Source organism: Verticillium nonalfalfae (genome assembly GCF_003724135.2).
Source record: "Verticillium nonalfalfae strain VnAa140/NRRL 66861 chromosome Unknown scaffold_86, whole genome shotgun sequence".
NCBI lineage: Eukaryota > Fungi > Ascomycota > Sordariomycetes > Glomerellales > Plectosphaerellaceae > Verticillium > Verticillium nonalfalfae.
The window spans coordinates 71,164-132,112 of record NW_021167311.1 but is presented as its reverse complement, the minus strand read 5'-3'; the positions used below and the strand labels follow the sequence as shown (position 1 = coordinate 132,112).

Genomic DNA, 60,949 nt, shown 5'->3' with positions numbered 1-60,949 from the left:
TAGCCAGCCCCTTAGCTTGGCAGGCCCTTGGTGGCTCCGCAGGGGTCCTGACAATTAGTAGCTGTTATTCACGATATACGGAGGTAGCAGGCCTCCAGGTCAAGAACGTTCACAGATCATCGATGATGCCACGATTCGGCTGTTTGCTCATCAGCTTGCGCAACGGTGTCCATGCGCAGTACTACTGAACACATCCTGGCGTCATGAGCAAAAGATGAGACAGTCACCCACCGCAGGCCACCTGTCATGCATCATCTTCATTTGGATGTTGAACTCCCTTCCCCTCAACTCACAGGCCCATCACGCACCCAGCAATCCGTGCTTCGTGGCCGTGTGCAAACAGCACGGCGTGCTGCACCTGGTACGCCCAGGCCGGGACTACTTCGACCGGACCACGACCATTGGCCTGCATAATTTCATCAGTGAGAAGAACCGAGAGCCTCGTGGGATTAATTGGAGCGTCGGGGCAAATCAGGAACGAGTGTCATCCCGGCCCGGAAACGATTGGCTCGGTGGCCAGCCCGACTACAGTCCAGACCGACACCGCCGGACTAGCGAAACATTGCCGGGCCATCACCTCTGAGATGTCAGATGTAGACTCGGCTAGCCAAAAATCTTCACCTTGCGTATCTAGCAGCCGGGAACCAATGGCACCAGCGATATGACCAGACCGGAGCATTACCGTGGCCGAGCTGTTGGAGCCGTGGGCCAGCGCAGGCCCTGTGTCATCACTGGTAAATCACCATCAGCGGCATTCGCGCACGCAATCTGGCCTGTAGCTGGAGGATGTGGTCTCCCAGCTCGTTTAGGCTCTGAGGAGCTGCCATGACTCCAAGCTACCAGGAGTATTTCTACTGCCGCTCTCAAGCGAACGGGGAGACGAGATGAGGATATCAGAATTTCGGGCGCGAGCCTCTGAACCAGGGTAGTGTCGCCGCAGGTGAGGTAGAACACGTGACACAACACAGCCAAGTGCCTCAGCCTCGAGTAGTAATCGGAGAAGAACTTTTTGCCCTGGCACGAGTTGAAGATCGTGGGATATCCTGTTTCTGGATACAAGCAGAGAGTTGTGAGTGACGAGTGTATCTCATTGTAGGCTCATCAGTTGATTTCCCTTGCCTAGGCGCCTCACCTTCAAGTACCTCAGTCAATGTCGGCATCATGAAATCCGAATAACGGAGATGTTATAGTGGGTCACGAGCGGCGATGGACGGAGCTGCTCCGGCCTGGGTGGGTCCCACCGGCTCCCTGTATCTGTACCTCTCCTGTAGCTGTGGCGTCCTAGTGCTGGTGATGTCTGGGTACCGCGTACCTCATGGCAAGGTCAGGTACCGTCACCCACCTCAAGCACAGACGGTGCCCCACTGAACGACCCCGCGGCCACTGCCTAACGAGGCTGTCCACTGCAGCCCACTGCAGCCCACTAAAACGTCACGATCCAGGACCCTAGTGGGAGCTTCAGCGCCCCAACATTCTGGAGCCTCCTCTCTGCTCTGACTTTATCCGTTGGGCCTCTCATCGCCAACCCACGCACGCTGAGCACGCATCGCAACATCTCCATCTGAACGGATCTCGCAGTGACCGACATCTGCATACGCTCACCATGTCCTTCCTCGCCCATGTGCCCCTCCTCGGCCGTCTTGTCGCCGGCGCTGATGATGCCCCTCGGGCCATCGACCTGCCGCCCGTCGAGGTGCATAACGTTGAGACAGACGCCGAGAAGCGAGCGCGGTGCCTCAAGCACCTCATCAAGGCAAACCACGTCAACCACGCCATCGTCTACCACAACCTGCAGTTCGACAACAACGCCGCCCACATTCTCTGCTCGGCGTATCTCCTCGGCGCCTCGGAGAACCAGCTGCACAGCATGTACGAGACGGTCTCGAAAGAGCTCGAGCCCTGGCAGGACTCCCCGGCCGAGGTCATCGAGGAGGACTGGCAGGACTTTCTCGGCGACAAGCGGTACCAGCGCGCCTATGTCGACTTTTTCGAGGACGGCCTCGCCCTGCAGTTCAACTATGACTGGAAGACGGTCATGGCGCACTATCTGCTGAAGGGGGACCAGCCTCTTGTCCATGGGCTCATCGGCGGGCGTACGTCCACTTGATTTCGTTGCCTCTCTGCCTCCCTCCCTCTCTCTCCGTATCTAGTGTTTTTGATGTCGTTCTTCCTCCGTCTCCCCCTCCGTCCACTGACAACGACAGTCGGCCACCCCCTCATCCACCTGGGCTATGCCTACGAGATGAACGCCAAGGAGATCGCCATCGAGGCCCTCGCCCTCTCGTGCGTCCAGTACAACTACCTTCACAAGTACCTAGACGAAAAGAAGTACACGAGGCCGGCGCCCTTCTCGTCAACCTCGCCCGTCGACATCCTCCACAGGATGGCCAGCGACGCGCGCTTCGACGGCCTCTTCGCGGCGCCAGGCTTCAACAACATCGACCTCCTCTTCGGCAAGCACGAGGACCTCGTGCTCGAGTACTGGAACGCCTGGGCCGTTGCCGACGACGACAGCGAGGACCCCGTCCGGCAGTTCCAAAAGTCGCAGGAGGCGGCCGTCGCGCTGCTCGTGGCGACGGTGAAGCCGGGCACGCACGCCTACAACTTTTTCACTGTGCACCTGCTGACGACGAGCCACGCCGTGCGCATCCTGCTGCCGGTGCTGCCGGCCAGGTTCCACGTGGCGCTCGTGCGCGAATGGTGGCTGTTGACGGTGGCCGTGTACGCCGCCATGGGCCGGCCGCGCATCGACGAGGACTATGTGCAGCCCGTGCCGCAGGGCCGGGGGTGGGCGCATGTTGAGCACGAGGCGCTGCACTCGCGGCACGCGTCCGATGCGCACTATGTCAAAGGTATGCTCTGGTGCTCTGGGAATCTTGCGTGGAGGACACAGGTACTGACGCGAGACAGCGATCCGGGCCATGAAGGAGGCGGCGAGGACGTGGGGTGACGTGCATGAGAGGTATCTCGCGGCGGCTGTGACATTTGTCGATGGGTTTGAGGGGTGGGTGTTTGATTGATGGTGATGCCATGAAGGGGAATTGGGTGAGATGCGAGGGAGAGTGTAAGTAATGCTAGTCTGAAGAGCACAATGGTGTGAGGGGAAAGACGAGGTCACGATCGGTCAAGGGCTAAGGAGGCATTTGGAACGTACTTGTACATGATGAATTTCATTGATGTTTTTATGCCATGAGCATTGAGCTCGTCCGTGGTGATTCTGGCATGAGAAGCCCACCGTAGCGGAAGTACCAAGCTCACGGCACATCTCAGGTACCGATCTCGTGGGTGGCACCCCCAGAAATACAGCGCCCACACCCCTGGAGAGACAGCAACCCCCCGGAGAGACAGCAGCAGCTCGCCCCACCCATGACCAGTAGCACGGTGAGATCATCTTGAGCTGCTTCTGCCTGCCTTGCCTCTTGCCTGCCCGTGTCAGCCTTGCCATCCTCCAACCTACACCTCCGAATCGTATCTCCTGCCACCATCCTCGCACCGTCAAGCCTGCCGTATCATGCTCGACTCCATGTCTCAATCACAAACCTAACCAGTGCCGCTTGCTGCGAACGATCAACTCCCAGCGTCCGCAATGGCTCCGCCCGCAAAGCGCCGTAAGAAGAATGTCGAATCGGACGACGACTACGATCACAACCCCGACCACGACAACAACCACGACAACAAACAAGACCATGGCCGACCTCAGCACACCAACACATTGCTCAACTTCCTCAATTCATCACCCACGAAACCCCCCTCCGCTCGCCCGACACCTTCCCCAAGCCCTACGAAACCAAAGACAGGCACCTCCAGAAATGGCCTGAAGCACGACACGAGAAGCCCCAGCACTAGCCCCGTGAAGCCCAGATCACGGGCCCCCAAACGGACCTCGAAGACGGAAGAGAAGGGTAGGTCCGGCGACCTGCTGGCCCTCTTCTCGAGGCAGGCACAGAAGGCCCCGCCCCCGTCGAAACCCGCGGCGCCCCTCGTCCTCGACGATGACATTGTCAGCGATCCCATATCCGAAGATGACGTGGCGCCCAAAGCAGGTAGCGCGAGCTTCGTCGGCTTGAACGCGAGGAAACGCTCGCGAGACGGCACGTCCGGCGGCCCGTCGACGATGACGACATCAGCAACAACAACAACGACTGGTGGTCTGGCCTCGAGCAGCCAGAAATTCCTCCGACCGCCGAGGCCGAGCCGCCCCGCGGCTCTCGACGATGACCTGAGGCCGTGGTCCGAGCGATTCGCCCCCGTGTCTCTCGACGAGCTGGCCGTGCACAAGAAAAAGGTGGTCGATGTGCGGCGGTGGCTGGAGGATGTGCTGGCTGGGCGCTTGCGGCAGCGCGTGCTGCTGCTCAAGGGCGCTGCTGGTGCTGGCAAGACGACGACGATGCGCCTGCTGGCGCGGGAGCTGGGCTGCGAGCTCCTGGAGTGGAGGAATCCCACGGGGCCGACGAGCGGCGGCCTCGGCTTCCAGTCGGCGTCGGCCCAGTTTCAGGAGTTTCTCGGCCGCGGCGGCAAGTTTGGCCAGCTCGAGATGGATGGTGGTTCTGGGGGCTCAGAATCGTCAACACAGGCGCTGGACAAGGGCGCACGGCGTATCATCCTGGTCGAGGAGTTCCCCAACACGTTTGCGCGCTCCTCGACGGCGCTGACGTCGTTCAGAAATGCCCTGCTGGCGTACCTCGCGGCGAACACGCCGTCCCTGTCGGCCTTTGGACGACCGTCACAAAACGCCACCATCACACCCGTGGTCATGGTCATATCGGAGACCCTGTTGACGACGACGTCGGCGTCAGCAGACAGCTTCACAGCCCATCGCTTGCTCGGTCCGGAAATCCTCCGCCATCCAGGAGTCGGCGTGATTGAGTTCAACGCGATAGCGCCGTCCATTCTTGCCAAAGCTCTCGAGCTGGTCGTCATCAAGGAGGCTAGGAAATCGGGCCGGAAACGCACCCCGGGGCCTCTTGTCCTCAAGCGTCTCGGCGAGATTGGCGATATTCGCAGCGCCATCTCCTCCTTGGAGTTTCTCTGTCTCAAGGGCGACCAGGAAGCCGACTGGGGCGCCAAGGTTGCCTTTACGAAAGCCAAGAGAGGCTCGAAGGAATTGCTCGCCATGACCAAAGGCGAAGAGGAGAGCCTCGAGCTCATATCACAGCGAGAAGCCAGTCTCGGCATCTTCCACGCCGTGGGCAAGGTTGTCTACAACAAGAGGGACGAGCTGCCGCCCAAAAATGACACGGTTGAAATCCTACCGAGCTACCTGACACACCACGCCCGCCCCAAACGTTCGCAGGTCTCCGTCGACGCTCTCATTGACGAGACGGGCACCGACACGCACACCTTTGTGTCGGCGCTCCACGAAAATTACCTCTACTCGTGCGAAAGCCCGAGCCCTCTCGACCCCAACTCGTCTCTCGATTACGTCAACGGCTGCCTCGAGTATCTTTCTCTCAGCGATCTCCTCAGCCCCTCCTGGGACATTTTCTTCGGCGGTCGGGGCCCCTCAGGCGGCTACGGTGGCAAGGATTCGAGCAGCCATGTTCTGCGTCAAGACGAGATGACGTTCCAGGTCGCCGTGCGCGGCATGTTGTTCTCGCTGCCGTCGCCCGTCAAACGCAAGACTCCTCCCGGCGTCAGGGGCAGCGATGCTTTCAAGATGTTCTACCCGACGAGCATCAAGCTGTGGCGCACCAAAGAGGAGTTTGAGGGGCTCGTGGATGTGTGGTCGACAAAGCTGCTCAAGGGCGAGGAGAGCGTCGCGCGGAAGGACCTGACACAAGGCGCTGCAGCATTCCGAAAGCCCAAGGCCGCAGCGTCGGCGGCAGGCGCAGGGAGCTGGGTCGCGACACACCAGGCTAAGGGCGGTGGCGGATCGGCTTCGCACGCCACTTCCGGCGCCGCAGACGCACACGAGGCGCCGCCTCTGCTGTCGCTGGGGAGCGCCGCGCGCAGGGAGATGCTGCTCGAGCGCCTGCCCTACATGGCGCAGATCGCACGCGGTCGCAAGGGGGGCCTGCACTCGATCAAGCTGCGGGACATTGAAAAGGTCGTGTCGTTCCAGGGCATCGGCACGCAGCGGGCGGGCGAGGACGTTGAGTCCGGCGACGAGGCGGGCGAGGCGGACGGGGGTCCGATGAGCGGCGAGGCGTGGGCGACGGATAAGCCGTCCGAGGAGGCGTCGCCGCGGAAGAAGGCGGCGCGGATCCGCACCGTGAGCGAGGTGTCTGTTTCCGGCTTGGGCGTTTCGGGGCTGGTGTTGAGCGATGATGATATCGAGGATGATGACTAGGCTTGGCCGGCGGCCGGGGGATGCCTGGATGGCGTTATTTGTCTGTACGGCGTGTTGCGAGTCCATGGCCTCGTTCAATTGAGCGGCATGTTTCATGTCACAGAAGGCCTCTACCGCGCAGTGATGGATCAACTTTCAAAGTAGTCGAATGACTTGTTCGACGGTCAGATTACGCAGGCCACATCAACGATCACACCAAACGTGGCAACCGAAGACCGCCGAAAGCACTAGGTAAGGTAGATCAGTAAGACAACACTATCGAAACCTGCGCCGCTGTCATCTCCTCTTCCCCCTCCTCCCCACTAGCACAGCTTCCGCCGGCCGAAGAACCGCGACGTGTCGCCCACGGGCAGCTCAAAGGGGAACACGTCCCGACAGAGCTCGTAGCCAACCATGTAGAAGCCCGACGCGGCGGCCACGGCGCCGAACGCACCGGCCGCGCGCGTCAGGGCGGCGCTGGCGGCCGTGTTGCCGTCGGCCATGGCGAAGTGGGCGGCGCAGTTGAACAGGTAGGAGAACTCGAGGCCCGCGAAGATGATGATGTTGGGGACGTTTCTGGCGGGTGTCCGCGTCAGCTGTTTTTCTTTCTTTTTTTCTGGAAGAGGGAGGCTTTGGCGGACGTACATGGCCAGAGAGGCGAGCAGGAAGAAGGAGTTGAGTATGCACCAAACTGGGCCCGTTAGCTTCCGCTTCCGCTGTGATGCCGCTGTGTGATGATCGTGGCCGTGTCCTTACCGAGCAGGTACAAGCCGAAGGCGTTGTAGTATTCCGCCGTGTACCCGCCATAGGCATCGATGACGCCCATGCCAGGCATGAGGAGCACTCCATAGCCCGCGTAGTAGAGCCCTGTCGCCATGGTCTGATCAGCAGCTGACAGACGAACCTGATACTGGGGGGGGGGGGGGCTCCTCACCAAACGACGACAGTGTCGTGTACCCGAACGTGTTGCCCCGGACCATCTCCCACTGCGCCGACACGAGCAGGCCGATGCCGGCGATGAAGCAGAGGTTCCCGATGAAGACGGTCGCGTTGGACACGTCGCGGCAGCCGAGCATCGACAGCGAGAGCGCCATCAGCGTCGTGGCGAAGCCGGCCGAGCCGAGGGGGCCCTGCGCCTGATGGTCAGCATCGGTTCTCCCGCGGGCGGTGCCCGTCGGCTTCGTCTCGACGCCTGCTGGCCTCTTACCGGGTTGGCGTGGTGGGCCTTGCAGACATAGGGGCTCGTCTCGGCCGCTTTGCCCTGCGAGAGCTGGCTCTCCGAGTCGGCGAGCGTGCGGGAGGACGCCATGTCGAGGGGCTTCTCTGCCGTCAGCATTGTTGTGCGTCTTGCGCGTCTCTGAGCCGTCCCGGTTCGACCGCTGACAGAAGAGTCCGAACACCAAATCGCATCATGGTGTCGCGCTCTATATAGCCATCATCATCGCCTAGGGGACAGCGAGTGCTCCCGGTCCGGGCCTCTGGCTGCCCGGATCGCTCGACACTAAGACGTAATCAAAATCTTCCAGAACGGGGACGTCGTCTCCAGACAGGTACGCGGACGGGGCAGAGAGATTCTCCGTCGTGCTGGCTGCCGAGGCCCCGCGCCTCCCGATGCCCCGTTCCGAGCGTCTGGCTAGAGGTGCCGGACCTGACGTTAGCGCTCGACGCGGGTCTTGGTCCTGGGCCCGCGGCGAGGGCTGGAACGCCTGGCAGGTCTGCCGGGACGAGCTTTCGCGCGTTCGGGTGGACCGCCGGGCGGGTCTGTCGTTTTCGTCTGTAGGCAGAATTCACGCAAGCGCGTGGCGGGTTCGTCGAGGAGGCTCTCCGTCTCGGGAGCCTCGGCGAGTCAATGTCTGGAGCAATCGCGGGGGTAGGTTTTCCGGGCATTCACGAGGTCGTCATGGGGGGATCTTTGGCCTCGAGCAGAACCGGACATTCAAGATCATCAAGATGGAGTCGCAAGGTCGTTTTTCGTGTCAACTGTCAGCTGCTCCCGTTCGCGTTGCCGGAGATCTCATAAAGTTTATCGTGCGTCAGATCACGATGAGATCGCCACCCATTCTCGACAGGTGACAGGTGCCGTGCGTATGCAGAGGCGAAACTCCGAACGTCGGCGGGTAGACGGCTGCTTGGCTTCGCAGCTCGGAGTTGGCCCGCATTTCTAACATCGACCTTCGTACTAGGACTAACTAAGCGTGAGCGCTGCTAGGGTCAATCGATACCAGAGTTGAATGTCTTGCCTTGCTTAGTAGTTGTATTAGGCTTAGGAATACCCAAAGATTTTGACCCATTAGGTACCCAGAGGCTTAGCGTTAAAACCTAAACCTACCTAAAGCCTATTACTCTACTACCTAAATAGGTTTTAGGCTTATATAGGCTACCTAAAAGAAAACCTAAACCTATATAGGTAGTAGGGCTTAGGTAATTTTAGGTTATATAATATAGTAATATAAATATAATAATATAGGCTATTATAGAGGCTAGGTAGCGCTATCTAATAAACCTATATTCCTTCCTAGAAGGTAATTTAATAATAGAAAGAAGGAATATAAATTATAAATTATTTAAATATCTAAACTATTACCTAGATTCGAATTTAAGAATAAATAAGCCTAATAATTATAATTAAACTAAACCTTAATAATCTAACTATAACTATAGTAGTAGTAGTAATAATAGTAATAATAATAGTAATAATAATAATAATAATAATAATAATAATTACTTTAAATATATTATATAAGTTTTATAAAGTAATTCTAGTATAATAATTAATATAATAATCGTTTATCTAGCTAAATTAGCTATTAGAAAGGCCCCTATTAGTAGAGCCCGTAGGGCTATTATTACTAGTAAGACTATACCTAGTTAAAATATAAGCTGTCTATATATAGCTACTCTAAAGAAAGTAAAGGTAGGGGATAAACTAAGAGGCGTAATAGTTAATATACGCTATATCCCTATTATAAAAAGAGCTACCTATATCGCTACTTAGCCGGGCTAAGTATATCGCCGAGATCGTTATAAGTTATTTATTCTTATATAATAGCTTTATAATAACCCTTTCTAGATAGATAGTAGCGTAAGATTACCTATTATTAGAAGTACCCCGGCTTAGTTATTCCTAAGGCTCCTTTCTATCGCTTAGTTCGCGAGATCGCCTAGTCTAGGCCTAGTTCGGGCAGTATACGTTTTAGAGAGGAGGCCCTCTATACAATCTAGGATACTTCTAAGTAGTAGATCGTAATAATAATATAGGGTACGTTATCTAGCCCTATTAATAACTATAATAATATTAACTATTATAGCCTACGTTAAAGGCGCTACTTATACTAATCGTTAGACTATTATAGTTAAAGACTAATACTACGTTAAGCGTATTACTAAGATTATAGCCCTTAATATAAAGCTCTAGATAGATATAGTCTACTAGTAAGTAGGTTTTTAAGGAATAGGGTAAATTAAGCTATAGCTATAGGGCTAAAGTATATAGCTATTATAGGATTATTATATCTATAAGCCGAATATAGAAATTACCTCCTAAATAAGAGTAATATCTTATTTTATTAATATAGTATACTTAGTATATATTACCCCTAGATATATAGCTATAAATACTATTATTATCTAAGCTTCTATAGCTTCTTATAGTATAAGAATAGTTATCGATTATACTCGATAGTTATTCTTATTTATAAGATCCTATATAATCTTATAAATAAGCTATATAAATATATTTTTAGGAATTAAAAGTTTAGTTAACTATTATAGCCTCTTAATAATTATATCGACTAAATTATTAATTATATTATAGAAATATATTAACGTACTTCCTAGGCGAGTAGACTACTTAGGCGAGTAGACTACCCTATTATACTTATCGATATATAACCCCTACGAAATTAACTATAACGCTAAAAATTAATTTATCTCTACTCGAAATCGTTTACTCCGATATAATCTATATATACTTAATACGATCGGATATTATATCCGGGCTAGCTATAATTACTATACCTTAGTATAGTCGCGGAGGACTATATCTAGTAACTACTACTCGTATAGTTTTCTTACTTTACGATTATATCTAGATCTTTCTATTTAATTAAAACCTAAGCTTAACTTATAGTAAGAGGTCCTTTATACTATATATAGGTTTTTTTAACTTTACGATATTTATTAATAACTATAAACTCCTATTAACTAATCTTAAACTCTTCGTTAATAAGAGTATACTTATATATTATAATCTATATTACTTTACTTTATTACTTAATAGCTTTAATAATTAACGTTAAAGAGTTTCCTTAATATCTCTTAATCCGATTAATAATATAATTAATATATAAACTAGCTTTAATAGGGTTATTAAGTATCTTTAATACTTAAGGTTCGGGTAACTTAATACTACTCTTAGGAGGTATTAGAATCTTCTATATTATTATTAACTTCGAAATAATATAATCTAGGTTATAAGGAATAAGCTTAATACCCCGAAAGCCCGCTTATATATTTTTTTCCGTAAAAGTCTCTTTAAATATAATAGAAAATATAATAAAGAAGTCCTTTTTAGTAATATATTATATACCTATTTATAATATTATCTCGATTTACTTATTATAAGAAGCCTTTAATAATCCGAAATAAGTAACGTCGAGAAGCTAGAGTAAATATAATAAATAAATAAATATATAAAGAGGTATAATATTATTATTCTTATAATATTAAAAGAATTTATTAAAATAATAATTTTCGTACTTATTAAGGATAAAGATACGAAATATATTAACTATTTATAGTTTTATATAAAGATCGAAATACTTAATTTATTCTTAGCCTCTTTCGTTTATTATCTACCCGTTTTCGGTTATTATAATAATCGTCTATAATAATAATAGGCTATCTCGATATTAGCTTTCGAGTTAAGTTTTATTTATAATAATAATAAATAGCGGGATTATATAGCTAAACGTATTAATACCTTAAATAACTATAACCTATTCCCTATTCTTAGGCTATACTATTAAGGTTTTAAAGACCTTTCTATACTCGTAATAACCTTTATAATACGAAGAACGCCTATTATAAACCTAATCTCGTCGAAATTATAGATATCGGACTCTATTACGCTATATTTCGTAACTATATTTATTACGAGCCGAAATTAATCCTGAATTTTCGTTAGATCTTTATATTTAGCTCTCTTATAATCGTAGACGCGATAGTATTTCGATTTAAGTTCTAAATATCGCTTAATAAACGATATAATCTAATTCTTTCTAATACGTCTATTAGCGTATACGTAGAGTAATCGATCGGCTATATCTACTATATAGGCTAGCTAGGGCGGGAATCCTTATAACTCGAGCTTCTTTATATATTAAAGAATCTTAGATTCTTCTAAATCGTTTAATCGTCGAGAGTTAGGTATTATATCGCATTAAGCGTAAGTCCTATTAAGTCGTCGATTAAGTATTATTCGTAGAACGTCGAAGGTCTTTATAATTAACTTAATACTTTAATTTAAGGCTTATTTAAAAGCCTAGATCGTATTATAAATATACTCTTTAATAGAAAGCGATTCTATACTAGTAGGTAGAGTTATCGTATCTTAAATATATCGATACGTCGAGTCGCTATAGGGTAGTCTACTCGCCCGGGTAGTCTACTCGCCTAGGAAGTACGTTAAGCTAATTAAGACTTACTTCTATTTCTCTACCTTAATCTATATTTCTTAGGTAAAGTTAGCTAACTTTTTAGTTATTTTAAAGTAATCCGACGATACTATAGAAGCTTCCTATGCTAATCTTCGGCCTAAGGCTAAGGTAGTAGCCTAAATCCTATCCGGATAATCGATTAGGGGTGCCTTTACTAAGGAATAGATTACCCTAGCCTAGGGAGAGGGGGTAGCTCTACTTCGTCTCTCTAATTAATAGCCTAGTTTAAATAAATTAAAGTACTATTAAGGATTAGTAATAGGATAGATAGAGTAGGAGTCTCTAGTACCTCGGTTTCCGGATTAGTAAGAGACCTTATTAGCGAGGTAATCAGAGTAGAAAGGCGTAGTATAGCGAAAGAATAGGTAATAGTGAAAAAGGAGAATTTAAGGTATTAAATTAAGGAGAGGCCCTAAGATAAAGGGGTATTTTATTATATAATAGATTATAATCTCCTAAATCTATATTTATTTCTATATTTATCTAATAAAATTTAGTAATTTTTATCTAAAAATATTTATTAAGTTCTAAAATAGGCTCTAATATATATAGAAGTTAAGTCTTTAATATCCTTCTAGATCTACTATTAAGTCCGATATACTAAGCTTACTCTAATATATTAATTATTATATATAAATTAGTATATTTATTAAGCTATTATTAGATCGATATATATATTTACTTTAGTAAAAAATAAGAGGTATAGTATAATTAGTTCGAATCGTTATTATAGTTTTAATATAGGGTTCGATAGGGTAATAGACCTTCGGACTTTTATAAGCTATTTATTAATACTTATACCTATTAAGCTATAATATAGATATATTTTTATATTAATATAATAATATTAAAAGGGGAGCTATAAGTTATCTACCGAATTTACTTAACTATTATAAAGTACTTAAACCTTTTAAAAGGATCTACTATAAGGACCTCGGCTCTCTAACGCTACTTTAGTTTAAAAGCTTACTAAAATAAACTTAATCGGAGTAATAATAATAATATAACCCCGAATATCGTAAGAATAGTATATATCTAGAACTAAGTATAATAATTATATAATAACTACTATTAGAATATAATACTATCCGCTTAGCGTTTATATATTAAGCTTATACTTATTAATTACGTTACCTCTATAGTTCTTCTATTTAATATAGTCTCTAATCTAGATTTTTATAACCTCCTAGAAGTATATAGGCTTTAAAACGTAAGCTATTAGCTATTAAGCCCGAAAACGCTCTATCTATAGTTTAAGGATCGATTACGAGAAATTACTAAATATAGCGTAAGCTATATCCTAGTAGGTCGATATATTTCTATCGCTATTAATTCTTAGTCTATACTATAGCTTAGCTATTCCTTATTAGGGATTATTATATACTAAGTCGATAATACCTTTTAAAGGCGCTATCTTATTCTCGATATTATCGATATAGATAGCTAATACTCTAGAGACGCTATAAATAGCTTTATTATAGATACCTTAATCGATAATAGTATAATAATATAGATCTATAGTATTATAAGTAATAATAGATCGTTTATATTAAGAGAAAAGGTTAAAATATTATTTAGTAAAAGACTCTATAAATTAAATATAGTACTTCTATTAGCTTTTATTTAATATAAAGTCCGGACTATTCGATATATTTTATATATTATTTAGCTCTACTTATAGGATCTTCTATTTAAGACGGGGATTAAAGAACTTATTATTAGCTATAAGGGAGTAGATAAAGAGACTTAAATACCTTTATCGCTAATTATACGAGACGTTATCTAAACTATATATAATAACCGATATAATAGCTATTTATATTAACCTATATAGATTCGCTTATTATTAACTTATATTAATTATAGTATAAAGAGATCCTTATTCTTTTTACGTATTTAAAAGGAGCTTAGCTATCCTAAGCCTCTTAATTTAATCTAAGACGTTAAAACCCGCTAGAGCTCTATATATTATATACTCGGGCGAGCTTAGAAATTTAAAGAGGTAGTTAATTAATATATTACCCGAGATTATAAACTCGATCCTTTTTTATAGTTAAATATAGAATTATAATACTAGATTAGCTTTATAATTAATATTATAAAGCCTTTTATATACTTAACTTATAAGCTTAGCTTATAAGAAATTAAGGTATCTTAGAATCTTACTAAACCTTACCTAATTCTTAGACGTTATCTTTCTAGGGTCGAGAGGCTCTTAAACTAAGGTAAGCCCTAGGTAAAGCCCCTCTATAAAGGAGTCTAGGCTATAAAAGAGAAACTAAATAAGTATATCTTATTAGTATAGATTAATAGGAATATTAACTTATTTACTATAGCTACTCTATTATCCCCTCTATTACCGTCTTATAATAATTAGCGATTCTAGTAATAGAATAAGTTTTTTAGCGTAAATTCTAACTACTTTAATAGAGATTTCTAACTTTAAGCTATTAAGTATCTAAGAGATCTCTATTATCTATATTATTTAGAGCTTAAGGCCGATTTTAATAGGCGCTTCGAGTATAAGTAGATTATAAATACGTCTTAGCTAAGTAGTATTATATATATCCTTAGTAATATAAGCCTAATAAAGGTATAGCTTTTATATATCCTATATTAAACTAAGCTAAAAAATATATTAGGAGTATTAAGTTATCGGATCTATAGAAGATCGTATAGAAAGAAGAATCTAAGAGTTCCTTAGTTTATATACGTTATTTATTTATCTTTTATTCTTATTAGTATATATACTTTATAATAGTCTATTAATTCTATTAGGATTACTATATAGCGAGTCTATATCTACCTTCTAGCATTATTAATAAGATTCTTATCTAGGCTTAGCGGCTCTAATAAAGGATATATTCTATATTATCCTAGTAACCGTTAACCTCGAACGTATATAGAGTTTTAGTTACTATATCTACTCTCTATAGAGGGCCCTCCTTTCTTCTAAGAGTATTAAGGCTTACTTTATACTTATAGCTTATCTAAAAGAGCCTATCTTAGTCTCCTCTCTAGATATACTCTAGGATAAAGATTCTATTTCTAACCTAGAGAATATTTTCTTATAACGTTAAATTAAATTAGCTAAAGTCTTCTATATAACCTATATAATAGATTTATTAAATAATATAGAGTTTCTATCTCTCGTATCTAATAAGTAATCTATTAACTAATAAACGCTAAGCCTTTAGGCTTCTTAGCTTTAATCTTCGTAATAGAGTATACTCCTTAAAATAATAGTCTCTATACTTTAGGTATAGAATAGCATATTTAGTACGTTTATAATACTACCCTATATTAGAGATTCTAGTTTTAGGCCTTTTAGTCTAGAACTTTTAGAATCGCTTTAGCGTTAATTAGTTTAAACTTAATATAGACGTTAAGTTACTTCGTTTAGCTTCTTATAAACTATTAACTAATTATCTTAAAAATATATAGAGAAGAATTTAAACCTAACTTTATTATCTATAATATAGTATCTTAGATTTATACTTTAGTTTACGGGGATATTATTAATTATATTAATAGTATAATAACCTCTTAGGCTATAAGTATTAAATCCGAAATTAATACTAACTATTTAGTTAGCGTATCTTAATATCTTAGTTACCTACTTAAGGATCTCCTCCTTTCTACTAAGTATAAGTAAAGTCCGGAAGATATTAATATTCTCCTATCTATCTATCTCGGAGAAATCTAGTAATTATTCCCGATTAACTAAGAGAAGAGTATCTATAAATCGTTAATAAAAATATAATAACTAGGATTATTATATACTAAGTTAGAGATTCTATATTAGTTTCTTTAAAGTATTAAAATAACGTATTAGAGTTCTTTCGCGGTTTTCCTATTATTTCTATATTTACGTAATAGGAATATAAACCTTACTATCCTAAGTAAGCTAGTAACCCTATAGACTATTCGCCTTATATTATAGAGCCTTAGCCTATATAGCGACTAAATCCTATAGTATATTATAAGGGATAACCTTTCGATTATAGATCTTAAGTATATACTTTAAGATAACTCTCTCGTTTTCGTCTAAGATTTTATTAAGAGAGATATAATCCTTCTTCTAAATATAACTATTACCTATAATAGTTCTAGCCTTTAATTAAAAATATTTAATTAATTTATTCTACGTCTATAATTAGATTATAAAGCTCGCTTTTATAAGGGTATTCTAAAATTATTAGCCTATATAATAACTTTATAATAGCTATAATTTACTCTAAGAATAGCTATATTAAAAGTAAAATCGTTTTTCTCTAAAGCCCGAGGTAAAACCTTTTTTAAAAGAGAAAGAAACTACTTAAATATACTATTATACTTAATCTTATAATTAGAGTAGAATTTCTAGAGCTAGGTAAGAGATTTAGTATCGCTTTTATATTAGAGGAAGAGAAAATTATTTAATAGATACTAAGATATAAGTAAGTCTAGGTCCTAGATCTTCTCCTTAGTATCTTAGATAATATTATTATTTAGGGCCTTAAGATATTCTTTATCGGTTATTACTTCGTCTTTAGGTAAATCCTTTTATTAACTTTCGCTTTTAATATTAAAGTGAATTTAAATAAATACTATTTTAGCGTCCTTAGAATTAATTAGTATATTAGCTATTATATAGCTAGGAAATTTACTAAGTAGTATTATATTTATCCTTAATTTATTAGAGCCGCTTCTCTTAATCGGCTTTATTTAGAGTAAGAAAAGAAAGAGATTTCTTTTCGTTTCGAATTACGTAACTCTTCCTAGCGCTCTAGCGATTCTTAATATTATAAATCTCTTTCTCTTTAACGCCTATACTATCGACTCGGGCGTATACTTTCTTCGTATTAGGATTAATAGAATATTCTATATTCGCTTTCCGTTCTAATTTCCTAAATTAGTATATTATTTATTATAGCTATATTAAGTACTTACTATTAGTAAAGCGTAGTATATCGAGTTAAGGGTAAGGGCTATTACTATTACTATTATTATTATTATTATTATAAAAGTTAAAGGAGGGATCTACGTTAACTAGAATAGATATTCTAATATTAGAGCTCCTACCTACTTAAATTATAACGGAAGGTATATAGACCGCTAACTAGTCTAAGCTTTAGATATTTAAGTTCTCTAGGTTACTTAGAGAAAGCCTATAAGTTTAATTAAGTTAACCTAAAAGCCTATATAATTTAGGTAGGTTTTTAGGTTAACCTAATTCAACCTATAAGCTTTCTCTAGGTAACCTAGAGAACCTAAATATCCACTCCCCTATAATACCCAAAACAGTCTATTTGGGTATTCCTAAGCCTAAGTTGTATAGTAGGGAACCGTGGCTAGACTGAGACAGCGTACGTCAGCGGGCGCTTTGAAGGCCATGAGTACGGGGAAGGTCGTTGGAATGATGAGGGTTTAGGTGCTTCTATGCTATTTGTCTCCATAGACGGTCGTCCCGATTATGAGGGAAACCTACAACTCTGCTCAATACTGCGCTCGTATACGAACATATCGGGCTGCCCTCATCCAGTTGGCAAGTCACACAAGAAAGCAAAACTCGTATCGACAACTGACCTCCCGGCAACGAAGCCCTGGTTGGCCTGCCGCATGACCAGTCACATTCCGTGGTGGCACGAGTCATTGGCGATTCTTCTATTGAGCCCATCATCTCCAACCAAACACTCAGGTCAAGAACGGCTTTGATTATGAAGCTTGAGTCATGGAGTTTTCCCAAGGCTTCTTAGATCTAGTGTCCTCACATAGCGCATTTTCCATAAATCTCTATTCAAACCCATGCAATCCCCGCTCCATCCCACCCTGTCCATCCTAACGCGACATCTCCCTCTCATAGGAGATCTCATATCGCGTCGTCTTCCGAATGGCCCCGGCATCGCCTTCGGCGTCGCCCTCGTCCTCGGACCCCTGCCGCTTGACCGACGTCAGGATGTACTCCTCGCTCATCTCGTCGCTGTGGTGGACGATGCTGCGGTTGGCGCCGCCCGTCTTGGCCGGCCCGCCGTAGGGCTGCCAGGCGCTGTGGCTGTGCTGGCTGCTGCTCATGTTGTTGTTGGTGTTGTTGCTGCGGGCCGCGTTGTTGCTGTTGTTGCTGCCGCCGTACTTGTAGCTCGAGCGCTGTCGCGAGCTGCTGCCAAAGGTCGAAGGGAAGAGAAAGGCCAGCGGCAGGCGGCACATGGGCAGGCAGGCGCAGATGATGGCCACGTTCTGCTCAATCATTGTCCAGAGCGTCGAGGCAATGTCGTCTGCGCGTCGCGGTGCGGGTCAGCGATGGTGGACGTGTGTCACCCGGCCGGGGCGGGAGCGGGAGGCTGCTTGGTGTGGGCGACTTACAGGTAATGTCGGGGGTCTTTGTGGAGAACTTGAGCGTCGTCGAACGCATGATGGATGTGACGGTGACGCTGAGAGCATCTTGTCAGCAGAGAGAGAGAGAGAGAGAGAGAGAGAGAGAGAGACAGAAGGAAGACGATGCACGTACAATCCACCGAGCGCAAAGACCAGCATCAGCGCCCTCTTCTGGTTGACGGGAAGCTTGCTCGCCCAGATGGGCTGCATGGGCAGCAGCAGGATCAAGATGTCGGTGGCGATGGAAAAGCCGGCGTTGGCGTACCAGTTCTTGGTCAGGTCGATGCACGTCGGCTTCGACGACTTGTCCCAGGCGCCGCTGATGGGGCTGCACTGGAAGATGGACGAGGCCGTCGTGGCGACCATGTAGGCGAGGATGATGCTGACGAGGACGTAGCAGCAGATGCGGAACCAGCGCTGGACGAAGATGCGCAGGTAGAGGGCGAGGATCGACGCCTTGGTCAAGTTGATGGTGAGCTTGTAGAAGATTTGCGCCACGTAGAAGAGCTGTTGTTTCCGCCCATGTTAACCACGCCCGTTTCGCTAGCATGTCTGCGACCCGGGGTCGACATACCTTGAGCGCCATTAACCGGTCTTTGGTTTCCAGCTCATAGACGTGTTGGCCAAAACCGTAGGATACCGAAAACATCATGAGGATCTGGACAACCAGCACACACACCTGAGCACGCGTGTTCCGTCAGTGACGAGGCGTCGCAAAACTAGAGCAGCAAGGCGGTGGAACTCACAAAAGACACCATGATTGTCCAGTCATCGGCGCCGATGGTGGATCGCGTCGCTATGCGGCTCCATAGTCGAATGATGATGAAGATGGGGGTCAGAGCGAAGAAGACAATGCAGGGAACGACGACCTGATTGGCATTGGTCTCCCCGGAGCCGTTGACGGTGGCCATGGCGGGAAGTCGGCCTGTGATGGCGGTCCGTTGGTGCAGCGAGGACGACTACCGGGCGCAGGTATGTGACAGAAGCGACATTTTCTTGTTGCTCAGAGGGGAGCGAGATGCCTCACAGCAGGGGAGATTGAGTATATGTATCCCATGGCGGCCGTGGCCTGGCACGACATGACGGGCGCCCGCTGGCGCACCCTCGAGAAAAAAAGTCATATAATTGTGCGCCACAAACCCTCCAGAAACAGTTCTCTTCCGTCCTTCACAAAGGCATTGAATGCAGACAATCGCTGACACCCCGCCCCTTGCGGTCTGCAATGCAAGGTACAGGAGGCATGGGGTTGTACCGTGGGAGGGAAAGCATGCGGGATGCACACCACCATCACATGTCTTGTTCGGATCGTAATGAACCTCGTTGTCACTGGAAACGACGGGATGCTCGGTGCTTGGCGGGAGAAAGGGGGGAAGGATGTGGTAAAAGCGACCGAGTTGCAGCCAACATTGCTGCATGTCCGTTGTATGTCTCGCAGGCTTTGCCTCTTCCTCTCTCGCAGTCCAAGACGTCGCAGGTCTGCGTCCAAGACTTTGCAGGCCCCAAGAAGTCAGGGATCGCCAGCATAACAATGCTTGCGTCTTTCCTTTCATGGCATCCGCCTGAATCCTTCGTTGCTGCAATGGAGCTGCCCCTCCAGAGACTAACACACACCACGTTAAACACACCAGCGCGGCCCCTCCCGCGCTGGTCTTCTCTGGCGTGTCCGGACCCGAACTTGGTCTTCCCGGCTACCCGCGGTCCCCTCCCCAAGCTCACCAACCCATACCCCATGTCGCTGAGGCCTGGCTCCTTTCGACTAGTCCTCAGAGACCCCTGCGCCCGGCTGCACCGGGAACAACGGCTGCGCTAGCGAGGTTGTCGCCAAGGCCTCTTCTGGTGCCGTTCTGTGCCTTGTTGCCAGAAAGGTTCCAACCAACTCGTACCTTAATTTGCTGTGCCACCGGTGGCTTGCAGAATGTTGGCTACAGGCTGATGTAGTCCACCACCAAAAGCGGACGGGCCCCTGTCGGTGGCGGCCTTGCGACCAACAGGCAGACCGTCGTGCCGAGCCCTCGTGTGTAAATCACTCGCATCCAGAAGCAGAAGGTCAAGCCCGTTCGCCATGCTGCAGAACAGGGGTCGTGTCGTGTGCTTGTGGGATCGAACCACACTTATCAATCCTCCTGGGGATGCTTCGAACCGTGATCTGCAGCCCCCCCCCTCCATCTCGACATCAATCACCTCGTCTTGTCACCCTTAACCCCCCCCCCCCCCCCTCCTTCTAGACGCCGTCCCGTCGTGCCATCGTCCTTGTTGTAGTCGCCACTGTCGCAGCCAAAGAGTGCGCCTCTGAAACCTCACGATGCGCTTCTCACTGCTCTCCGCCCTCACGACGGGCCTCATGGCCGCCGGCCTGAGCGACGCGCAGGCCAAAGGCACCATCTCCAAGGGCCCGTTCCCGCAGGACCTCAACGGCCTCAACTGGAAGTACCCCTTCCCCGTCGAGGTCTTCTCGTTTGTCAGCCAGGCCGAGAAGCTCGAGATGGCCTTCATGGACGTCAAGCCCAAGTGCAGGCCCAACGGCAAGACGGCCGTCCTCTTCCACGGCAAGAACTTTTGCGGCGCGACCTGGGAGGGCACGATCCGCGCGCTCGCCGGCAAGGGATACCGCGTCATCGCGCCCGACCAGATCGGCTTCTGCAAGAGCAGCAAGCCCGCCGGCTACCAGTTCAGCCCCAAGCAGCTCGTCTTCAACACGCGCGGCCTGCTCGACGCCGCCGGCGTCGGCAACGTTACCGTCATCGGCCACTCGTTCGGCGGCATGCTGACGACGACCTTTGGCCTGCAATACCCGGCCACCGTCGACGAGCTCGTCATCGTCAACGGCATCGGCCTCGAGGACTACGTCCAGAAGGGCGTCCCCTACATCCCCATCGACCAGTCGCTCACCTCCGAGGCCGCCTCGACCTACGAGTCCATCCGCGGCTACGAGCAGCGCGTCTACTACCTCGGCGAGTGGAAGGAGGCCTACGACGTCTGGGTCCGCATGCTCGTCAACGTCTACAACGGCTCCCTGGGCGACGCCTTTGTGCGCTGCCAGGCCAAGATTGTCGACCTCGTCCTGACCCAGCCCGTGGCCCACTACTTAAAGGACATCAAGGCCCGCACCCTGCTTCTCATCGGCGAGAAGGACACCACCGCCATCGGTGGCCAGTGGTCGCCACCCGATGTCGCCGCCAAGCTCGGCCGCTTCGACCTCCTCGGCCCCCAGATCGCCGCCGAGCTCCCCAACGGCCACCTCATCACGTTCCCCGACGAGGGCCACTCGCCCCAGATTTCGGCGCCCGAGGAGTTCCACAAGGCTCTGCTGGGTTGGCTGTCAGGCTAAATGGGCTTGTTGGCATGAGGGGCGCCAGAGTCGGCGAGGGTGGCCTGTACATACGCACCATACGTACCTTATTCTGTCCATATGTCGCCCGCTCACACGTGGCGGGATATTTAATCCTTGTAACCATTTGCCGCTGATGTCCAACTGCTCCTTTGTGCGGATCAAAGTCTTATAAACCTGAGACCGACTCGAAGCCTTTCGAAAGGGGCTGCCCATTTAGGTGGCTCAGGCAGAGAACCCGAGAAATGCTGTCTGATCGGGTGCCATGATCTCTTTTTTGACGTGTTCACTTGCACCGACTCATTCCTGTGTCTCGTGCAACATGGTCAAGCCCTCTACGACGGCGGGCTCCTCTCCACACTCCTCGTCGTTTCCTGCATTACATACCACAGACTGAGCTGAAATAAGGTCGAGATCGAAGATTTTCTCTGTCTCTGTCTGTAAACAGCAAGACGAGCGCGTTAGCATTCAATTCCAACGCCGAGACTTTGACTCAATATTGCATGAGAGCTTACCATGGCCCAGAAGCCGACAATGCTCTCCTTTGCCGGGCAGTGCACCGATCTCGCTACCGATGCGCAAGGTGAAATGTCGTCTCGAAACCCAGCTGGAAAGTCATCTGCGCGTCCAAAGCTTGTACGGATCTGTTCATCGCAAGAATTAGCCTCAAGGCATTGTGATCCAGATGTGCAGGACCACACGCACCGTGAAACCCAAGAGCTGGCTATATTCATACACCGAGTCTGGCGCCGTGATGCGCTCGCCGCCAGGACCGTCGATCACCAGGCTTTCTTCTTGGGGCGCTGTCTCGCTCCTGAGGTCTAATCGAATAAGCGTCTGATGAGCGGCGGGGTCGAAGCTGATGATGATTTCACGGAAATCAGTGAATTGTCCGGGGCCGTTGTCTCTCATTCGGACGGTGACTTGTGCGGGATTGCGTGCGTGATCATCATCAGTGCTGCCAAACACCAGAAAACGCGCTACAGCTTCGTCATACAAGCTGCGCCCGTAGATTTTTCCCGACGTGCCCAGCATGGTCAGATCTGGATTTGGGATGTTCAGGTACCATACAGCCCGATCTTTCAGGTCCAGTCGCGAGTCTGGATCTGGCAGCGGTACAGACAAGTCCGCCGATGCAGAAAGTGTTACGAGTTTGAAGGCCTGCGACCATTCAGTCCGTCATCCGAGGAAGGCATCGATTCCGCCCACACCGAAACCGCCCTGAATATAGTCAATAACAGCAGCACAGCTGCTCGTTCTGGACTCGAAGACAAGCCTGCTTTAGGGGATATCATCATGATCGCCAATACACTGGGTCAATTGACGACTGTTGAGTATAACGACCAGCCCTCCGTTCTCCCTCTGATCTTGTGCAAGATAGAAGCCTTTGGTTTGAAAAGAACTGCCCGACATTGTTGGAAGAGGCATTTTCTTTTCCGTATTGATGAAACCCAAGTGTTGAGAATTGTTCTTGATGTCCAGGATTCGGAGACCAGAGACATAGCTCCTGCCAAATATGTTGATGGTGGAAACGAAGACCGTAACAACGTCGTAAGGCGGCAACGAGAGCCGGCGCTCATGTAAAGCTCTGCACCCTCTCCACATGGACTGTACTCGCTGGCTGAGTAGTCGATGAGCGGTGACGAGCGGTCTCGAAGTAGTGGCTGCAGGCGCATCCGGCTCGAAATATAACTGGACAGCAGTTCCTCGACAATCTTTTCCTTGCATGCCCTCCAGGACGTGGCGGAGGCTCATTGAGAGCTTCCAGACGCGGTTTCTGTTTTCCATGGACGGGGTATTCTCGATTTTCTGCATAGACCTGTATATCGACCTCCACCTCCTCTTGTGCGTTTGAGACGAGAAGTGCTGGCGTGCTTCGAAGACGTGGTCAAACTCTCGACCGGGAAGAAAGCGGGATATCCAAAATGCATCCGGCAAGCTGATGCGGGCGACAGTGCGAGACGCCTGTCTCAGACTGATAACGTCGGATGATGGTAGGGCGGTGATGATGAGCCCGAGTATCTCTGCAGGCAACTTGGCAAACGTGTCCATATGCCGAGTCGTCGCCTTGTTGCTTCGGATAACTGACTTGATGGATGCCGTCGGGATATCAACCAACACTGCAGTCGATGCATCTGATCCATTGGAGATTCCTGTCCCAAAGACAAGCGTCATGCGTGGGATAGCAAGGGGGGTCTCTCCTGTTGATCAGTGGTTCGCCTGAGTGCTCCGCGTTTGTGGAAGGCAGGAGCTCAGTCTCATCACCTTGCAGGTCTGAGCCGTGATAGTCATGCCTCCAGTCGAGCAGGCCTGAACTCACGGGAAGGCTCCTGCAAAGATGAAAGAGGGTCTGGACCCAGGATCAATCGGCCTGAAGACAGGCGTGCGACAGAATCTCCCAGCATGCAGCGTGGAAAGGAAAGCCCCAACAGGGCGGTGGCGGGCCTGGCATGTCGTGCGATTCAAACGCTGTCAGCATAAGATTAATCCTGAACGAGCCGTCGTCAGGATCAACACTGTCGGGCTCAGTGGGTACCCCTGCTGCAGACGAAGCCGTGATCTTGTCGGTGAGCTGCTTCCGGCGACCTGAGCCCGAAACACAAGCGGTCGTCTTGGCCCGATCATTCAATGCGTACACTGGAGGAATTGACTGTCAGGCGATGTCCCGTTGACGAGCAAAACATTACTCAAAGATCAGATACTCACACGCGACGAATCGAGCCATCCACAACGGCTGCCCACCCGAGTCGATGACTGTGCCACCACAAAGAGAACAACATGCTGAGGTGATTGGCATGAATCGTCTACAGGAAAAGGTTGGAGATACGCGCGACTAGACGTCAAACGAAAGCTGGCGCAGGTCGTTAGCACTAAGTCCAGCGCGAAGGACAGACGGGGCGTTGGTTGGTAGTTTTCAAGGTTGGTGTTGGCATTGACTTGGTCGGTGGCCTTCACCTGGTTCTAGGTGGCATGTGCCCAGGTGCCTCCTAGAGCTTAGTTTCTAGGCACCTTCCTGCTCTATAGAGTAGCTCCTTGATATAGATACCTTTTGTTACGGGCACAGTGGACAGGCGATGACGTGGAGCCTGTCACGTGACCGTAGGTTGGTGATCACTGGAGAGTGATCCCCTTCGGTGATCACGGAACAGTGATCACCAGCCTGTACGACTCCTAGTTACATTACTAGGAGCCATAATATATAGAGAACCTCTATAGTCCCTCCTAATAAGGGAGGGGGGGGGGGACCGTCTTAATACAACACCATAAATTGAGTGTCTGAGATCTGAGATTACTAGTCCCCGTGACCACGACCATATCACCTTTCTTGGTTATTTAACCCCCTCTGATGGTTTATACGCCCTTTTACGTACTATAGAGTATTATTCACTTGCGATTTTTATAGGTATTAATAGCTTTATTCCCTCTACTGAACGATACTTATTAAGAGGGCTTCTGTTGAACCAATATTAGGGGATTCCCTTAGGACGGTGATCTCGGTAGGGGATCACCGATATAGTGATCACCGAGGCTGGAATTCACAGCTCTCAGGAGGACGTGAATCAAAGCTTGCGTGATCGGTGAATTAGATGGGTACATCTGACTCACGTAGGGAGTGGCAATTCAGAGAGATGGCAGGAATCACACAACAAGACTTATATCACCTACCATAGGTATTCAGAGCTCTCAGGCACAGCCAAAGCAATGAATCAGGGTTCGCATAGACAGTGAAGCCCTCTCAACAGCTTCACTATTAATATAAACTTTAATTTAGTGCTTTAGCTATCTCTCTTTTTATTTTATAGATATAGAAGCTTACAAGATATTTAAAAAGAAAAGCTTAAAAATATTATACCTTCTTTCCTATTTCTACTTACTAAAATTTATATTATAATTTATAAAAATAACTAGAAATATAAGGGAATCAAATTTCTATCATTATAGAATAGAATTAATTAGACTAAAGGCACGCTAACGATAGTTTACCATGGGAACTATAATCATCGAGAACAAACTTCGAACAACAAGGTCTCTCTTCTATTTCTCAGTGATCAGAAGTATTGACGCGGTGTCGACTTGTTAAGTCACGATATGGTGAATTTAATTGATCGTCGTAAATTCGTTAACGTCCACGATAAGCGAGTGGCCACTCTCGCCACTTTCTCCCAGCTACCCGACAAATGTCCTATCCCAGTGAACCAGAACGCCCGGAACCAATTGAACTACTCAGAACTATTTTCTTGAGATGATTCTATCTCAATTTAAAATGTTCGCGCATCACGTCCTGTCTCGCCACAAACGCCGCAGCGTTTCTTGGCTGGCGTAGTTAGATCCTCCCCGAAAGACACAGGCGTCCGTAATTTACATCCAGGTCTAAATCACATTTTCCGGGCTCATTGAAGCAAGCCCAGGCCCTCTGAATCCTCCCTGAACATTCTTCTCCGTCATAGACTTTGTGAAGGCTGCCAAAAACGCAGGGAAGAAGTCCTCCTTGGTGGTATGGCTTGTACCTACCCGCATCGTTTTGTCCTTTTACCGACCGTTGGCTTGCTTAAGCGGGCCAAAAGCGCCATCAGCTATGAACAGGCCGCTGATGTGCTCGGTGATGAAGCGCCGGCCCTCATGCGAGACGATGACGCTCTCTCGAAAGGCTGTCGACGGATAGAGGAAGCGTCAGGCAGAACTACGGTCCATATTGCCCGTCACGCCGCCTACAGACTGACCAAGCCGCTTGCCTGATCCGTTGTCGCCGCGAGTGCCCTGGGGCGCCACTTGGCGAAGTTCTGGGAGCTGCTTCTTGCGCGGCTGAGGAACACATCGGTCAGCCCAGGAACGGAAAGCTGAAGCTGTTGACCACGGCGCGTGAGACTCGTGACGATTGAAGGACATCCAACCAGGACTGGTAAGTTGTACGACCACGCCCGTAATACGATGGTTTTTGCCAGAGATCATGAGGCTCTCGACTCAGCTTGCGGGCATGACCCGGATGCCTGCCTTTTGTACGCTCCTGAACATGGCTTTCCCAAGGGCGTGCCAGGTATACCAGGGCTGAGCATGCGATGACCTCGAGGGGCGGGTCGGGCAAACGTATCACATCGATGGGACTTCTCATTCCCTGAGAGATAGAGGTAGTTCGTACCTAGGTGTCGGGTAATTCGGCTTCCACGGACAAAGCGAGGCCTGGGACTTTTGCGCCGTGACGCTCCATCCAGTGCAACCAGGTCGCCCTGTCAACACAGAAAGCCCACAGAGTTTCGTCATCGATGTTGCCACCTCCTTTTGGAGGTACTCGGACACAATCGGTTCCGCCGCCTGCATAGACCACGCTAACGGACTGCGCAGAGGCGCCACCTCCGTAGGCGGCATCTAGCAGGATCAAGCGTGCGCCCTTCTCAGGCGCCGCAATACTTGCCGAGATAACAGCAATGTCAGGCGCCGACGACAATGACATCGGCGTTGTGTATTATCGAGTCGATTTTACTCTGACTAAAGTAGGAATGCCGGTGATTGTGGGAGAAACCAAGATCCAGTGGCAGGGGCGCACAACGGGTGTATTGCCCGGCAAAAGCAAGCGTTCTGCGCGCTCGGGATCCACCGCATTTGCAAACGGACGAGGAGGCAGGCAACGGATTGAGTCAGATCTGGAACTTAAGTATTCAGGTGGTCAGATGAGAGTATGGTAGAGCGGGTAATCCGTGTTCGCGCCACAGCCTAGTAAAGTAAGATCCAACACACAGGCAGATTTCGTGCATGGGACGGGGCCCCGGACCCCGAATTGTAATGCCGGCCGGAAGATTCGGGCACCGAAAGCCCGTAGCTGACGCCATCCAAGTCTCCATCCAGGAAGCCGTCCCGTTGCTCGTCAAGCAGGAGCGGAGGTCGAGGAGCGGGGTAACGGCACTGGCGTGATCTGTTGTTCACTTCTATCAGAGCTATTTAAATATGTCCAAAGGCGACCTGTCGAGTTTGGGTGTAGAACCCTATCGTGACCAAATATCATCGCAAGATGGCCGCAACAACGCAACAGCGGATTGAGTTCCTTTCCGGCCTCGGACTGGACTCGCAGCAGATCGAAAGCATTCAGGGCCGCAAAGAAGCACCTGGAAAATTCGCCGAGCATGTCCTCACTACCATTTATCCTGCTGCTGTGGACATCCCCGAGACTCCGGCATACGACGAGGCAATAAGGGGAAATTGGTCCGTACATGACTTGCGAAGCGATTTACAAGATGATGCGTTGACCCACAGTGTCCCACAGGTCAGCGTTGGCCCGAAAGCATCCTTCAATTGTCTTTCGTCCCTCGTCGGCTGAGGAGGTCGCCAAAGCTGTTGCTATCCTCGAGTTCTCCAATCAGAGGTTTGCTGTTCGAGGCGGCGGCCACTCTCCAAACCCGGGATGGGCCAGTATCGAGCAAGGCGTCCTGATCTCCACTGATCGATTGAATGGTCTTCAATATGATGAGTCCTCCAGGATTGCTCGCATTGGTGCTGGAAATCGGTGGGGAATGATTTATAGTTATCTGGAGCCGTACGGAGTTCTAGTCACTGGCGGCCACTCTTCGCCCGTCGGCTGCGTGGGCCAGATTACAGGTTGTAAGTCGTCCCCCTCCCGCTCTTTCAAGGCTCAGTTACGTGATCAGAACGCAGGAAAAGACTAGATGCTGATTCCCACTGGAAGGCGGAAATTCGCCCTGGTTCCATAAGTACGGTTGGTCCTGCGACAATGTTGTGAACTTCGAGGTCGTCACAACGGGCGGAAAGATTATCAACGCCAACAAGGACGAAAACGAAGATCTTTGGTGGGCGCTCAAGGGCGGCTCAAACAACTTCGGCATCGTCACTCGCTTGGACATGTCGACCTTCCCAGTCGCGAACGGGGTCTGGGGCGGAATCATCATGCATAACTGGAGTAGGGATTCGCAACGCCAGTGGGCTGAAGCCTTTTACAAATTCCAGACAGACAACCTGCTGGAAGACTCTGGCGTCGAGTCCCTTACAGGCTGGACCATGACGGGGGGTCGCAAGTACCTCCAGAGTGTACTTTCGGCGGATAGACACGTCTTCGAGAAAACTCACCCCAGGGCTTTTGACTGCTTCTTCGACCTGAACCCAGAGTCGGTCCTGACCAGGAACTGCACGCCTTTCCAACTGGCCTATCATGATGATCCAACCGCAACTGCGGCCAGCGGAGAGCCAAACGTATACTTTTCCGAGAGCACACGGCAAGTTCCAACCCCCGCGAATGCTCATTGCCGATGATGTTAACAAAATAAGGTCTTCGATGCTTTGTTTGACTGTCAAGGCGAATCTTGAGTTCTACTACGAAGCCGTTGATATATTCCACGATGCGTTCAAAGATATCTCCCAAGTTACCAATGCATCTGCTACCATGAACATGTCAGCAATCTCCGGCCAAACCATGCGCGAATCGAATCAGCGCGGCGGGAACCCTCCTGGCTGGGCCGAAGAAGATCAATGCAGTGAGTAGGACCCTCACCCCCCATCTGTGGCAGTTCCGGTGTATTAATATCATGTCAGTTGTCTTTCTCGACAACGCATGGCTGCATGAGAAAGACACTGAGTACATGCTGAGTGCTGGAAAGCAATGCATCGCTCAGCTTAGAGAAGCCGCACAGGCTCGCGGCGTATTGATGCCCCAGATTTGGATGAACAACGCAGGACCAGATGACGACGTCATTGCGAGCTACGGCAAAGAGAACTGGACCAAACTGCGAAATATATCGACCAAGTACGACCCCAAGAAAACCTTCCAGCGCCTTTGCGCGGGGGGCTATAAGATTGAGAAGACTTGAGGTTTCCTTCAGCCCGTCTCGGGGTTGGTCACACATGCGATGGAGGCCAAGTCGCGCTCGTTTGTCCAAGTCTTTTTAGTCAGGTCTCGAATTGGCGCAATAAACTTTAAAGTATTCTCAGATTCTCTTCTATCGTTGCAAATAATTTGATAATGTGAGCTCCTTTAAACTCGCCGAGCAACGGACTGAACTGGGCCTGCTAAACATGACTTAGGATTTATGAAGCATAGCGTCGTCATTGCCTCATCTCCGTTGCATGGAGTAAAATTCAACCGTGTTACTGGCACACCCATCAATACTGATGAGCATCACGCAAGTTAGACCTTTCCTCCTAGATGTAAGTGAGTAGGTAGGGCGGCGCTTCACTGAACCTCCCCGACAAAAAGCGTTTGAGGAGGGCAAGAGGAGTCATGATCTGATCAGCATGGTAAATGGACATATTCCTTGCCATTTGAAAAATCTAGCCCACCTTCCGATGCTCGCAGAATGAGCAGGTTTGGGTGTTCGGGTGATGAGAGTATGTGCAAGGGTCTGCACTACTTCTGGAGCCAGCGATGGCAATGCCCAGCCAGGCTCTAGGCACGAGTAGTCGCCTCAAGTCGAGAAATCCTAGCTATATTACCTTAGCAATATCATCTTATGCTTCACGCTAATAAAGTGCCCGCGCTCACGAAAGATGCATGTTGACGACAACTTGAACGTTTATATGGAAAGCATGCACTGTCTTTCCAACCGTATCAACCGGCAATCTGCGCATGTAGGACGTGAAAGTAGGCATAAGCTCTTGCGGCACCTTCATGGCAGATGCCATTGATTTTACACCCATCTCTGAGCGCTGCACCAGATCTGACACAAGGGAGCTCTTAACTTCGACAAGCTCTATCAAGGCCACCGGCCGACTAAATATTACGTAATCCTGGACCTATGCCCAACACGTCACCATCCCCTTCACCCCCGTATCTCAAACAGCAAGCGTCACTTCAGTCGCCGGAAAAAGGACTCTAAAGACTTGGAGAATCGCCTTCAAGAGTGCCTGCAACACATTTCAAGCCCACAGGAACACTTGCGAACGAGGGAAATACAGAGATGAGCGGGAAGGCAGAAGGTAGGGGATACTAAGAAAAGGGACGTTACAGCCTCCACTACATGAACGCAACTAGACGAAGCTTTTTTCAGTGGCTTGGTGTAGAGTTGCAAATTGCTGCTTGCTGCTATCAAACTCACAAGCAAGCCTGTGCAACTCGTTCTGATGAGGCTGCGTTACTTGGTCTATGGCCTGGGCGATGCTCGTGGGGGACCAAAATCGATTTCGTCTCTCTTTATCTCTCGCACAATTGCTTCGCTGGGTCCTCGTTCAACTTGTGTCGTGCGAATAGCGTTATGATCTCAGCCATCGATGAGGAAACCAGGAAGCGAGCGAATTTAGCAAAACAACCAAGCGATCTTGTTGATGAAAACGTGTTTGCAATTTGTTTCTCTAAATATTACTGCTCTTCAAAGCAAACATACCATTATGAATACGCGGATACAAAGGAATCGCGAAGAAAACACCAACTTTAAACAAAACAGAGAGCCGACAAAACGCGGGCAAATCTATCGAGAGCGTCGGGCTGGCACTCAACCCCGAATCTGATTACCACAACCTCTATAAACACTTGTTACTCACTCTTTACCTTGGACTTTTTGGGCACACGAGCCAGCCAATATAGTGCCGTTGCGACAACCACGTTGAAGACGATGAACACCCACATGAAGCCAAAATTGCGCCACCTGTTTGCAAAGTCCACATTGATGCCAGAAAGGAACGTATTCGTGTCGGCAATGGCACAGAATCGGCACCGGCCAGTACTATCAGGGTCCTCGACGAAGCCTCCGGCTATCTCAAGGTATGACTGCATGTACTCGCCGCAGGTGCTTCCTTTCGGGACGTTGAAAGAGACGTACTCGTTGTCAGAGCAGATGGCCGCTGCATTTGCAAGCGCCGTGCCCAGGAAGCCTTCGACGAAGTATGTGAATGGGTTGACACGGTACATAAAGATCCAGAAACCAGGCAGGACTTTGGGGCCGGCCAAGATACTGAGACGAAGTTAGCGAAACGAGCCTTGTGGTGACTTAGGCAAGATCTAGCAAATAGAGGCTTACCCGCAGAAAGAGAACATCAGAACGGTGATGAGACCGACGACGCCTCCAGCCACCTCAAAGCTGTCTAGGCCGGCAATAATGAGGTGGGCAAAGGTGCTTGAGAAGAGGAAAAATACCCAAACGAAAAGGAACACCGTCACACCACGGGAATGTTCCGCGCCAGTTTGTCGGGCGTTCTGGTAAAGGCCCATTGGGAAGTACCATAGTATGTAGCTCAATACTGAAAGAAGCTAGTTCGTTCTGTTAGCAGGCCAAAGGTGTAAAGGAATCACATCATGTGCTCACTGAGTTCCAAAATGCTTCAACGAGCATGTTCGCGCCAAGGAAGGCCACCCAAGAGTACGTCTTGGATGGGCGCTCGCGAGCCTCGTACATGGTTCGCTGAGAAACGAAAATAGGTAGGATTTGGTCGACGAGCTGACTGAAAACTGTGAGGAAGATGAACACTCCAAAGATTTGGTTTTGAAGGCCGTCCTGAGTGTTTTTAATGTTTAGAAAAGATAAGCCAATGAATAGCGCCTGGTCAAGTTAGTAAATATAGTTCAACAAGGAGTGATAGTAGATGGCTTACAGCTCCACAGGATAGGAAGGCTTTGGACATTAGGTATGATGGGCTGCGCCAATACTGCTGGAAGACGCGCCAGCAAACTTCCCTATATTGCAGACTCAAGGGCACAGCGAACTCCGAAAACTTAGATAAGTCCTGATTTTCTTCGATAGGGCGACGGCCGGCTTCCAATCTCTCGAGCTCATCCTGTACGCCTCGGTACTCTGGGCTGCGTCGCCAAACATCCGGCCAATCGATCTCGCTGTGTGTTCCCGGAGCTGCACCAATCACATGTAACATGTGCTCTGCAGGGTTGGCCTCCGGTGTGCAGGCAGGACCACCGTTGCGGACGAAGTAATCGTTCAGAGTCTGGGAGTTCTTCCCGATAGGACCAAAGTAAACTGTGCGACCCCCCCGGGCGAGGAGAAGAAGCCTATCAAAACGCTGGAATAGGATAGCCGAGGGCTGATGAATCGTGCAGAGGATAGCCTGGCCGCTGTTGGTAAGCTTCTCCATTAGGTTGCAGACTGACCACGAGGTCTGGCTATCGAGGCCTGAGGTAGGTTCGTCGAGGAAAAGAAGAAGCTGAGGTCTTGCAGCTAATTCGACCCCAATAGTGAGTCTCTTGCGTTGTTCGACGTTAAGGCCCTCGCCAGGGACACCGATCACGGCGTCGGCATACTGCTGCATATCCAGGAGACCGATGACAGTGTCGACGTAATCCAGCTTTTCCTGGCGTGAGTATTTCGAAGACTGCCGTAGCATGGCGCTGAAGGATAGAGCCTCTCGAACGGTCGAAGTATGTAGGTGTAAGTCTTGCTGCTGGACGTATCCCGTTTGACGCTGGAACGAAGCATCCCGAGGGTTTCCGTCCACCAGCATGCTTCCTGAGATGACGCCCATGGTCACTCGGCTCGCCAAGACATCTAGAAGCGTTGTTTTACCCGCACCAGAAACTCCCTTTTGTGACATGTAAGTGCGACGTAGATTAAGGGGCGTGAAAATCAGTTCGACGTACCATGAGTGCCGTCAAAGTTCCGGGTTTGACCCAGCCATCAACGTTATCCAGAATCCTGCGCGGCTCGTCCTTAATCTTAATGTCGTAACAGATGTCCTTCCAGTGGAATATTGATGTAGCCCTTTCCATGTTTGCGGCGTCCCCAGAGGAATAGCCAGCGTTGGGATTCTTGTCGCTTGGACGATTGCTCGACCCACTCTCGACGTCCTGAGCTTTTCTTCCCCGCGAGCTTATCGCTTTGCGCCTGAAGACCAAGACCTCCCCCTTAGATCGTTCCGAAGCCACGTACTCCGCGGCTACCAGGTGTCCAACCATGAAGGCGATGCCAAAGACGATCATGATACCGACGTTGCGCCACCTGTTGGCGCTCTGATATCCATACGAAGCATTGATATACGCGGCACCCTCAATGGAGTCCGAGCCAGGGGTCGAGCCGGCGACGGTGCAGACGCGCTGGCTGGGCTCGACGGATCCATAGTCGGGGCCGGCTGGCACAAACGCGACGCAGCGAAATGCGCGTCCGACGAACTCGTTCACAAGCAGGCTCTCAAATCCATACTGGACAGGGTTAATCCAGCGTAGCCAGCCTAGCCAGACCTGCATGTATTGGATTCTGATGGCGAACCCGGTGTACAGACAGATGACGAGTAGGATGACAGAGGCCGGTGCTAGAGCTTGCGCAATAGTTTTCGTGAGGGAACCCATAAGCCTGAACATCATCGACATGGTAAGTGTTACGATGTAGATGACCAGGAAGAAGAAAAAGAACGGCCCGACCTCACGTCGTAAATTACACATGAAATAGATCGCGAGGTTAGTCAAAATCGAATTAACCGTCTTGTAGGGTAAATCGACAATCATAGCCGCTAAGGCTTCGGCACTCGGATGGTATAGGGCGTATCGGTTATGCTTTTCGACAATAGGCCTTTTAGCATAGAGAGTCATAATTTCCAACATACCGCCAAAGGCATTAGTCAGGACGATGAAAAACATGAGAGTACCACGCCTTGAAATGCTGCTGGAGTCGTTCGGCATGTTGTAGAAGATGGAGGACATGACAAGGGCCATGAAGATGTTGGTGACGAGCATGGTCAAAGTCATACTCGGATCGCTCTTAAGCAGAACCCAGCTACGCCATAAAGTGAGCTTCACTTGTTGCCAATACGATAGAGTGAAGGGAGAGCTCTCGCGCTGGGAAGTTGCCTGATCACTCCGGCGCGAGGCCAGGAAGCTATTGTAATGCTTGCCGTTGAAAGGATGCTGGTCAAGGTAGTTATCGATCTCGTTCACGAGCCGAAGTCGGTGCTCACTCTGTCTCCATGCGTCGGCGAACTCGTCGGGGCTGCGCGGGGTATTGCAGCCAGGTCGTAAAACGCGTTCCTGATGGCTGGTCATTGATGTGAGGAAATCGGCTGTCGTCTGACGTTCTGGACAGATAAACCCAAGCCCTTCGAAATAGGCTTTCGCCTCTTCCGTTCGGCCAAAGAAGATCTGCCGACCTTCGTATAGAACAATAACTTTATCGAAAACCTATAGCCTTTAGTTAATATCGTAATCTCTACTATCTTCCTAGCAGAAAGCCTTCACCTCGTACGCGTCCTGGGATGCTTGGTAAATTGCGACGCAAGCCGTTGAGCCGAGAATATCAGCTTGCGTCCGAAGTGTTTTGCAGAACTCGAGAGCGTTAGCACTATCGAGACCACGCGTACTATTGTCCCAGCACTGCAACGGCGAGTGGCTGAGGGCGGCCTCCGATATCGTAACTCGCTTTCTCTCACCACCGCTGACACCTCGGATGAAATCATCTCCGACACGTGTGTTTTTGGTGTGAGAAATTCCGAACATGGCCATAGTAACCTCACGCAGATGCTCTGCATACTCGCTGCGAGAGACGCCGTCTGGAATTGTCTTGGGACAACGAGCGAGTGCTGCGAAGTAAAGGGTATCTCCCACGGTCATGTGGGGAAAATGGGCATCAACCTCGGCAGTATAGATCGCTTCGCCTCGGAACGCAGTCTTCATTTGCTCCGCTCGTATACCCTGATAGTTGATGGTGGTATCGTCGCTGACGTGGAACCCATGGGTGTCTCCGGCGATGGTGCGCAGAAGCGTCGAGCAGCCTGAACCAGGGGGGCCAAGCACAGCAAGCATCTCACCGTTGTGTACGACGCCTTCGAGGTTATGTAAAATATCGATTCGCTGCTGCTTCTGCTGCAGCAGAAGTTTCTTGAAAACTGTGACGCCCTCAAGTGCGAGGTTGCCAACCGTCTTTTGATAGTCCGTCGCCGTTCCGAAGCCGTAGACGCTAAGGTCCCGAAAGGCTATGCCAGTGGTTCGAGGGGGCACGCCGTCACCACAACCCCTGCGTAGGGCGAAAAAGGCCTTGGCCCATTTTCTGGGGTTGAAGTCGGGGCTTTCAGGGTTCAGGGGGCCATTAGTTGGAAGCGGGAAGAGCGACGGCTGGTGTTGAGAATGGGAGGTAAATCGGCGAGCAAGCTGAGTGATCTCTTCTTCCATGCACTCTTCCTGGCTTAAGCCATCGTCGGCGACTTCATTGGGCTGGGGGTATATGTCTTCGACGCCCGTTCCTTCAGATTGCGTATCCGTGGGAGTCGCTCCCTGTTGGTTTTGATTCGTTGGAACGGCACCGTTTCGGACCCCTGCTTCCGGCGGGCTCATCGTAAAAGTCGCAGCTGTCTATTATGTAGTTGAATGAATGAATGATAGTATTGCCGTATTGTTGCCAGATGAATGAGAGTCCTGAGGAACAGGTGCCGCGAGGAATCGACACGGTTAGGGGGGAGTTTATAGGGGAGAACTAAATCACACGAAGAGGAGAGATGTTACTTAAGAGAGATCACAGAAGAAAAACAGGCGCTGATTACAGCCCAAAGCAATCAAACACGTTTCGTGACTGCGAGTCGGGATGATCAGTGGAATTGCACAGTCGGCCGCCCGGACATCAGGCTGCCGGGGCTTCGGCATCTCGCTCTCCCGGAAATTCGGGCCCCGAAAGTGCGAGCGATTGCGGCTGGCACGCCACGGTGGATAAGAGGGATCCTTCAAGAGTGGTACAGTGGAGATTTGCGTACGAAGTCAATGTCGTCTTTTGGCGACGAAGTTGGTGCTCCTACAAGAAATTTGGAAACCTTCTCCAGATGTAAAAAGACTTCCAGAAATACTGGAGGAGGAACAAAGTTGACGAAGATGCTCGAATGGTTCGGACAATAAAACCACGAGTATCCTAAGCGTCTCTCTGGTCTATGTATCCATGAAAATCACCCTCCATCATCCTTAACATGTCTTGATTCTGAGCATACCAATCCCCCAGTTGTGCACCCCCAAAATCCATTTGCTCTGTCCCGGCGAAAGTACTCGAAGCACCAGGGATTGTTAAAAAATCACCCCCAGTCTCCGCCGCGTCAATGCCAGACGGCTGGATTGGCAATTTGAGATCCGACTCGCGAACAAGTCTCTCGAAACTGCCATCCGGGTGGGTCTCCCGCGCGCTCGCCTTGACCTCGACGTACCGACATGCAACGTCATAGAAGTGCTTGAACAGCCGGTGCTGCTTGCTGTACGTCTCCACGTAGCTGGCGGGCATCGATTGCAAGACCTCGACCACGGACTTTAGGTGCTCGAGGTCGGTTGGATCGGACGTCTGGATCACGTGGCAGAAGAGTACGGTAAACGGGACGAAGGGAGACATGAGAAGTATCCTGTTCCATACGTAAGTTTTGAGGCTCCCAGCGAATCTCTTCGGCAGAAACGAGACACATACCAGGAGATGTAGAACGCATGCACATTGTCTGTCTGCTCCCTCAACAGCCGAATACAACGACCGTGCTCCTCCATCGCCTGTCGAGCCGTCACAATGCACTCATCGCAGAATGCGACATTCCCTGCTGCACCGTCCGTTGGGATGCCGCGGTAGATGAGCGTCAACAGTGACAGGTATGAGACGTGGAACGCCCGCGTGAATAGCTCATGCAGCGACTCCCCAAGAGCCTGGCGCCTCGCAACCTCGAGGCAAGTCTGCACGACCAGCTCGTCAGCCAAGAGTCGGGAATGAGGCAGGTAGAGAAGCGATGTCGAGAGCAAACCTGGGTATAACTCACCTCAGACGGGGATGGGGCATGATAAACCCTAAAAAGCTCATCTGCCAGCGACTTGGCCCGAATGATTCTGACACCTTCGGCCTGTCCCAGCGCGCTTAGGCTGTAGATCTCTTCGTACACTTTCCCGTGCAGCTGCGCGATGTGAACCCATCTCGCCGGAATGGGAAGCACGGCGCCGTCCGAGTCGAGCACGTCAGCTGTCAGCTGCACACTAATATCGATGTCCCGTATGGTTGATGGACGCCCCAGCCTGAGAGAAAGCATCTTCTCTGTAATGTAGATGACCCAGAAGATCCGCGTGCTGCGTTTCTTGGGTGCTGCTCGCGCGCGGCCCGGAGTGGCCAATCTGTGGAAGCCGAGCAGCTGGCTCTTGTGTGAGGCAGCGACGATGAACCCCCAGGCTACTGATGGCTTGCACCGCTCGAGCATGTACGAAGCCTGTATTCAACGTCAGTTGTGATATCTATGCACAGGGGAGTCCACTTAGACGATTGCTGTACATACCGCCATGCTCAGGGCTAAAACCATGTCCAATGTCGACGGAATGTCGAATGGCAGACTAGAGAGTGTTGTCTCAAGATTACTTTGACACACTTTCGACTGCCTCGTGTACTCGGTGGTCAGCGCCTGGCTATCTACTATATTACTGCATTCGACGAGAAGCCAGTAAAGGCCCGCATTGACAATGATGTGGTCGGCAACGGTAGCTTGATCGGTCGAATATACCGTGAGAAGGTGTTCGATGAATTCGCCCGTGGACTGGAACTCTAGAGCCCAGAAAAACTTGACGCGAGGGTTGGCTTAGAAGAGATCAGCGTCATATCGATCTCGGAAACGCGACAGCACTGGGTGGTGTAGGTCAACGCACTTTTCAGCTTCCGCAAACATGCCACGGCCATCTCTATCGGGGGCATGGGCCTCGGTCCATTGTCGCCGACCCCCGAACCGCGCAACGACGGCGTTGCATGTGGGTACATGTTACCGACCGAGTCCCCAGGCACGACCATGCCTCGCGTTTCGCTCGCCTCACGAAGCGTGTCAAGAGCCTGCAAAGCCTCGGGCGAGGCTGCGTGCATGGCATGCTCGCTCTGAACGGCATCCTGAAGAAACTTGGTCGCGTGCCCAGCTTGCGTGAAAAGCGATGACTCGCCCTCCAACTCTGACTCTGAAGGTTGGTTCCGTTTGCCACCGTTACTAAGGGCGTCCGGCGATCGGATCATGGTCGCCTTCGGTGCTGAGACCGCGATAGTCGAGGGCTGGGAATACGGTGAAGCGACATCCTGTAAGGTCGTTCTGCCAAAACCTTCAACCAGGGTGCAAATCGAGTCCAGCTTTCTGGATATCTCTGCGAGTTTATCGTCCCTGGGGCCAGAAGTAAGCCAGTTTAACTGAAATCAAGAGAAAGACTGAGAACATGGCGAGATTCGCATCCAGACGTACTCTCTAACAGAGCCCGGCAAGCTTTGGCGCTTCTTCCTCGGTTTATACCCTGCGGGAAACAAGCATTTCTTGCCCGTTCGCAAACAGTGAGAACAAGGATCCCGTCGGTCGCACCGCACCTGTTCCTGTTAGTATTCAGACGGGTATGGACAGCACCTCGCATCACTGAATGGCAGGTAAAATGACGATGGGCTCAAAATTTACCTTCCGATGACGGCACGAGGCGCACTAAGGTTGGTCAATATTAGCATCTTGGTTGCCCTTTGGTGCAAGCGGGCAGGGAGCTCTCACGGCTAGTCTGTGTGGGATAAGCTTGGGTTGGTCCATTTCGGTACTTCGAAACCATGTCATCTCTTCACTGCCAGGATCCTCGTCACTTGAGCTCTCGCCTGGCCGTTCCATGTTATGGGTCGCCGTCGGGGAAGTCATGGTCATCGGAATGTCGGAGTGCCCGTAAGGTGCATAATTTGTTTGATGAGCTCAGGGCTTTGCCGTATCCTGAGTACAAGGCATTATGAGAGGGATTCAGGCAAGCGATCGGCTTTCGCGAGCTTATGTTGCTTGGAATGGCCCAGGGTTGTGCCTGTGGCCTGACGCGGGCTTTTCGCCCGAGTTTCGGGGTCCGGGATCTGCGGGGTGCGACTGGCCGTGTCACCGAAATGCCGGCATAAATTGGATGCACTTGTTTCCTCTCCATACCTAGAGGACTTGTCTGTGAAGACGGCTGTATATGGAACGACCGCAACGCATATATCTTCATCTAGATAGCCACGTGAGCTAGGTGAATTCCCCAACGGCATCAGACTTCATGCACCTAACCATACCTAATTTACACTGATCAAAGCCAGACTCTCAATCAAGCGACATGTTGGACAGACGATTATCCATGATGATGCCTCGTAAGTCCTTGTGCGTGCTCATTAGGGCAATCCATCTCCCCAAGGCCCATTCGTGAACATAAGAAGGACCATCCAGTCATGCAAAACAATCTCAACTCTTGAGATCCGAAAGGTTGATATCTTGGTATGCCTTCCCAATCCAGAGGATCAGGCGCTCGGCATCGCGCAGCGTCGCGTGGTGTCGCGCGCTCTGCCAAAAACCAGAGTTCTGTAGTGCAAATGTGTATCCTCCTCCTTAAAAAAGACTTCCTTGTGACATTAGAACAACCAGCGAATACCCAGAATAATTATCATGTGTTCCATGATGCAAATTCAACTAATCGTGGAGTGAGATTGATAGTCACAGAGAGCTACCACTGGGGGTGTCATCGGCCGCATAAATTCCTCGCCAACTAAGAAAAACAGACTTGTCATTGCATCGAGGAGACATGCCACTTTTCATATTGCAACCAACAGCGGGACGCTGAGGCCCCTTATGATTTAGCGACTGGGAGTGACACGGGGAGGCCAACATATCCCTGTTGAACAAACGGGACTGACAAACTTTGCTTCTCATATACCTACCAGTCATGACAAACTGACCGCCAACGCACTGACCGAAATCAATCGCGTTGGGTTTCAGACGCCCGAAACTGCGGAAACTGCCCACCACTGTCGACGTGGACTACCTGATTCTGCGTCATCTCCATCATCACCCATCTAGACCAATTGAGCATGATCAGCGTGAAGAGGCATACTACGAGCTAGACGAATCCGGCATACGTATGCTGCCCGTCAGGGGTCGGTCCATCGAGAAACATTAGGGTGGCGCACCTTGGCTTCCTCCAGCAGTCTCACAACCTACCGGAGCAACCTCAGATACTCGAATGCGTGCCTCCCTGATCACATATTGACACGTCGTCTGTCAGCGCCAGGAATGCTCGAAGCGTTAGCAGCCGGCCAATCTCAAAGGGTTTTTGACCAAATGGTTTCTCCGTGGCGGGCAGATGCTGTAGGCAGCTCTTTGATCTTTGCGGAAGCTATTGGTCTTCTATACCCTTTCGCCGGCACCTCTGGCGGGGCCAGAATCGACTAGTGGAAGATCTATAATCACCCTGTGAGCATTCGTTGAGCCAGGTTAAGCAGAAGAGCCTGGGTGAAAGGCTCTTTGACGCAGGATCTTCAAGTATATGTACCTTCATTCAACGCGAGTTATAAGCTCTCACATGTGCTTATGATCCTCTGCCCGCGACTTGCCCTGTAATAGTGCCTACATCACCTGGAGGTACAGTGGCTCGTCTAAATGGCAAGATAAGCAGAGATTTCGACCCAAGGCCATAGTATTCTGACTTAGGAAGCGTGAGCTCGTCTACGTTGAGTGCTTGCTGGCAGAGGAATCGCAGCTGGCTTATCTTGGTTGGTCGTCAATCCAGAGCAGGCGGAAATCGGATCCGCATGTCACGGCCGCCCTCGTACTTTTCGGTTTTGTTCACGCCTCAAATCTTAGCCCTATCATGTTTGTTGCGTAATCAAGCGCGTCTATTATAATTAATCCCGGACATACAACATTGAATGTCTCCATGTAAATTCGTACCTATGCATTCACGTAAAACCTTCAAACGTTAGGCGAGCCCTCTTCTTGATCTACCTACGTACTTTAGTGTTCTCAGTTACCATCTCAATATCTCGAGGCTCCGAGTTGTCAGAAAAGGACTTGATCATGGAGGGGTACCAGACCAAGAAAATCCCCATCGTGATGACCATGAGCGTCAGGTCAAACACGTAAAGTGGCCACTCGTTAACAAGAAGGTATGCGTTTGGACCCATGATGTACTCGATAATGCGGAAAATGCACCTAAAGAGGATGAGACCCGACGTAGCGTAGAGCATCATTATTAGGGCCTGCCAGTCGAAAGGAGGCGTGGACTGGAGCTGGGTAATGCTGCTATTCAACATGCTGAAACCACCCGTGAGGCTACGCCTGTAGCGCATGTCGAAGATGATCGATGCCGCCACAAAAAGCCCAAAAAAGGCAATCTGTACGAACAAACCAGCGATGACAATCTTGTTCCCCATGTCTCTGGTATCAACAGAAGCCATGAGACCCGCGCCACCACCCTGAACCAAGAACGCAAAAACATCTCCGACGACGAAGAGTGTAGTTAGCCACTTGACGCGAATGATGGAATACGCCTCTGTAAGGGGTCCCAAGCCACGGATAATGCGGCCGAGTACCATGTAAATGCTCGCGGCGAAAAGTGAAGGGGGAATCAAGAGGAAGATGGATTGTATGATGTAGGGCAAGAGCTCGTCGGTAGCGTTTCGGGAGATGATACGGCCTGCGCACCCGATGACTTCAACTTCGGCTGGTCAGTATTTTGCAATCGATGTCAATGCAGAGCCGATAACTTACGGTAGCCTCCAATGGCAAATGGCAAGCAGAACCATGATCAATCAACCTCCATGTATGGGCGAGGGAGAAAAGGAGGAAAAGAACAAGAAATATTATAGCAGCCACTAGCGATGGCATGTACTTCCATAAATAGTAGTTACCCTGATAAGGGAGCACCTCCCCGCGAACAGCGATCATAGCTGGGATAGTTGATGTGTTGATCAGTCGAGAGCGCTTCAAAGATAGTGCTTTAGAAGGCGGGTCTGGAGAAGGATCGGGGCGTCGCGTATACGTCGTTGCAGAAGGGTAACGAATGTTAGTTATTGGTGTCCAGCATTATGACGAGGGAATGAAGATGACCTTGATGGGCCCGGAAGGCAATTTAAGTCTTTGTTCGCGGTCATATTTATTGTCTAGTTTAGATGCTTACGTGACGAGCCTCATCGTGTGGAGCTGGTGGCTCGCTCTTCGGGGTCCGTCACAGCCCTGATCTGTCCTTGCAATGCGAGGGTCTTTCCGCGGGTTCGGCAACCCGTGCGAGATGGTAATAGGACGGGCCAATTACGTTTGACTGACGCCCGCAGGAACAGAGTCGCCATCGGGATTGATCTCGGGAGAGCCATTTTCGCTGTCATCAGCATACATGTGAGAATGTTCACAAGAGACGGATCTACTAAAGTGTGCAGGGACTCGTGCGCTGTTGCCAGCTGGCCACGGCCAGCGGGGAGAGAGAGCTTTCGCTTAGTTGCGATTGATATGGCTGCACGACGGCTCGGGTTCCCCTGATAAATACGAAGATGCCCAGCGCGTTAGGTGTCGAGCCGATTTGTCTTGCATAGTCGCCGGGTGTTCCGTCGCTGGGTGCACATCGCTGGGCCACTTTGAGGCAATCATGGAGGGGTTGGCGTAGGCTATGCCAGGAACAAAAACACGCCAGACGTGTTGAATGTTGGGCCGGAAAACCAAAGTATCGGCCGTGATAGTGCTGTAATGATGCATAAGCTCAAGATCCCGGCCCCACGTGTCGGTAATCGACAGGCGAGGCAATGGCCACACAGAGGGTTGGCGGGGTGTCTGCGGACGGGCGAGACATGCGGTGGTACCTTCGGATCCCGCAGGAAGCGACCGCCTCTCGCTCTGGGAACAGTGATGACCGACAAGCTACATCCGACACTTTTTCGCGTGCAATTGAAGCATGTAGGTTTCCCCTCAGCGCACTGCCGGAGAACTCGATTAGTCCGCCATGACTGAGACATGATTGGGAACAACATTATTCTCTCATGGACTAAACTTACCGTCCGGGCCTTCGGTGTTGTCCGGGCTTTCGGTATCCGGACTTTCCGGCCCCACCCGAGAGCTGTGACTCTGGCGTGGCGGCCGGGCCGGCCCCCGCCTAGCAAGCCTAGCTGGTCGCCACCTAAACCTTGAGCATTAATTCAAGAGGTATCCGGCCAACAAAAGTGTGATAGATATATTTGTAGTTGATTAGCTGTCTGCCAGAGGGATTCTATTACTCCAGTGTAGACAGGAGATGCTCAGGCTAATTATGGTTGACTTGTCCGGGATGTGGGTTGACCGAAGAACTAGCACGGCCGCCGGATACGAAGACCATTGCGTCGCCCCAGACTGCCTATTCGAGCTTAGTGAGGTGATTCGGCGGGCGACACCGAGCGATTCATTATTAGGCGCGTGCGAGCGGGACGAATGTTAGACTGAATCGCGCTTCCACCCAACTCTGCCATCCCTTGTTCCAATGGTGTCAGATCTTCATGATGATTCATCCTTCGCAGCCCGCGGGACCACTTGTAATGCATGTTGATATGGGTGGATGAATTTTAGAATAGGCCTTTCATGTCAGGGACTACCACCGATCTCCATCACCGCTCAAGAGATGGTGGGAGAACCAATCATTCTGATAAGTGATGTTGGAACCAGCCTTAGAATACATAGACGGCAGAGACGGCATCGGCCAGGGTATCCTTGCCGTTGATGTCTGAGCCCCAAGGAATCGGCGCCAGGACCATAGAGTCCGCAACCACTACATCATTGATCGTTCCCGGGTGCAGTGCTACCACGCGGGGGCCCAAGGATGTCTGACGACACGCGAGGCTCTTGTGAGACGGGGGCGTCGCAGCCTCGAGGATAGACACGGCCATGGAAGAGGGGCCACCTCCCGGGCTGAAGGCCCTGGTAGTGATATTGTTGCCTTGGCTTGGCGCGCTTGAGTTGCCACGGGCGAAAGGTGCATGATCAATGTAGTAGAAGAGGGAAGGGACGCGGCAAATCTCGGCATCGGCGGTGCCTGTCTCGAGCTTGAGGATTTCAATGTTGCGATCGATACGCTCGCTGAAAAAGTACACAGGCTCTTCAATACCCGCGTCCGCGATATTTCCCACGCATTCGGAGACGAACTGGACCTGAGAGTTGTTATGCGTGGCGACGACGGTGAAGGCCTTGGTCACAGCTTGCGCGTGGTGATGCATCAGGACAGGGGCAACAAGTAGCTCGACCAGTCAGTGGCCTGGTCGTTGTCGTCCGAAACAACCAGGTGGATTGTGGCTTTGCCGTCCTGGCTTGGCCTACGTACATCTCGAGAGTCGGTGCCAAGCTCAAGCCCAGTATTGAGCTCGTCGGTTGTAAACGTATGGTTCGCGGCGATGTATGTCCAGTCAGCTCCCTCTTTGTAGAAGATTCTGACTTTTCTTGGCTGCTGTGCAATTCCTCATGTGAATAGATCCGGTTGCAGTGTTACTGAGTTCAGGGTTTGGAAGCACGCGGAGCGGCACAAGGTAATTCGCGTTCCTCTGGACATTGTCAGAAGCATCGTTGCAAGAGTCAAGCAGCGCGTTGATGGCAGCGAGCTTGCTGCCGTCTTCGCCTTCGAAAACTTCGAAGCCCTGTCGGAGGCTGCGAATCCATCTGGAGGATCGCTGGTCGGTGTCGCCGATGTTTGGCATGAAGAGGGTGCCTATGGCGTCGGACTAAGTGGTTTTACCCTGGGCCTCTAGGTGCTGCTTTTGGTTTTCGAGGAGCAGTCGCTGTAGTTCACAAAGCATCGCTTGGCTCTGCTGTTGGCTTCCCTGATGTCGGTGTTCCACTCCCGAATTGTCGCTTGTTGTTCCTCGCTCTCCCGTTCAACTCTGCCACCTGCGCCCTCAACCGCTGCAACGTCTCCAATAACGCGTCTCCATACGTGCTGGTATTTTTGCTCGCGTCCAATCCAACCTTTATTCCGGCTGCTGTTGTCCGCTTCGTGTTCTTGGAAGGGTTTCTGGCCGCTATGAAGCCGTTTTCGTCTGCTCGTAGAATGTCTTGCACTTTGGAGCTTGTGGTCGGGTTGCGAGCCGATCGCCTCCGAGACTGTCCGTAATCGGTGGTCTCGGCCACGATCATGGTCTTCCCCGCGCGTTAGACATGATCGCTCCAGCGGGGAATATTATAATACACAGCAGACCCGGTTTTCTTTTAGTGTTGTTATAACAAACGTTACGGCCGATGTAAACTACCCCCTCCATTCATATATGTAAGTTGATCCCGAGTCCACGTCATCTTCCCCAGTCCTGTGCCAGCTCATATACCACTCGTGCTCCCTCACTGACAGTTGTGACTAGGCCTCTTATACGCTCATGGTCTCAACAACTCGGGCAATTTATCGCTTACACGCAGTCTTCGAGTTCAAGACATGCTGACTCGGTTTCTCCGGACATACGCCAGCAATCACATCTCTGCATCTTTCTAGCGTCCTCCTTTCGCCTCCCGCATTGAATGAACGCACTGTCTCCCCATTGACGGCACTTCTCCAGCGTACTCGGTAGTGAGTAGGCAGCGCTCGGCGCACAATCCGACGGCATCTGTATGCTCGCTTACAAGTCCCTGCCTACGTCACCGACGTCCTCTTTCCTTCGGCGCTGTCCACACCACAATGTGCGACTTCACGAAAAACTATTAAATTTACACCTCGTGCATCGACCCGGTGCTCATTTCTTCAGAACGTCGACCGATGGCAGCAAGAAGCGGTCGTGCGTCCACGGGCCCCACGAGCGGTACATAGTGGTCCCTGGTTGCTGCCCGCTGTGTGACGACTAGGCCAACCACCTCCACGACATCAACCAGGCTAGGCTCATCGTCGCAACTATGACAGAGGTCCCGACTGGCATATCCTCTTTGACATCCCGTCAAGCAACTCAATCACTAGCATCCCCTCTCTTCATCTAGCACACCGTTCCGCCGAATGCATGTATCAGGACCCGAGAGAGGTATGAAACCAACAGGGGATCGCCTGGTATTTAACTGTAGGAATCAAGCAGAGAGGACCGAGCGTAGCGAGGGAATAGTTATAAGGAAGGCTCACGAACTAAGTTTAAGAGGAGGGCATCGATTATTCTATCTTCCTATAGACCCTTAAGAGATTGATAGTCAATTCCTTCACTCGTTGCATAAGACTCCTTAACAGCATGGCCCGGTCATCTTCTTGTCGAACTGGCAAGCCCTCGTGGCACCATGAATTCTCTCTAGACAGCTATTGTCTGACATCAGGCGTTGCCTGAGATCGATCATCACTACTTGGCGGCTATTGAGACGTCCTTCTTCACCCCAGCAACACCTCTCGGACCACAGCAATTGTTTACGTTATCTCTGACACAGCAACAGGCGTGCGATACCGCGATTTAGTTTCCTATAGCTATTCCTAGAGTGGCACCATCACATAGAGGATTGGAGACATCTCCCATCGGCACGGCAGCCGACGAGGTCACAATGTCGGCTTAGGCCTTCTGACCACCAATCTAGGGCGACACCGTTGTAGGGGGTACGGCGGACACAAGCTGCTCAACAGTATGAGCGCAAGCGCATTGAAATCTACATATTAATCGATCGGGGAGCAAATATTGAATGCTTTGAACCACGTTGGTTGACTTCTTGCATGCAGATGCGTGGTAGACGCGGCGGGGGATATAGAGGTGGAGTGTAGTGTAGCGGAAGACGAGATAATCTAATCTTTGGACGAGATAGCTCTATCCGAGCCTATGACTGTGCTTAAGTCTTGTCACGATTTCAAGCCTCGAGTGGGTTCGAGTCCCGTTTCCCTCAGGCAACGAAAGCTAAAGGCCCTTGGTGAGATCCACCAACACGACATCAACCTGAGCCCACAACATGCAAAGATTAGTTGTACCGATGGCACCCCCCACACGCCAGGTTGATCGAACGCCCTGCAGGGCATTGAGGTTGCGAACGATGTCGTCCTCTAAATCCTTGACGGCGTAGCTGCGGTACAAGGAGCCGTGGTCATCAAAGGTCTTGAAATCGATATCATTTGCATCTCCAGTAGGAACCAACCCGGTATCCATGAGATTCTGGAGACTGGTCCGTATGAGCTTTTTGGCGTTATCAAATGGGTATCCAGGAGGGCCACTCAGGACAATTCGATAGAGGCCGCCGGAAGACGAATCACCGACATATCGAAATTCCGCAAAAGATGGGTTTGCTGGATACAGCAAGCGGTTTCTCGGTGAAGCCTCCGGGATGGTGTTGTAAAATGTAGTATTAAATGGCAAGGAAGGGTGCGAAATGAGGCCAACGAAAAACCTATTAGCCGTGGATCTGGCCAGTAATTTGCGCTCGTTCGCATCTAGGTCCAGCGATCCAGGCTTGGCCGCATCTGGCTGAATAGCAACCAGCAGTCGTCGAGCCTTGACGAGAACCGTACGGCCGTTGCTGGATCGGACCACCAGTCGAACGCCATTCTTGATTCGCTTAGAAGAGATGACCTCGCTTTCGTACATGACGTCGTCGCCCAACAGTTCCATTGCCCTCTCGAACACTGCCAGGTTGTTGTTATCGATAGTCTGCAGTGGGTCGCCTGTCCCGGCGAAGACCCGAAGGATCGTCGTGTCAAATGCGCGGTACATATCCATGGCGGTTCAGTCGGTGGGGTCTTGCGCAACGTTGGTGCGGATGATTTCAGTGGCCGCCTCAACGTTGTATTTCCGAGCAAAGGCCGTCCACTTCATGAACAAATCCTTGGGAATATCCTCCGGTGCCGGGAAATTCTTCATGGTGGGCAAGAACATATGATCATATTTTACCCACTGTTGCTCCAGTCTCTGAAGTGCCGGCAACCACTCCTCAGGAGGAGCTCGCGTGTAGTCGACCGCTTTGCCGTCTCTGAAATCAGCAAAGCGCAGGTCACGAGAGGCAAAAGAAGGCGTCGTGACAGGCACATCCATGAGTGAAAGCATTCGGCAGGGAGCTATGCTGGAGTTGCCAAAAACCTCCACGCCGTAGCTATGGTGCTTATTCGTGACTGGGTCTGTCCACAGGTTGGTATGTCCGCCCTGGACTAGTCAGCGAGTGCATATAATGATAGTTCGGGATCCAATCCTACCAAAAGTGCGCGTTTCTCGATCACGAGTACTTTCCTCCCCTCAATCCTTCTTCAAGCTCAGAGCCGCGTAGGCTCCTGACCCGCCACCGCCGATAACAGCAACATCTGTTTCGATGACAGAGTCGGGCAAGGCTACACAGGTTAACGCCAAATAATTGGCCATATATATCACCGATGATAGGATGGAAAAACGCATCTTGAGTTATCGAAAATAAGGTCTCAGAATGTAGTTGGCTGTCTCCTGTGTCGAGGTGGAAGGATGTACCTTTCCGATCTGGCGACTTAGTCTTCTACTTGAGATATAAATGGTAACTCCATGGACTGAAAGGCCCACAGAGCCGGTGATATGGCATAGAGTCTACGGAACTTTCATATGCTTCTTTGGCGCTGAGTAAGCGGTTTCGCCGGTTAATGCAGCCAGATTAGGAAGTAGCTCTTCGTGATTTGGGTTTTAATAAAGATGCAGAGAGTCCTAGTGATCTACAACCATGGCTCGTGGCGTACGCTTATCACTATACCGCCGACGGGCTCCACGGACTTTGTAGCCAAGACACACAAGTTCCCTCGTGTTGGTAATTGATTGTAAACAACCCACAGCGTTGCCCTTATTTGATCATTTGCAACCGGCCCTCCTGGTGAAAATCCCAATCGTGTGCTACAGAATGTTATAAGGTAGGACAAGACGAGTGCTAGTAGACCAAGGCCCCACCAGTACCCCACGCTGCAAGTGCCGAATGTCAACACATGCCACATTTCACAAGCTAGGCCATAATACTGTTGTCATGAGACGTGTAGTTTTCATCTCGGTATGGCAGAGTGCCAAGAAATGCTACCGGCCTCAAGAAAAAGACCGATAACCCCGTGGGCTGGGCTATGGAGTTAAGCGTTAGCCGCGGCAGTGATCTTTCGGCAGCCATGATACTTGCCTCATTGCGAGGACAGGTGGAAGATGCGTCATTGTCACGTAATGGCGCGTAACATCAACAGAAGTTCATGGAACTCGCCAGGTCCGGCGTATCGCTAGCAATAATACAATTCCTGAAAAGTTTGGTCCGAAGAGACGGGAATGTTTCTTTCTGTGCGTTCTAGTCATGGTCTTCGGCCCTCATGACGGCCAAACAGCGCCCCGCATCAGAGCCGTAATGTACCCGCCGTTCGCCCAGCGACCTCATATCCAGTAGATAGCCGCTCTAATTCTTCATCATGCGGGGATTCTTGCAAAAGTGAAGTTCCGTTGGCCTGGTGCATGTAAAGATGTTGTCCGATCCAGGACGTAAGCTGTGGTGGCCCTGCACCAATCCGAGTCAGTCCAACGAGGATGGCAAGGCATCCAAGCGCGATGAATGCCTTTGCGGCAATGTGGTGACAGCCGACACTTCCATTTTTGCGCCAGATATGCATGTAAACCCTGTCTCTGTCTCTGTTTGATCCGGGCTCAGGACCGAACGGAGTCTCTCCAAAAGGAACATGTCCGACACGATAGTTCTGTTCCACTGCCTCCGATGCGATGTAGGTCAAGGCCAATCTCAAGAAGGTACTCGCGGCGTCTGCACTGGTGGTCTCGGACAGCTGCAATAGAGCGTCGATCCACGGACCGTGGTGCTCGGAGAACGATAGTTGTTGCTTTTTGACTTGTGGAGCCTCGTCTTCAACGGAGACTATACTCGTGAGAAGATCCTCAGCTGTTGTGGAGTATGGATTCACAAAATTGAGTAAATTCTGCATGGTCGCGCAGTCTCCTCCTAGGATGGTTCGTTGAACTTTGCGCACGGCATACCTGACCTCATAAATAAGATGTCTTGCTGCAGGTATTGACTCGGTTGAGGATGAGGTTGGATTGTCCCCCAACTCCGCTGGCGCCCACCGCATCTCAATCGCTCGAGATGATTCAATACGATAGTCAACGATTGCTTGTGACCTGTTTAAATTACCCAACTGATCTCCCGATCCGGCCGGCCAGTCTGAATTGACGGTTCGCATGCGTCGCCAGCCGTCGGGTGCCTCGCGTGGCATAGCAGGGGGCGGTTCCTGGTCCTGGTGCGTACTCTGATTCGCAATAAGGACAAACTCGCGCTCGTACAGGTTCCCTTGATCTTCTGGTTGAATGTTCCAGTTGCAATTCGATGTCGCCATCATGACAACGATACTGGGGGGATCCCGACGATGCTCAGGGTCATCATTCCGGAAACCATGCAGGAAAGACCTTGATGTCTCGCTATTGTGTGTATCTGCAAGCCAAGGAGCGACTGTGCCGTTTGTAGTTATTTGAAGTGGTGGAGTTTGCAAGATCACTTGCTCTTGTGACAAAGCCTTATTGAACGATGAATCGGGCACCTCGCGAATTGCGAACTTGTACCCCACGGATGCCGCTGTTCCAGAAATGATGACGATGTTGCGGAATGTGATGAGCCAAGGGAAGCCTCTGAAGCCGTAGGAAACTGGAGCCCGGGGTAAGGAGTTCAGGTATCGACCATAGTTGAGGCCTTCAGCGCTTTGAGCCATCCGTGTGCACGTCCAATCGAAAAAGTGGTTATATGCTTCATGGAATCCATACGCTAGCAGTCCGAAGCCGACGCCGAGGATGGCTAGCCATACCTGGACGCCTAAATGAGAGCCAGGCCGCAGAATTTTGAATGCGTCACCGTGTACACCTTCGTCAGTCGTGCGCCGTCCGACGTCAATGAGGACAGAGCCTCCAACGAACAGTGAGGCCAGCGACAGAATCCCTAACCGCTGGAGGTGAACAAAGATCTTTCTGCCCCAATGCTTAGTGGTTGCTGATATAAATGCCTTGATTTCCGTATTCTCGTTGGCCATTGTGCCTTCATCGGGGAGGCAGGGAGGCTCGGTGGTGGTTGTGTGGACGAGATGGGGTGGGATCCGGAATCCAGGAGCCAAACACCTTTTGAATCAAGTAAGTAGGAAGTGACTTGGCACTTGCCACTCATTGTACAATGCAGTGAGGATTGTCGACCGCAGCATGTCTTGAAGGATTCGCATCCTTGTTGCGGCTGAGACGGAAATAGAATCCACAGCATTTGAACTAGTGGCAAAAAAGCAGCGAGTGATGATCAAGACGGCTGGATGACGTAGCAGAACGAGCACCTAGACAAGAGTCAGAGAAACACCAGAAGATCATTAAACTTGAGGAGTCAAGGCAGAGGAAAAAGAATTTCACTCTGACATTTGCACGGGAATTCTACCAGATGTCATGTCGCATGTTATTCGGTGAGGCAATATGATGACAGGTACCACACTATCTCCAACTCTTTTCACATCTCCAGACCGACAAAACTGTGAATATACGAATGCATATTCTTTCCTCCTACCTGACACAGTGTTCTTTTGCACTGTGGTTGCGCTAGATGCAGATAGGAGGGCGGTTGAATTAGAAGAACCTCTTTACCACGGATGAAATGACATTTGTCTCAATAGGCGTTGTATGGCGTAAACCTAGTCTGGGCTCGATAGGTGTTGATGCGACAAATTTCAAAGATAATCGATAGTAACTACTTCCCAATTCAACTACCGTCATGAAGTTTTCAGCCTTTTTCTCGGCTGTGTAATCATTGCGAGTGATGATACAGATTTACACAGGTAGCACGTCGTGTCGCCCTACATCATCAGGCTTGGGAAACATCTTCGGGCTGCCACCTTGGTCGCTGACGGCTCTGGGAGGAAAAGTGTAAGCAAGCGTCGCCAATGGGTTGTAGTAGATATCAAACCGGACAGCTTGGCCTGTGGTGGCCGTCACGGCGGTTTTGGTCGCTGAGCCGGCCTCAGTTTCCAAAGCCAACAAGCCAAACTCTTTCGCGAGCATAGTTCCGGCGCCCTTGACGGCATGTCCGACACCACCTCCGCCTACCATTCCAAAAGTTCCGCCCATGAGCGCATCGGTCACGAGCTTGTCGGCACTGAGATCAAGACCTTGGTAGTTGAGTTGATTCTCGATCTGACCGCCAAGCGTAAATCCCGCCATTCCGCCCGCGCAGGCGCCAGCGGGCCCTCCAACGATAAAGCCACCGACAGCACTGACAGTTGAGACAAGATTTCCGGTGCTGGCTGCCCACAACTTTTGGGCGCCTTCTTTGTCCCCGACAAGGTATTGAATGTCCGCCGTCGCGTGGCCGACTACGACGGGGATAGCACCGACGACGTTGAGAACACTACTCTAAAGCCATAGGGTGCGGTGTGTGAAGAAACTGGGGAGATCAGAGATCAGGCCTGACTGTGGATGAGCAACAAGCCCGAGGGAGTGTGGGAGGATCTCGACAAGGCGAACAAGAGCTAGTCAAATGCGATAGCTCAAGCAGAGTTGCAAGCTGAGAAAAAAAGTGATGTGGAAGATGAGTTACATGCCTCAACGACTATGTACATCTACGTTCCGTATTGTGCTTGTTTATTTGGCCCCTATTCTGTCCGTCCCGAATTGAATATGCGCTGAGGCCTAGCGCTGTCAACTACATGCGCGGCCCGTCCCTCGCGTCATGACAATGCTCCGTGCGCCTGGATCGGTCCAGACCTGCTCCCAGCTGAGCTTGTGGAATGGCTAGAATGGACGCGGCGCACGCTCGGTGCGGTGAGGATGGATAACTACAGGAAGCTGAAGCGAGACGCAAGGGGCATTCGCGAAGGCAAGCCACAGCAGGTGCATCTGATGCGCTGAAAACCCCACTGCCCGTTGCCAAAACAGGCCTTTGCTGCGACCCCAGCCTTGAGCACCATGCCCCAGGCTTGTCTTCTAGCTCAGCCCGCCACCAGCCAAGGCGGGATTGAAATAGGAAATCGTTAGTACAATTGCTAGTTCGCCATGAGGTACTGTCCGTTGACATATCATTTTCGGAATGTGACCTCAGCTCGCCACAGTCAAGTTCTCCAATTGACGGTGCGTATCACAACCTATCAACTTCTGGAGGCCGTTTATTCGTTCGAATGAAGGTTGACGGTCAGAAGTGACATATTCTCAAATACTCATGAATGCATACCCCTCGTCTGGAGGCTTTTGTGTCTCTGGTGTACGCCTCTTCATACGAACCGTTTGCTTTGTGTCTGGACTGTCACTGCCCTAGACGAATTGGGTATATAAGTCGTAGACGAGTCTTCATCTAACCCTCGTTTCAAGCATCGTCGTGTTCCAAGGCTATTTGTATAAACCACACCTCTCTTCACTATGCAGGCCCCTGACGCTCTTGAGGCCCTGTCGGTGTATCCGTCGGCTCCGGGCGATGCCCCGGACGGCAAGTACGCCGTACGCAGTGGCAAGAAGAAGCATGTGGACTCATCCGGCCCTGGCATCGAATACACCAGCTGGTTTAGGACTCCCGTCAGTCTCCCTGTTTTGCATCACAAATTCGTGGTAGAATATTAACCGCGATATTGTATCAAACATACAGTCCTTAGATACCAAGACCATTCAGCGTTTACACAGCATTCAACTCTTCACAGAGTCTCGCGATCAGGGCTTCTGTGATGACAAGGCCGCTGGAATCTGGACATGGTTCGAGATTGCTATTATGGAGAATGCAGACGCCGTCACACCCCGAGTTAAAGATGATATTCAGCTCTCGTGGTCCAGTCACAAGAACGTTCTAAGCTGTGAAGATTTCACTTGGGTGAGTTCTTGCGTCAACCGCAAAAATCTCAGAAGAAAGCCTTGAGGCAACTGCAGAAAGTCAGGATTGACATGGAACAGCTCCAAGGCAACGTGTTCTCTGAGGACCACGACTTGTTTCGTCTCGTCGAAGTATGTATGCTATTGTTCAAGCCCAACTGCGTTGGGGTGCTGACATAAATTGCAGAAAAACAACGTGATTGCTGTTCGGCTTTGCTCTCGTTTCCAAGGCTGGAAATTGACGGCAAAGCGTGGTTACCTGGTCGTGGAACTGGGCGCCCCGAGTAAGTTGACCATAGCAGCGTGAGATTCCTACTGCAACAATGACCATGTTAACATGTAAGCCTGAAGTTGAACGCGAGTCTCTCAACTTCGGTTCTATTGCAGCCAAGGTCCTTGGCACGCAAGAGGCTCTCAATGACATCAACAAAGTCATGTTCCCTACTCTTGAACAGCTTCCGTCCGTACCAGATAGCCTCTTCAAAGCTGATATGCTCAGCACGGCCAGTGCAAACGATCGACCCTTGCGTGTATTGTCACTGGGTAGGTCGCGCAGGCAACCGAACCTGGTTGAGACTGATGAGGATTATTCTGACCATGAGTAGATGGTGGTGGCGTGCGCGGCTTGGCGTCTTTGATGATCTTGAAGAGAGTTATGGACCAGTCATGCCCAGGACGAAAGCCTTGCGAGGTGTTCGACATGATCGGCGGCACCAGCACTGGAGGGTAAGTCAACGTGAATCACATATTGGCACGTTGATATGGCCCACTGATCATGCGCCAACTAGCTTCATCGCAATCATGCTGGGTCGGCTCGAGATGAGTGTCGATGATTGCATCGCAAGCTATGTCAAGTTCATGGGACAAGTATTTCCGCAAGTACAGGAAGTCAAGTCATTTGCCGGTCTTGTCGGCCACTTCTGGCCCAGCCTTGGAACGGTTGTCAAAGTTGGGGTCAATGGAGAGAAATGGGACCACAGTGTCCTCGAGAAAGTCATCAAGGATCTCATCAGGGAAAAGCTCAACCAGGACCCTGACTCCGTCCCTCTTCGTGACGAGAACAATACCAACCCATCTTGCAAGGTGTAAGTATAGTTCTTGTCCTGCAGGCGCTGTTTGTAGTGCTGACCCTCGCCAGCTTCGTCACAGCCGTTGCCTCGCACGGCTCGAACAACCACGCACCCGTCTTGCTTCGGTCGTATACGAATCCTCTGCAAATGCCTGAGCTGCCGGATATTAAGCTCTGGGAGGCAGCACGCGCTACATCGGCAGCCCCGATGTTCTTCAAGCGTCTAGAAGTCAACGGCCAGACATTCGTTGATGGAGGCCTTCAAGCTAATAACCCCATTGGCTGGTATGTACTCACCGATCCATGACTTGGTGGCTGAAGAGCTGACTTGACGTTGATAGGCTTTGGAATGAAGTACTTCAGGTCTTCGGCCCAGTCCGTACTACCGGCTGTTTCCTCAGTATTGGCACTGGGACTCCCCTCAGCCAGACCTTGTCGACTGTCAATCATCCGATTGACTTTACGAATGGCCTCGCGAGTATCGCTACCAACAGCGAGATGGCGAATATTTTGTTCCGCTCTCTGATCAACGCTTTCGCACCTCGCAGCATGGCCAGAAAGTATTGGCGCTTCAATGTCGGCGATGGACTGCCCGACTGGGTCGAAGAGGATGGCGTTGGGAGCTGGAGGTTTCTGGCCAAGGTTGAGGAGAGTAATGTGGGCGAGCTCGACGATGTCGCGATGATCGACATTACGAGGACGAGAGCCGAAGATTACATCAAGGAGCCTGGCTTTACAACGCTGCTCAATGAGTGCGCGCCAGCTCTGGGAGGTGGAGCGTAATGGCCACGCAGCAGTGGTGATGCCTGCTTAGTTGATGACGTCTGAATTGCCAGCGAGCGGGGGCTGACCCGAGGTCACTGTACCAGTACAAACACTACAGATATACCTGGCCCCACGTTGTCAGTGGCTTATTGTTGAACAATGCCTATTTCAGATATCCAAACCTCGAATGTGATAGATGGTTGACTTCATGACGAATCTGCAGCTTGTTAGGGCTTACTCATGCGAAAGGTATCTGGTTTTAGACCAACGCCAAAAGTGAGGGTAGATACACTCGTCCCCAGCTAAGATGCAGGGTTTTTTCACCAGGTAGCCGCCCTCCGGACCTGTTTTTGCACATGACACTGATCACATGACACTGATGATAATACGTACCTACCTCCTTACTTGAGACTTTGCGTCGTCAACAGGTAGGCATCACCATGGCTCGAATTCTTTTGACATTGATATCTTAAGGAAGGTGCCGCCGTGAATACGACTGCTCTTGCCCGCTTGTGGAGTTCTGCGGATTCGTCGACATTTTTCATTGCCTAGGTACCTACCTAGGTAGGTAGGTAGATAGTTAAGGTACCTTATACTAAGTCAAGCTCGCGATGTGGTTGAAAACCATTGTGTCACTTCTCGTGGCAAACGCTAAAAGAAACATCTTGCTTTCAGCCGCACTGCAAGCTGAAGGAACTCGGAAGCGAGAAACCTACGACGATGGATCAAGAGCATGTGGTCCAGAACGCGAGTGACAAGTCTCGAACTCTGCCCAAGTGAAACAGATCCTCCCCGTGCCGTCGATACCACGACTGAGAGACATGTATTCAATGGTCTCTTGAAAAGGCCACGGATAGCATAGTTTTATGCAGTGGAAAGACAGAGGCCAAGTGTGCAGCAAGGCGTCATAGATGATCTCTCCTTAGGTAGGTAGGTATACGACGATGCAAGCTGCAAGAGCACATGTCTCACGGCAATATCAAACCACGTACGTTTCTTTTTGACCTCTGGACACGTTTGTGCCCTCGGGATCGGAACCACATGTTTTGAAATGCTGCTGGATCGGTGTCCTTCAGGAAGGCTCGTTTACTGGACGACCAAGTCTCTTGACTGAAGCCACGTTCAACTCACATCGTAGCCTGTCCGTTTTCCGGGGAGGCAAGGCATCTTCTTCGCTGTTCTGGCCAGCCAGAGAAAGCAATGAAAATGCAGAGAGCATTCGCGTCCCCTGGAGGCAGTGATATACCAGGGACACAGTGGAGGCGATCATATGCAAGCATAGAGGACAACCTCCGAGCAAAGGCAAAAATTGAGATAAATCTAGTGATGTCCCTTGGGACAACCATCAGAGATTAATCTTGATGAGAACCTGCAGATGCATCAGTGATCAAGCCCACCAGAAATGGCCAAAAGCAAGGAGGAAGTGAGCCTCACAGATACTACACTTGATCTGCAAAATTAATGTCAGCATAACTCCCAAGAGACCGAAGAGAGTGAGAAGCTAGGTACCTAAGCCAAAAGGCAAAGAGAGCTAAGGAGGAAAGAAGGAACGTTAACCCAAGTCGACGCCTGGCTTGTCGATATTTGAAGGCTGTTGGAAAGCGGTGTAGGGGAGTGCAATCAGTAAACCTGGCAGAACCTGGCCAATGAGAGTGATGAGCATCAACCTGAATGGTGCAGCGAATGGTGGTGGGGGACGCCAGCTGGCGGGACTGGCGGCAGGACCGATGGCAGCCAAAATCTCATGAGGATCGTCAGGGAGAATGGTTCCTGCCTCCTTCGGTTTCTGCGGTGAGCAAGTCTCCTCCCATCTGCCAAGTCCACTTCTTGTCCCCGGTTGCCTGTCATGCCTTCAAGACAGCATACAACAGTCTTAGCCTTCAGCTCCGCATCGGTGACACCCAGTGGCTAGGCAGTGCTCATTGCTTTTGCATGACGAACAACATGCTCGTCTCAATTGTCGATGCAATGCGTGAGCACGCTTGGAAGTCTCGGCCAAATACGCACGTTTGAAGCTACTTGATTTGGTCGTTGTGATCCCAGCACACTGGCCACACGCAATTCTGGCAGACCAGTGTGATATGACACCATTCGCTCCGGGGACGACCCTGGTCTGTCTTGCTTGCCCGCCGGGCTGTCTCAACCCTCGCCACCCTCGACCACCCAGACTGGCCAGACTGGCCAGCGAGTAGGCTAGCGAGCAATAAGGCACAGCTTAAGCAAGGTGAACTGCAACGTCTCTCCCTGACAGAATCAGACATTACAATGGCGCCTGCTCTTCCATCCCTTGGGAGAGGCGTGGGGTTGCATTTTCAGTGAACACAAACGTTATCACGACATCGATCTAGCCATCCTCTGTCGTTCCGACACCCGCTATTGGATCGGTACAGCAGCTAACTCCGGGAACACGACGGCGAGCGGGTTGCAACCCAATTGCGAGCCCGGGCCGATCAGCGGGAAATCCACGCTGCAGGGTCTTTTTTTCTCCGTCACGGCACAAAGGTCAGCTGCCTGCTGACTAGGACGACATCAGCGAGCCGATTGCCACCATGCGGTAACACAACTCGAGAGACACCCATTTGCGGTCGTCGACACGAGCAGCACATGCACAGGACAAAGAAAAGAGGCTCAGGGCCGGTGCGGTACGACAGAGGTACCCGCTGACTTAGCCCGGCAGCCATCATATTGTGTGCTCTGCCGCCTTGGTGCGTGTCTCGGGTACCGTGGAACCGTCGTAGCGCCACAGAAGGGAAGTCTCTTTCGGATTCAGGACGAAGCCCCAAGCACCGCCCAACACGTGAAAACCGCAGACAATGCTGGTAAGGGGGTTCCTCGTGCGCCATCCACTGGCTTTCGACCGCCCATCTCCAGAGGTGTGGGAGAGGAAAAACAAAGGGCAGACCGCTGTGGGCTCGAGACGCAGCCAAAAATGTCTGACAGGACGGCAGGCTGGCTTTAGCCCCAGGCTGTGCGGCGCCGGCATAGTCGACGGTGATCTATATTCAGCACTGTCGAGTCGATGCAACAGCTGACGGCGGAGGCGATGGAGGCGCAGGGAGGCAGGCTGGCAGGCTGGCAGTGGCCCATTCGCTCAGACGTCTCCACGGGTTAGCAGACGACTGGATGGATGATGCCACTTTTCGCTGAGGATCATCATCACCCGCCGCCCATCCATCGTTTCGCTCGTCCGCCACTGAAGGGGGACACCACACCCAGAAATCGCTTGATGGCCATCATGTTTGACGAGGCGGACAGAGTGTCACTCCTCAATCGACACATGCGAGCATCGATGTTGCGTCCATCATCCAGAGGGGAGAACCCGCTCCTCTGGTGTTATTTTCTCCCTCAAAAATGGCCGTTGCTACAGAAGCCAGACGCAAAGGACCTAAAAAGGACGCACGAAATAGAGAGGTGGAGGCGTCTTTTCGTATTAACCGCGGGCCTCTCTCCAGAAATCCTGGCACCTAGCGCGCAGTTGGCTCCCCTTGCACCCCTGTCGACCCCCTTTTGACGGACTAGAGTTGGGGTCTTGGATCTTGGATCTGCCCCTCTTGCCAGGCAATCCTTCGTTGGGCTCAGCCGTGTACCGGGACGCAGGTCAAAGCTGCCAACGGCACTCAGAAGCATAATGCTGCTCTGGTCTACTCCACCGAGTGGAACGAGCAACGTCATTTTCTTGCGTCTCTCTACCGGACTTTGGGGTTCTTAGCAACACGACGACACCCACGCCATCTTTTCTTTTCATCACTCACATCCGCGCGGCCCAGCACTAGAACGCAACAGACAAGCACAAATTCAAGACTTCTCTAGTCACTAGCAACACCCCGGCGTCTCCGAAATCCTGCCCTTTTTTCCCTCTTGTCCCGCGTGTTAGGAGCTTCGTCAGGTTCTCTTGGTACGAATTGACTTGGCGGCCCAGAACACGAACAAGATAGCGAGCGACCAAGCAAGGACGTTTCAACTTGACACTGGCAGGACTAGATTGCCTAGCAAGACCTCCTCCCGGCATCAACGCACGTCCGTTGCCGTTATACTCACTCCCCCTTGCTTGCCTTCCCTGGTGCTAACTTGTGTCGCTCTCAGCCACGAACCCCAACCGGCCACCCCCCGGCAACCTCGAGGTCCTCCACTCACGGGCTTCTTTCCTTGTCCGATCCACCTTCTCCACGCAGGGCATCGCCCGACAGACGGAACAGAAAGCAGAGCCCAGGGGCTCCGCCTGTTGAGGTCTGACATCCTTTTCTTCTCACAGAACGCTAGCCTGCCTGCAGGAAAACAGCGTAACGGCTAGAGATTCCCATCCGCCGCAGAAGAACTGCCCACTCTTGTCCCCCCAGCCGGCCCAAAGGCCCCTCCCCTCCGACTCGAGTCTCGCCCCGACCTCTCCTCTACGCTCCGAACATACTTCACCTAGCACCTCCCGCCTGTTTTCCGACACAGCAGGTGCTCGCTATCCTCGTCTTGTCTGTAAGCATCGGCTCGTGACGCTGCGCTTCTTCAGGTCCAAGGTCCCATACCAAAGCCTCAAGGACATCCAGCAAAGCTTCGCAGCCAGCTTGCCCAGTATGACGTCGAGTAAGTTCTCGGTTTCTCGTGCCTCTCGTGCCACCAAGTCGACCCTCTATTCTCTCTCTTCTCCTTTCAAATCCTCTTCCAATCTATCCGATGTAATATCCTCGACGCCTTCCACGCCTCCTTCGCACAAGCGGTATTCGATCTCGACCTCGTCCGATCACACCAAGGCCAGCAGTGGGCAAGAAAGTGCCGAGAACTCGCCTCCAGATCCACCGAAACGTCGTTCGACGCACGAATCTAATCTACATCAGCCGCTGCCGCCGCCCAGACTGCCAGAGCAAGAGCAAGGACAAACGCAGCCCAGGGACAGGTCCAATGAGGAGAAGCCGGGACTGCCTGCTGAAGCCAGTGTCCTGTCCGACTTCCATGTTGGGCCGCGGACTGGACCTCAGGATGTTCGACGACTCCGTCATGATGCTCCAGCAGCAGCATTGTCCGAATCAGATGACGAAGACCGTGTGATCAGGCTTCCCGCAAGTCCCACGAAAACCGACGAAGGCTTTCCGTTCGAACAGCAAACGCTGAAAAGCACCA

At 50.4% G+C, this 60,949-nt stretch overlaps 14 protein-coding genes across 14 annotated transcripts in view; 6 read left to right on the top strand and 8 right to left on the bottom strand.

Annotated features, from left to right (window-relative positions):
* Positions 1-1,603: 1,603 nt before the first annotated feature.
* D7B24_009036 (uncharacterized protein) lies at positions 1,604-3,020 on the top strand (the record flags this gene model as incomplete). Its single annotated transcript, XM_028643114.1, has 3 exons — positions 1,604-2,093; positions 2,205-2,852; positions 2,911-3,020. The coding sequence occupies 3 exons, from the start codon at positions 1,604-1,606 to the stop codon at positions 3,018-3,020; spliced, it is 1,248 nt and encodes a 415-aa protein (XP_028493249.1).
* Positions 3,021-3,586: 566 nt separating this feature from the next.
* On the top strand, positions 3,587-6,289 carry RAD17 (Cell cycle checkpoint protein rad17; the record flags this gene model as incomplete). Its single annotated transcript, XM_028643113.1, has 1 exon — positions 3,587-6,289. One exon carries the CDS (start codon positions 3,587-3,589, stop codon positions 6,287-6,289), a length of 2,703 nt encoding a protein of 900 aa, XP_028493248.1.
* A 302-nt stretch (positions 6,290-6,591) lies between these two features.
* D7B24_009034 (uncharacterized protein) lies at positions 6,592-7,604 on the bottom strand (the record flags this gene model as incomplete). The annotated part of the gene is made up of 5 exons (XM_028643112.1): positions 6,592-6,844; positions 6,914-6,959; positions 7,025-7,135; positions 7,203-7,398; positions 7,476-7,604. 5 exons carry the CDS (start codon positions 7,602-7,604, stop codon positions 6,592-6,594), a joined length of 735 nt encoding a protein of 244 aa, XP_028493247.1.
* Positions 7,605-17,805: 10,201 nt separating this feature from the next.
* Positions 17,806-19,250, bottom strand: D7B24_009033 (uncharacterized protein; the record flags this gene model as incomplete). The annotated part of the gene is made up of 5 exons (XM_028643111.1): positions 17,806-18,239; positions 18,328-18,395; positions 18,473-18,846; positions 18,914-19,018; positions 19,086-19,250. 5 exons carry the CDS (start codon positions 19,248-19,250, stop codon positions 17,806-17,808), a joined length of 1,146 nt encoding a protein of 381 aa, XP_028493246.1.
* Positions 19,251-20,641: 1,391 nt separating this feature from the next.
* On the top strand, positions 20,642-21,667 carry D7B24_009032 (uncharacterized protein; the record flags this gene model as incomplete). Its single annotated transcript, XM_028643110.1, has 1 exon — positions 20,642-21,667. One exon carries the CDS (start codon positions 20,642-20,644, stop codon positions 21,665-21,667), a length of 1,026 nt encoding a protein of 341 aa, XP_028493245.1.
* Positions 21,668-21,967: 300 nt separating this feature from the next.
* Positions 21,968-22,579, bottom strand: D7B24_009031 (uncharacterized protein; the record flags this gene model as incomplete). The annotated part of the gene is made up of 3 exons (XM_028643109.1): positions 21,968-22,105; positions 22,183-22,311; positions 22,373-22,579. 3 exons carry the CDS (start codon positions 22,577-22,579, stop codon positions 21,968-21,970), a joined length of 474 nt encoding a protein of 157 aa, XP_028493244.1.
* A 5,092-nt stretch (positions 22,580-27,671) lies between these two features.
* Positions 27,672-29,478, top strand: D7B24_009030 (uncharacterized protein; the record flags this gene model as incomplete). Its single annotated transcript, XM_028643108.1, has 5 exons — positions 27,672-27,862; positions 27,924-28,258; positions 28,344-28,700; positions 28,882-29,145; positions 29,204-29,478. The coding sequence occupies 5 exons, from the start codon at positions 27,672-27,674 to the stop codon at positions 29,476-29,478; spliced, it is 1,422 nt and encodes a 473-aa protein (XP_028493243.1).
* Positions 29,479-31,136: 1,658 nt separating this feature from the next.
* Positions 31,137-38,994, bottom strand: D7B24_009029 (uncharacterized protein; the record flags this gene model as incomplete). Its single annotated transcript, XM_028643107.1, has 13 exons — positions 31,137-31,554; positions 31,621-31,850; positions 31,906-32,139; positions 32,192-33,127; positions 33,186-34,715; positions 34,773-35,773; positions 36,591-36,904; positions 36,967-37,220; positions 37,304-37,741; positions 37,898-38,103; positions 38,172-38,583; positions 38,838-38,868; positions 38,948-38,994. The coding sequence occupies 13 exons, from the start codon at positions 38,992-38,994 to the stop codon at positions 31,137-31,139; spliced, it is 6,051 nt and encodes a 2,016-aa protein (XP_028493242.1).
* A 739-nt stretch (positions 38,995-39,733) lies between these two features.
* D7B24_009028 (uncharacterized protein) lies at positions 39,734-42,636 on the bottom strand (the record flags this gene model as incomplete). Its single annotated transcript, XM_028643106.1, has 3 exons — positions 39,734-39,850; positions 41,278-41,987; positions 42,579-42,636. 3 exons carry the CDS (start codon positions 42,634-42,636, stop codon positions 39,734-39,736), a joined length of 885 nt encoding a protein of 294 aa, XP_028493241.1.
* A 1,314-nt stretch (positions 42,637-43,950) lies between these two features.
* On the bottom strand, positions 43,951-44,970 carry D7B24_009027 (uncharacterized protein; the record flags this gene model as incomplete). The annotated part of the gene is made up of 3 exons (XM_028643105.1): positions 43,951-44,517; positions 44,601-44,723; positions 44,824-44,970. 3 exons carry the CDS (start codon positions 44,968-44,970, stop codon positions 43,951-43,953), a joined length of 837 nt encoding a protein of 278 aa, XP_028493240.1.
* A 2,142-nt stretch (positions 44,971-47,112) lies between these two features.
* On the bottom strand, positions 47,113-47,925 carry D7B24_009026 (uncharacterized protein; the record flags this gene model as incomplete). Its single annotated transcript, XM_028643104.1, has 1 exon — positions 47,113-47,925. The coding sequence occupies one exon, from the start codon at positions 47,923-47,925 to the stop codon at positions 47,113-47,115; it is 813 nt and encodes a 270-aa protein (XP_028493239.1).
* Positions 47,926-51,984: 4,059 nt separating this feature from the next.
* On the bottom strand, positions 51,985-52,374 carry D7B24_009025 (uncharacterized protein; the record flags this gene model as incomplete). The annotated part of the gene is made up of 1 exon (XM_028643103.1): positions 51,985-52,374. One exon carries the CDS (start codon positions 52,372-52,374, stop codon positions 51,985-51,987), a length of 390 nt encoding a protein of 129 aa, XP_028493238.1.
* A 1,191-nt stretch (positions 52,375-53,565) lies between these two features.
* On the top strand, positions 53,566-55,858 carry D7B24_009024 (uncharacterized protein; the record flags this gene model as incomplete). Its single annotated transcript, XM_028643102.1, has 8 exons — positions 53,566-53,718; positions 53,789-54,007; positions 54,194-54,290; positions 54,358-54,549; positions 54,612-54,732; positions 54,795-55,091; positions 55,145-55,360; positions 55,417-55,858. 8 exons carry the CDS (start codon positions 53,566-53,568, stop codon positions 55,856-55,858), a joined length of 1,737 nt encoding a protein of 578 aa, XP_028493237.1.
* Positions 55,859-60,405: 4,547 nt separating this feature from the next.
* Positions 60,406-60,949, top strand: part of D7B24_009023 (uncharacterized protein) — a gene marked incomplete at both ends in the record, with an annotated part of 3,745 nt that continues 3,201 nt past the window's right edge. The window contains one exon of the mRNA XM_028643101.1: positions 60,406-60,949. This exon is cut by the window's right edge and continues 953 nt beyond it. Within this exon, the coding sequence (XP_028493236.1) occupies positions 60,406-60,949 (544 nt within the window).